General features: G+C 33.2%; 1 protein-coding gene across 2 annotated transcripts; it reads right to left on the reverse strand.

Moving 5' to 3' along the window:
* Positions 1–15,638: 15,638 nt before the first annotated feature.
* Positions 15,639–43,113, reverse strand: LOC142336812 (mu-type opioid receptor-like). 2 transcript variants are annotated; one of them, XM_075385745.1, is made up of 5 exons: positions 42,993–43,113; positions 38,477–38,847; positions 37,906–38,082; positions 16,149–16,633; positions 15,639–15,796 (listed from the first exon to the last, which is right to left on the reverse strand). In XM_075385745.1, exons 1-4 carry the CDS (start codon positions 43,002–43,004, stop codon positions 16,177–16,179), a joined length of 1,017 nt encoding a protein of 338 aa, XP_075241860.1. In that variant the 5' UTR covers positions 43,005–43,113; the 3' UTR covers positions 15,639–15,796; positions 16,149–16,176. The 2 variants fall into 2 exon arrangements, with proteins under 2 accessions (XP_075241860.1, XP_075241859.1); XM_075385744.1 differs by having other exon boundaries at positions 16,136–16,633.
* Between the last annotated feature and the right edge of the window lie 8,417 nt (positions 43,114–51,530).

Genomic DNA, 51,530 nt, shown 5'->3' on the forward strand with positions numbered 1-51,530 from the left:
CGTTGAATTTTAGCGTAGATCTTACATATTTAGCGTTGAATTTAGCGTAGATCTTACATAAATTCAACGCATTCAACGCCAATCTTACATATTTTGCGTTGAAATTTGGCGTAAATCTTACATATTTAGTGTTGAATTTTAGCGTAGCTCTTACATATTTAGCGTTGAATTTAGCGTAGATCTTACATAAATTCAACGCATTCAACGCCAATCTTACATAATTTTGCGTTGAATTTTGGCGTAGATCTTACATATTTAGCGTTGAATTTTAGCGTAGATCTTACATATTTAGCGTTGAATTTCGCGTAGATCTTACATAAACTCAACGCATTCAACGCCAATCTTACATATTTTGCGTTAAAATTTGGCGTAGATCTCACATATTTAGCGTTGAATTTAGCGTAGATCTTACAAAAATTCAACGCATTCAACGCCAATCTTACATAATTTTGCGTTGAATTTTCGCGTAGATCTTACATATTTAGCGTTGAATTTTAGCGTAGATCTTACATATTTAGCGTTGAATTTAGCGTAGATCTCACAGAAGTTCAACGCTTCCAACACCAATCTTACATATTTTGCATAGAATTTTGGCTTAGATTTTACAAATTTAAGGTTGAATTTTTTGAATTCCTTTTCAGACCAATTTATGAGTTCTAAAGTTTTTCAAGTTTTTTTTCAAAAAGTCAATTTTTTTCACAGTTTCGACCCCTATACTTCACAGGTGAGAAAAGCGAAGTCAGCAAAAAATTCACTTTTTAGTGCCCTTTTATAGCGCAAAATCCATTTGAGACCATTTTACGATTTCAAATTTTGCAAGTTTTTTTTCAAAAAGTTAATTTTTTTAACTGTTTCAACCCTATTCTGCACAGGTGAGAAAAATCACTTTTTAGTGCTCTTTTATAGTGCAAAATCTGTTTCAGACCATTTTACGATTTCAAAACTTTTTCAAGTTTTTTTTTCGAAAAATTAATTTTTTCACTATTTCGAACCCTATACTCCAAAGTTGAGTAACAAGAAGTCAGAAAAAATCTCTTTTAGTGCTCTTTTATAGTGCAAAATCCAATTCAGACCATTTGAATATTTCAAATTTTTCAAGTTTTTTTTCGAAAAATTAATTTTTTTACTGTTTCGACCCCTATACTGCACAATTGAGAAAAATGAAGTCAGCAAAAAATAACCATTTGCTCTCTTACCGTGCAAAAACCATTTCAGACCATTTTAGGAATTCAAATTTTTTTCAAAACTTAACAAAAAAATTTTAAATTTTTCCCAGTACTTCTCACATGATAAATGCGTTGAATACTTTGAAATTATGTAAGATCTCGGCTAAATTCAACGAAAAATATGCAAGTTCTACGCTAAATTCAATGCAAAATATGTAAGGTCTACGCTAAAATCAACGCGAAATATGTAAGATCTACGCTAAATTCAGCGCAAAATATGTAAAATCTACGCTTTATAAGGATTGCGGCTCTTAAGGAAACCAAGGTACGGTGGCGCAATGGTAGAAGGGGCGACAAGTAAACAGGAGGACAGTGGTTCGAGTCCCATACCAAGAGTTCTACGCGTTGATTTTTGTAAGATCAACGCTAAATTCAACTCAAAAATATGTAAGATCTACGCTAAATTCAACGCTAAATATGTAAGATCTACGCTAAATTCAACGCTAAATATGTAAGATCAGCAGCAACTAGCGTTGACAAGTTGGAAAATTCACCGCCATTTCTTACATAATTTTGCGCTGAATGCGTTGAATTTTTGTCTTTAAATTCAACGCATTCATTGCAAAATTATGTAAGAAAATTGCGGTGAATTTTCCGACTTGCCAACGCTAGTTGCCGCTGATCTTACATAATTTTGGCCAAATTCCTCGGCCCGGGGAAGTGACCTCTGATCACATCAAGTCCAACGCACACGGTGTGTTACCATACTAAAATTACAGGGTCTGGGATTCGGTTCAAGCGCACAAAAGTATCATCAGAGGTCACTTCGGTCTGGGGATGGTGTGATCAGATGTCACTTCGGTCAACAGATGGTATGATCAGAGGTCACTTCGGTCTGAGGATGGTACGATCAGAGATGACTTAGGTCTGGGGACGGTATAATCAGAGGTCACTTCGGTCTGGGGATGGTATGATCAGAGGTCACATCGGTCTGGGGATGGTATGATCAGAGGTGGTCACTTCGGTCTGGGGATGGTATGATCAGAGGTCACTTCGGTCTGGGGATGGTATGATCAGAGGTCACTTCGGTCTGAGGTTGGTATGATCAGAGCTCACTTCGATCTCGTGATGGTATGATAAGAGGTCACTTCGTTCTGGGGATGGTATGATCAGAGGTCACTTCGGACTGGGGATGGCTTTATCAGAGGTCACTTCGGTCTGAGCATCGTATGATCAGAGGTCACTTCGGTCTAGGGATGATTTGATCCGAGGTCACTTCAGGATGGGAACTGTTTGATCAGAATAGGGTTTAAGAGCAAATTAGTCTGATCAGAGACAATTTCGAGCGGATATTTTTTTTCGATTTTTTGTTTTATTTTACCGAAACATTATTTGTTAATCAGACACTTAAAAGTGATCAATTGATAACAGACAACCCACTAAAAGATGCACAAAATCGGTGGATACGAAAAATTGTAGTTGAATTTTGTGATCTCCAAATTTAATTATTGAGAGTTATTTTAAAAATAAAATATGACAAAACTGAACAAAATTTTCTTGGTCCAAAAGTAACTGATTTTTTTAGGAGAAGAACCAATTGACAGTCAGAGTTTTATACTCACTTTGACAGCAAAACATCAGTTTCTAATTCACATATTATTTTCAGTCAAATAGAATGAAAATAGATTTTTTGAAGTCAAAACTAAAAGAATGTAATTTCATATGATGAAAACGCAACAAATCTGCTTCAAGTAGTTTTAAATTCTATAAATTTTTTCGATATGAAAAAATAATATTGTTTTATTTTTTCAAGTTGCACTCATTTTTGTTGAAAAAATCCTCAGTTCACGTTAAAGATGTTATAAGCTGGTTCTGCGAGTAATGAGATATTTTAAGTGAAGTTATTGAAATTTAGTTAGCAATTTGATTTTTGTTTTCTACAAAAAAAATTGTCCCAAAAGCGCGAGAGAATAGTGTTGAGCGATATATTTGAACAAATAAATTTTTGAACAAAAGCATATTGAGCGGTCAATATATTTCAGTTACTTAGCAAAATTGTATATGCGCATCGGGCCAAAGTTCAAATGACTGATTTAATATTAAAAGCCCACTAGAGAACAAACCTAAATTTTAAAGTGAACTAGAGAATTTGAAGTTTTATTTGATGTCAAAAACCTTTTTTACCAGAGATATTTTTAACAGAGATAAACTGATCTTTTGGTTTTATAAAAATACGACCAAGCAGATCACTCCCACACTCCCCTTAGTTAGTTTATCAAGTGAACGTTAACTTAAATGTAATGGCAGGAACACTCAATGGCCCTATCCGGCTGGTATAGTATCCGATCCGACCATCCACCCCGAAGTTAATAACAATTGAAGTAACAAGATTTTTGGGGGTAAAATGACAACCTGAATAAAAATAAGAGCGAAAATAAATTTTAAACGAATAATCATGCTGTGATATTGCTTTTATTTCCAAGAGAAAGGGGTTTAGGAGGTTAATGATTTGTTTATGGTAGATTAAATTAAAGTATTTTTGTGTAAGGTTTACTAGCGCTTGACAGTGAAATAAGAATTTCTCTGAAACTTGTTTTCGGATTAACCTGAAATTTTGTAGATACACTGTTTAAAACGCTTGAGCGCAAACCAGACACCACTGAAAAAAAGCACGCCAGTGCTGCATGATGTTCTTAGGGTTAGTGTAACTCTTTAAGGGCTTTCTATTGGGGCAATTTTTAACCTCAGGTTGCGACCGAAAATTATGCTTCCGGAATACCCGAATGTCCAAAACGGGAAATTGTCCTTTTTGATCTTATTGAATAATGCTGAGACAAGGTTTCTTCGCATGCAGCTAGCTGGCAATCCATACTTTTTAAATATGTTTATTTGAAGTAACTATGACCCCTAGAACACGAGATATGACCTTTTCAATTTTGATTCCGTAGTCAACACCCACGAAATCTGTGCGCATGCACTTCTCCTGTCCTATTAATTGTTAGGTCGGAAAAATTGTCAGCAGGCCGAATTCTGGATGGAGTTTTAGTGACATTCGTAATCATTATAAAAAAAATGACACCCATGCAAGTTGATTCACCCTTGATTGTTACCTACAGGTCAAAATTTAGGCTTTCAGGATAGTTCTCTTTTCGACATCCATAAATAAGGGGAACTGCGTGAAAAAAGTTTGAAATTTGGGAAAAACAATTGCTCCCAGTTTACATGTTGAGTTTAGTTACTTATTAATGGTTTTTGACAGGGATTGATTTGAGATATTTTTTTTGAAAGCGGGAACCAAGCGATATGAGTTTTTCAAAACAACTTTTAATCTTTACTAAGCAAACAATAGTTGAATGGGTTCGTTTACATAAGAGTCCAAAGTTGTTTACTTAATTTATAGTGAAAGTTGAACAATGGTTGTTAGCATTTTCACAACAAAGCATAAATTTGAAATGATTTGTTTGCACATTAAATAAAGCCCTCCTACAGAATTGGACGGATTCAAATCTTTGTTGCAGTTTTTCTTAAGAGATTGAAATTTGCTTGCTTGGGACGAGAGAGTTTTGGTTGTGTATAAAATGAAGTGGCACATCGAGAGTGGCTGAATTTGTAGACAAAAAGAAATTCAAAAAATCTAGAGAGAGCGGATGGTTTAGTCGGACTAAACTTTGCAAGCTAGTTTGAAAAGCAGAGAAGAGAACGAGAAACGATGAGAGTTTTTTGAGACTTAAATTTGGAGTTTTGTAATTGCAAGACCATTTGAGATACTCTGAGCATTTTTGATTTAATTCATTTGGAAAGTGAACCAGATCTCATGGTGAAACAACTTATTTAGAGGCAAATTAAATTGCAACAGCGTACATGAGTGGAAGAGGGGAAATAGCTGTGTAGCAAAAAAAGCGCTGCCTCATTGATTCAAACCCTTTGGTTTATTTTATTTTTCCGATGTTCTGGGCAACAGCGTTCTCTCACTGTTGCCCAGCAGAAATTCAGAAGATGACAGTGGCTCTCTTGGGTGTGCTTCGTCTCTTTGTTACTAATTGCTGCGGATTATTCGTTGTTCAATTCAAGAACGTGCAATTCTTTGCATAGTTTAAACAGTTGGGAGTACGCTGAGATCTGACTTACATTCGCTGTTGGAAATACCAAAAGCTTGATATGCGTTTGAATATCAGTTAGCGAAGCGTAATTCTTCACCAGGATACGAAGTTTGGAAGATTGGAGTGAACATTATTTGAGCATGAAGCTGGGATGGACGGATGATGAGATAATATAGTGTTTGCCTTCCAAATTGTCTGGGCGGACCGTGAATGCATTAAGTGATTTACCAAAAGGTTATTGGCGGTCAATCCCATAGAATCAAGTAAGGACACTGACAGCGAAGTTGTATCAGTTTGACACACGATTGTCTGACAATCCACTTTTTTTTAGCGCACCTACAATTTGTTTAATAGAGGGAGAGCGAGAAGTAAGGCGGATATCATTGAAACCAGTGGTACTCTGGGTCAGGCATTGTGACAGCTGTCTGCTCAGATGCAGGTGAATGATACATGTAGAAGCGTTGGCAGTTCGCCACTTGATGAAATTCGGCAACCCGGCGAAATTTCTGAAGGTTTTGGTGTTGGGTTCGGCGGCGGTGTCTTTCGAAAAGAAGCAATGTTTGGAGAACAGGATGAAGAAGGATGAGAAAAATATTGAGAGCGGTGGTAAAATTAGAATGCCAACCTACGATGATGAATTGCAAACGGGATCTGAGGATGAGTTTACGAAGGAAGCTTGTGGTCAACCAATTCAAGAAAGTTGTAGACCAGCTCTCAGCGAGTATGGAGATAGCAGCACCAGAAAAGTTCTGACCGAAGAAACGACAACTGCGGAGAATACTGTGTCTTTTCTTTCAGTGGAGCATTGTCCAATCGAAAAGATTTGGCATTGTCAATAGAATCTGGGGAGTTTAAGAATGAACAATCAGACGCAGAAACGATATGTTGGGAGCTTGGGGCTTGATGGAGTTAAAGACAGCAGATTTGATCCAAGCGCTCTACAATGCAGCACACGTGGTTGATGGGACACAACTGTATGGACAGTTTTCACAATTGATTGTACGGAGAGATCGAAGAAAAGATCAGAATCAGGATTAACGGATTAGCAGTTGGTATCTGAAACAGAGAATGGTCATTAATTTGTGGCGTCACGTGATCATATTTTTACACAGTTAGTAGAAGAATGAGTGAATGGGTGAATGGATGAAAGAAAGTCAGCTTAATAGTGCTGTTTCGATCAAACCAACGGATAAGCATCAAAAGGAATGTGCCTGAATTGACAAAACCGGGAAACCCGACCAGAATTCAATGGCTAGAGTGTTGCACGATTGGGTTTATAATGATCAACAGTGGAGGAGAGAGGACTCTAATAGATTTTTGAGGGAAATAGAGTTAAAAATGGAGAGAAGAATTGCATCCAGATTTCCGGAGATTGCAAAACTGTTGCTGGAGATCCAATTGTTGAGCCGGACAGAGAAGCGGAGACGTTTGGAATCCTCAAGACAGCAGTCATGAAAATTGGGAAATTTTTTTTAAAAGATGGTTTAGGGAAACATGTGTGGTTTTGTTATGGTGTTTAATAAGAATTTCTTTTCTCTTAAGGATAGCGAGTTCTGCGAAAATTTGTATAATCACAGCAAGAGAGTTTGACCAGACATCATTTTTTGGCTCTTAGCTGGTGCTGATGTCATTGTCAAATACGATTTTTTTCATTTAAACTTTTTTTAATCAATTTTGGGTGCTGTTCATAATAATCCAGAGCTGAAATTATGTGTTTCACTTAACTTGGTAGTAATTCTAGAAATTACGGAATAGTAAAATATTCAGGTCTTATTTTAACGGCTTGCACTTATTCGGCAGAAGGATAATCTAGGAGAGGGGAGTAAACAATTCCTTAATTAACGTTAAAATTGGCATAGACAGATACTGCAAGTAATTTAGATAAATTATGTCAAGTTAATTAAGTTGAAGTAGCTATTTGAGTTTAGTTTTCTTTGAAAAAGGACTTTTGTTTCACAAGCGCCAGAGAGGGGGGTTAAGTTATATATCCTAAAAAAACAAATCTTTGTACAAATGCATATTGAATGGTCAAGATGTTTTAGTTACATAGCAAAGATTTATTTGCGCATCGGACCAAAGTTCAAATGAGTGATTTGGTTTTAGAAGTCCTTTAGAGACTGAACTCAATTGTTGAAATGGACTAAAGATTTTCAAGAGGAATTAATTTTTTATTTGAAATCAAGAAACATATGTTTTACCAGAGATGCACTAATCCGGTGGTTTTAGGAAAATACCACCAAGCAGATCACACCCGCACGCCCTTATGTAGTTATATTAAACCGACGTTATCCGAATTTTAATGGCATGTACACCCAATGGTCGTCTCGAGCTGGTACAGTTTTTGGGCCTATCCGAGCATCCACCTCAAGTTGTTGACACCAGAATTGATGTGATGTGAAGCTTTTCAGAACTTTGAGGTAAAAAAATAACACCCTGAAATAAAATATGGACAAAATTAACCTTTAAACGAATACACAAACTGTGTTTTTGATTTTAGTACCAAAAGGAAAGGCTTCCTGAATCTTTTATTGTAGATAAAATTAGGGTGTTTTGAGCAAAGTATTTTAGCACTTGATATTGAAATAGTAATTTCTTTCAAACTTGTTGAAGATTTTGAAGTTGGCGGTTTTGAGCGGCCGAATGACGTTGAAGCGGTTATATATTAACCTGAGACAGTTAGTGACAAAACAGCACCCACAACTCCTTAAATATTTTCAAACCGTAAACGGCTCGAAACAAGTAATTCTAGGACAAGGATTTTTGGCATGCAACTAGTGGGCAGCCCATAGTTTAAATATTTTACCTGAATTAATTATGATCCCTAGAACTCATGATTTGACCTTTGAATTCTGATTTCCTAAGTAATACACTCGAGATTTTTGCGCATGCACTACTCGTGTCACATTCATCGTTGGTTCTTGAAAAATTGTAATAATTAAAACGCAAAAAATTTCGAATCTGAAGTCCGATTTGAGCTCAGACCAAACCCCTCGGAACGATTGCACGCCGGTGCTGCGTGATGTAAAATGTGGTTTATTCGTTGAGTTTTAATGGTAGCCTTATATTTTTATTCGGATTAGTCTAACTTGTTAAAGGCTTTCTATTGGTTCAGGTTTTAAACTCAGGCTGCGACCAGAATTTGGTGTTTCCGGATGACCCAAATGTCAAAAATGGGAAATTGGCCTTCTGGCGGCCGAATGACATTGAAAGGGTAATAAAATGGTTGCCTGAGACACTACGTGACAAAAAACAGCCACTGCTGTCAATTTTGGCAAGCTGAGATTTTCTGGGTTTCAGCAACCACGACTCTTTAATAAAATTTAAAACGCAAACGACTCATATTTAAAAATGCTAGAACAATAATTATTCGCATGCAACTAGTTGGCAATCCTTAGTTTTTGAAATACATTTATTTGAAGTAATTATGAACCCTAGAACACAAGATATGACCTTTTTATTTTTGATTTCTAAGTCAACACCCACGAGATCTGTGCGCATGCACTTCTCCTATCTTATTAATTGTTAAGTCGTAAAATTTTTCAGCGGGCGCAACTGCGGATGAACTTTCTGTGACATTAGTTATCCTCATCCACTTGAACCATCCTCATCCAGGACGATGGACCCGTGATTGTTCCCTAGAGGACAAATCTTAGGCATATAGAAAAATTAGTTTTGCCCAATTTTATAATTACCGGGAAAAGCATGAAAAGGTTTGAAAATTGTGTGTAACTATTGCTCTTAGTTTAAGTGTTGAGTTTGGTTATTTTTTCATGACATGGTTTTTCACAAGGACTGATCGGAGCTAACTAAATTTGAGAGCGGAAACCGTACGATATGAGCTTTTCGAAGCAACTTTTAATCTTTACTAAGAAACCAGAAGTGGAGTGGATTTGTGTACATAATAGTCCAAACTTTGTTTACCTAAAGTAAAGTGAAATTTGAACAATGGTTGTTAGCATTTGAAGAACCAAGCATAATTTTGAATTGATTTGTTTGCACAGTAAAAAGAGATCTCCGACAGAATCTGACGGATTTCAAATGTTCCTTTGCAGTTTTTACTTAATAGATTAGTGTTTGTTTGCTTAGTGAAGTGGCACAGCAAAAGTGGCAGAATTAGTAGACAAAGAAAGAATTTCGCAAAATCAAGAGAGTTCAGTTGGTTAAGTTGGACTAAACTATGGAAGCTAGTGTGAGAAGCAGAGAAGAGAAAGAGAAACTTTGAGTTTATTGAGACTTAAATTCAAAAATTTGTAATTGCAAGACCAGTTGGGATACTGTGAGCGTTTTTGATTTAGTTCATTTGGGAAGTGAACCACGGATATTGTTATTCTCATTTTAATTACTATTATAAATTTTCTTGACTTTGTCGTTTCCATTGATATCCAAAAAGTATTAGTATTGTTAACATTGTTATACGTATAACCACAATTGATATTACGGGCCTCATTGTGAAATAACTCATTTCTTGGCAATCAAGTTTGCGACAGAGTCCCCTCACTTCCGCTCTATAGAGCATAGCAGAAGTTCAGAAGACGACATTTGTTACTTTCCTGATCATCGTTAACCTTTGAAGTTTTTAACAAGCAGGACACATGGAAAGAGAAATCAAACCATTTTCCATTATGCGGAAGTTGAGACCCCAATTGCCTTCCGCGAAGTAAACCAGTTCTGACTAAACGGACCTGTGTCGCACAAAGAGGGATACAGCGACAGAATCTGATAGAAGCCTATGGCCTGGAAAGTGTGCGGAAACCAGACTCAGACCGTGCAAAATTTGATTTCTGAAAAAGATTGCCCAATTATAGTTGATGAGCACTAAAAATTAAACAAAATACCAAGTCTTGTTTTTTGTCATCGAGGTGAGCTCTTGATTGTAAGGAATTCTTTTTCAATAAGAAAAGCTCAAACAACATATGACGATAGAGTAATCTCGACGGTTCTGAAAATAAATCATTAATCCAGTTGAAATTGCAACTTCATTCACTTTACTATTAATCTGGGTAAGCCCTGTGCTCAACGCAAGTATGTCTGGAACCATGCTCATGCTGTCTGATGACTGGCTTTGGTCTCGCACCTCAACCAGGAATATATTTCAATGAAACATTTCTTGCATAATCTTAATCTTTGTCTGATAAAACGCAAAGTATAATTAGTTCAAAAATAAAAATCATCTCCACACAATTTATAGAGCACTTAATTTAGAGCATCTTAATACATAATCTTAAAAAAGAAATGTGAATAAAGAGAACATGTAAACAAACTTTTTAAATTCAAATGATTGTATTACCATATTAGTTTCCAAAAATCATCATCCACAATTTACTCAAGACTTCAAGACAACAAATTTCTTCCCTTGTTTTTAGTATTGAAATCACAGCAGTAGCAATTTGGAATGTTTATACATTTCAGCGGAGAAGGTGCAACTTTGGCGCAATTGGGGCATAGTTCTCGACAAGGCATCATGAACCGTCTTCCAAATCGGGGATCGTGGTACCGGCATTCCTTACTCAAGTACTGGATTAGATTCTGCTGCGATTCCGTCAAATCGTTATCACTGCGTGACTCCTCATCGAACTCGGCTAATGACGCTTGTTCGAAATAGCTATTTCTGTATGCCAGCGAACATGTAATACAGAGCATTGCGACTATTAATTTGGACATAATTTCAACCAATCACCTTTGAGAAGTTTTTCTTTAGAGGTAATGAAAACAGAATTATATAAAAGCACTGAAAGTTTAACCAGTTTTTGCTTTAAATGAGAGAAATTGGCCGATTACTGAAATTTGCTATGGAAATTTTGAGGCAAGTTTGAACTTAAATAAACTTGGATAGCGTGTTTCTCAAGGTAAACAAATTGTTTGCAAGTTGATGTGAACTTAGCTGTAACACAGTTTAGTGTTGCCTTGACATATAAACTTTTATGCAGAGCATTAACACTAGTTCATGTAATTAAATGCGTACCTAAATTTAGTCATTGACATCTGAAAAGAGAAAGTTTGTTTAAAAGTTTATGAAAAGTTAAAAAAAAAAGATTAAAAAGATTATAAAAAGTTCAAATTGTCAATGGTTAGACCAAAATGCATAACTGCAGTTACCCTATGTTTTTCCAAATTTTCTCGCTAGACCTTAGCTCAGTCATATTTTATCGACAAGGACTGTTGCTCGAACCAAAAAGAAACCCCCTAATTTTGTTCGACCGAAATGTTATGACCGACTCTAACTCGACTGAACCCGGTAGCATTCAAAAATATGTCTCTCGAGATGGTCTGAGTCGCGTAAAATATAGACTTTAATAGGTAGGAAAAACGTGAAAAAGTATTTTAGAGCACTTGGACATCGTGAACGATAAAGATGCTACCAATATAAAAATATATGCTGAAATCTCAATGTAAAGACGTTCACGCGAAGGCCACGCAAGATCTTACATTCCAGAAAAAATACATTTATACAGTTTCGGATATTAAAAAAAATTGCGTGACTTTCCATGTCATCTATTTTTCCCCGAAGAATCACTAAAAACACAAAAGGTAGTCAAACTATTGTCAAAACGAGTTTGGTTGATTTGCATAGGGGCAACAACTTCTATGTTTTATTTCAGTTTCAGATCGAAAACAAGATTTCTCAGACCTTGTTAAGATGTGGACGTGATTTTGCGTCGCTTTCTCTGGCAGTTTTGGTGTTTTTACAGAGAACAGAAAAAATCCCAAAAAACAATCAGACTAGTGTTTTCAACAGATAATTAGCAGTTGTGTTGCTGATCAATTGTGTAACATGTTTGTAATCTAATGTATGTCAGTTAAAATCCGCTAAAATGTAAACGTACCTTTTTTTTGTCGGAATTAAAAGAAAGTTTGGTATTGCATTACTGATGGCACAGCAAAACTTAACGCTAAAATTCCTCTCATTAGAGGCTAGTTTTGCAGCTAGTTCTGCAGCGTATAGTTTTCACGTATGTTGAATACTAAGGATGGTCGATTGCCGAGCTTGCTATTCTAGCAGTTTAAAATAAAAATAATAATAACAATAATAATAATAATAATAATAATAATAATAATAATAATAATAATAATAATAATAATAATAATAATAATAATAATAAAAATAATAATAATTATTATTATTATTATTATTATTATTATAATTATTATTATTATTATTATTATTATTATTATTATTATTATTATTATTATTATTATTATTATTATTATTTTTATTATTATTATTATTATTATTATTATTATTACTATTATTATTATTATTATTATTATTATTATTATTATCATTATTATTATTATTATTATTATTATTATTATTATTATTATTATTATTATTATTATTATTATTATTATTATTATTATTATTATTATTATTATTATTATTATTATTATTATTATTATTATTATTATTATTATTATTATTATTATTATTATTATTATTATAGAAATTATCTTTTTTTATCCAAAAAATTTATCTTTTCATTGAAGGCTGATCTGTTATATTTTGATTAAAAATCTGTATAAGTTATTGCTGCCTCTATTAGCTGATCTCAAATAACCTTCATTTAGAGTGATACACACCCATTTGACCTTATCTCTTTGAATTAAAGTAAATAAAAGTCAATTTCAAAGTGAGGAAGTCACTTTTGAGAGTGAGGTAAGTCAAGTGTGACCAAAAATTTAATCACGCGCATGAAAAAAAAACTCGCTCCACTAAGAGCGAAAAATGACGTCACACATGCAATTCAATTGAAATTGCATGAACGAATGAACAAAAAATGGCTGTGACGTCATATGGTCGTAACAAAAATCATGACGACGAAATAAAAAAAACATAGCAGGACAAGTCCTGACGTACAATTCAAAGAATTTTCATTGACTAAACAAAAAAAACTAGACCTAGAATGGAATATCAGTGAATTGAGAAAACCATTTAAAAAAATCAGATAAAAAAAAACAAAAAAAAACAAAAAATCAATGTCAAAATGCCGCATGTGAACAAAAAAAACTACTGCCGAGAAATTAAAATTTAATTCAAACAAAAAACTAGGCCTAGAAATAGCTGTGAATGGAATGGGAAAACCATTTAGAAAAAAATCCGATCCAAAAAATCGAAAAAACCGTAAAAATCAGAGTGAAATTGCCGCATGTGAACAAAAAATCACTACCGAGAAACCGAATTTTTGTTCAAACACCGTTTCCTCACTCTACTTTAAAATTAGAGCGAAAAAAATTCACGCCGCAAAACCACTCGCTTTTTCGCTCCACTTCCTGTTTCGGCGTGACCAAAATCGCTACTCCAATTTGACTTCAAAAATCATGAAAATGTGTGAACAGATCTTAAAAAAAAAGACAGCGCCCCAATACAATTCAAATTCTTTGAATTGTAATAAACCTAGAGAAGGCCCATAATAGCCTCAGCTATCGCTGTGCGGCTATTAATAAAAATAATTGATTTTTTAAAGAAGTTACATATAATTTTGGTTCCCTCCTGTGTGATTCTGGAATTTTCATCGTAAAATATCTGATAAGATGCTGATCAAAAATCTTTATCGCGGAAGATCTTATCTGGTCTTACACGATAAAAATTCTGCTCCACGTGAACTTCAATCTTGTAAGATCTGATAAGATACTTATTAGATCTTACAAGATAACAATTCAATTTTGCAGAACTGTTATCTTATAAGATCTGATAAGTATCTTATCAGATCTTGCACGATAAAAGTTCACGTAGGGCACAATTTTTATCGTGTAAGATCTGATAAGAAATGTCTTAATGATTTCAAAATCTAACCTTTTTCACAATATCTTATAGGTCTCAAAAGGATAATTTTCTCTTTGTTGCTCTGACACTTAAGTGTTGCATTCTGTAGCTTTTTGGCTACTGCTTGAGAGCAACTCTTGTATGGAGAACATGATTTGTCTTCATATAAGATCTGATAAAAAATCTTATCAAGAAGATGAGTCATAGCTTTCCAAATGTTTATCTTGCAAGATCTTAAGAGTTTCTTATAAGACATTACACGATAAACATTTTCTGTCAGGCAGAAGTTTTATCGTGCAAGATCTTATCAGACCTGATAAAAAAATTTGTATCCTATATGACCTGATAAATTGTCTTACAAAGTCTTGGTCAGGCAACGCATAATCCTATATGTACTTATGAGACAATTTTGTAAGAAATTTGTAAGATCTTACACGACAAAAATGTCTGAGGCTTCCTGCCCTTTCACCTATATGACATTTTGATTGCGCTCTTCAGTCATTCCTGATGCTGGATTTGCCTGTGCTCTGTTTCAGTTGATCAGATTGGGAACATTTTACGAGAGTGCGCAACTACTCAAACTTTATTGAGTACTTACTCAGCCCATCTAAGCGTCTCTTCTCATTTGCCCGTCTGTTATTCTCTCTCTTGGTTAAAAATTCATAGTCCGCTTAACTTTAGTTCAGTAACGAAAAAACTTCTTTCTGACTTTACTCAAAAAAATTTCTGGAAGGGGACTGTTAACTTTAAAATATGCTTGATCGCATCTTGCATAATAAAGGTTCCATCAAGAGCAAAAGTCCAAACAGCTGAAATTTGCAATTTACACCAAAAACTCTAACTTTTGGGGAGACAAAAACTGACATACAATCAAACAGATTGACCTAATCTTACCGGTCCTACAGATTATCGAGTAAGTATAATTTATAGTTTAATCATAGTCCTCACTTACGACAACTTTAATCATCTTAATGGTTTTAGCAACAACAACAGCCAATTAAAAATTAATCTTCCAAGTGAGCTCTTCGAAATAGTCTTCGAATTGAGCTCTGAACCTTTCGATTTAAAACATTTCAAACGATTCAAGTCATAATTCTAGATATTTGTTTTCGCTTTTACGAGCGTGTGGGTTGCAAACACAAATGGTGCGGGCAGTACCATACTAGATTTACAAGTAAAATTCACACCGAAATATAAGTAAAATCCACTTTTACCTTATTTGGAAATCAATGTAAATTTTCATAGGTAAAAATCTTATTTTTCTACTTGAAATCCATGGGTAAAATGTTTTAAAATTGCTTGATTTTAGGGTTTTGTCCTAACTTGTAAATTAGCAAAATTTATTGCTTAATTTTTGCACTCAAGGGCGAAATGGATAAAATTTTTGATTTGCAAAGATCAAAACATTCATTGAAAAATCAATTTCAGATATTTACAGAACATGTTGTATACAGTCTAGAACTCAATCTGTATAGAGTCTAGTATCGACTAATGGAATCAGTGACTCGCACAGATTTGGAAAATAGAATTTTTTTCAGCTTATTCACTCTTTCTAGCAAAGCAAATTTCAACCTTTTGAGAACCTGATAAACAATTGATTGAAGGCTTTTATTTCAGGAGTTATTCAATTAAGAACAGCAGGGTTTGATTACAATGTTCCGGTAAAGATAGAAGGGAAAGGGTAAATCAGATTGCTTCAGTGGGAAAATTTCTTACCATCAGCCGGCATCGTCATTGCAGAGATGCTTTCGGCTTATCAGCTTTCGAACCTTTTGAGAGAGACTCGTTTTGTCAAATCTTGTCAGAAGTAATTCCAAAAGCCATTTTGAGCTTTACCATATTTGAAATTGATCCTGTCTTGCCAGAAATACAAAAATAATTCTTTAGATTGTTAATGCAACCATTTTTGATTAATTTGAACTCATACTAAAGTTATTAGTATATATTAGTGATTAATGTAAAATAATATATGAATTGTTCTAGGAAATAGGCTACCATTTTTGATAAAAAAGAACATTTATGATCTCTTTACGACCACTAAGATTTGATGAACCGTAAACTTCAAAAAAGGACCAATTGTAGAAATAAATATCAAGGGTTTAGCTGACAAGATTTGAATACACTCTGCGAACTCTCCTTTTTAGATTCGCTAAGCGGTGAACTTTTGCCCTTTTATCAGTTGAAAGAAATTAGTCCGAAATCTCTTTCCAAATATGACGTAGAGATAGAAATTGCCCGAGTTTACTAGTTGTAGACAAATCGCAAGTAAACCTTTGAACACGGCGAAAGTGGCTTCGTCTTCCAAGGATTCGACCGTCATATAGGTTCGAATGACATAGATGGTAGTCGTAGTTATAAGTGCACACTCCATTAAAAGCGTCACTGTTATCATTTGTCGAGTGATTTCGGCATTTCTTCGATTCTGCAATTTGATCTGTTGTTCTGCAGCTGATACACTGTTTTTCTTCCGTTTCTGACTTTCATTGTATCGCATTTTGCCGATTGTCAAAACTAGCAGAATGAACAGAATTATGATAGGTGCGATTCCAGCCGAGTATAACTGGAGATCTGATCTGATTTCGTTTATATAGTGTTCACTTACTATGCTGAAAAAGAATTTGTTTTCCCTTTTCCCCCAAAAAAGAATGTGGACCCAGGCTCAGGTGTGCGCTCGAAATTGTCCTGATCAGACAATTTCGAGGGCACAAATCATACGGATAGGAAATCATTGCCATATGCCATATCGTATTTTCATATTTAGTTCAATTTTAATTTCCATTGGCGGTTTATATTTTTGATCTTGAATTTTAAGTTGTTCATGGTTTTAGACAGGATGGTGTCTGTTCACGTTCCCAGGTTGAGGTCCAGACCCAAATTGGTTTATGATCAGACCCAATCGAGCGCACACCCGTGTGTTCCCAGACCGAAATTATAGTGTCTGGACGGAAGTTCGAGCGCACTACGGTCTGGACGATGGTCTGGAGATGGTCTGATCTGAGGTAATTTTGGTCTGAAAAGTCTAATCATAGGCGACTTCGAGCGCAATTGGGTCTGATCATAACCTCATCGAGCGCACTTGGGTCTGATCAGAAATGTTTTCGAACGCAATTGAGTCTGATCAGGGACAATTTTGAGGGCCTTATTTTTTCATATTTTTGTTTTTTTTTTACTGAGAGCTGTTGGCTCTGTCAAGAGGCAACAATAAAGCAGCGTTCTCATCAGAGACTCATCTGAAGGCCGATAGCTCTGATCAGAAAAAAAAAGGCGTCCAATTGACAGCAAAGGCCGGTCCCCTTCAGAGGAAATTTTGATCATCTGGAGACCACGATGTTTCTTATGAAAAGCTGTCTAAACTCATTCATTGAGTCAGAACCATACACTAAACAGTACACTAAATAAAATTTGTTCTCAACAGTTGGGTTTCGTTTTCTTTAGCAATGATTTTATAATTGATTTTTCCTTAGATGAATTAAATACTGCAAACGTCAGTTTTTATGAAACGAATATATTATAGCAAAATTAAAAGACTTGATTATATGTAAAACCTTTCTCTGATAAGACTATTTCGAGCGCACTTGAGTCTGATCATAACGTCATCGAGCGCACTTGAGTCTGATCATAGTCTGATTGAGGTCTGGGCGATGGTCTGATCAGAACGCCTTCGGTCTGAAACGTCTGATCAGAGACCCTTTGTGTCTGGAAAGTCTGATCAGAAATATCTTGGGTCTGGAAAGTCTGATCAGGGTTAATTTCCGTCTGGGAAGTCAGATCAGATGAAAATTTGGGTCTGGACCTCAACCTGGGTTATAAATATTTTCATTATTTCCGTTGTGCCGCGTGATCACATCGTGATCACTTTGTTGCTAATCTTAAACTAAATTGTGGTTAAGTTCATTCTTCCTAACTTCGCAATCACAAATCAGTTGATAATTCAATCTGTGAATAAACGCTCTTCAACTTGGTAGCTAAATACTAAAGTAATCATTCACGACGCAATCTCCGATCGGAATTTAAAGTAACAGAATCCAACTACATAGAATAGACAAATTGTAAATTCCCGCTCAAGATTCAAATATTTGTAGTGCAATGTACTAAGCTAAGGTAATGCACTGCATAACAGCACACATGACCATTTTGTGCTCGAAATTACAGGCCAAATTTGAGCGCAGGAGCGCGCTTGAGTCGGATCATAAACTATTCGAGCGCAACTGGTAGTAGTGGTAAAACTGCCCTGCGCACAGAATTTGGGGTTTTTCAAAACCTTCATTTTGTGCTAGCTCGAGCCCCCGGATCACCACAAAAATCTGAATCCCCACACCACCACCAAAAAAAATATTCTCATTTACTATTCGGACCATTATCAAAATTTTCATTTGTGTAAGCCTAACCCCTTTATCCTCAATTATAGTTTTAGCTATTTCTTGCGTAAACTTATATATAAAAGGCAACAATTAGTTCCACTTTCTAGAACGAACAATCGGTGTTCACAGAAGGGGCGTGCGAGGCAAAACCCAAAATATACCATCACTAAGAACGAGGGTGATAATAATGGCCTGGACCATATCAAGAAAGGGTCTGATAAAAGCAAGTGCTGGACTGATGCTAACGAAGCTTAGTATGGTCATTTCGATGATAGGGCAACATCTGGATCTCATATTATGGAAGCGCCAATTCTGAAAGAATTTCCAAAGGAAATAAAACAGCTGTTGAGATTTTTTTGTACTCCGTTAGTACATATTTCATTATTTCAAAAGTTGAACTTACAGCATTCCATAAGAAACGTTCTGATCTGCATCTAAATAAATTACACTATAGGGGACCGGCATTTTCTGTCAGCTGGACCCCTCAGTTCTGATCGGAGCCATTGGAATTTAGATGAATCTCTGATCAGACCGCTGCTTTATCGATTCCTCTTGGTAGTGTCGACCCACTTGCGTTCCAAATCGTTTCTGATCAGACCCAGTTGCATTCGAAATCATTTCTGATCAGACCCCTTTGTGCTCTAACCGTTCATGATCAGACCGGTAATAGTGGGAAAAAAGTGCCCTGTGCAAAGAATTAGAGGTTTTTCAAAATCATCATTTTGTGCAAACTCGAGCCCCTGGATCACCACAAAAATCTGAATCCCCATACCACCACCAAGAAAAAAATTTTATTCTCATTTTCCCTTCGGACCATTATCAAAATATTCATTTGTATACGCTTTACCCCTTTATCCTCATTTATGTCTTTAGCTATTACGCAGATCCGCAAGTCGGCCTCTACCATAAGACTTGCTCTAAGTCTTTAGTTTAACGTTTATCTAAGGCTTTAGTTTAAATTTTAGCCGAGGCTTTAGCTTTGGCTAAGGTTAAGGCTCTTAGTTAAACTAAGGCTCTAACTTAGTCTAAGGCTCCAGCTTGGGCTAAAGTTAAGATTCTAACTAAAAATGAAGTTTTTGTAAAAGATCTAGCTCTGACGCACAGGGCACTTTTTTCCCAATAATTGGGTAAGGTATATATTATATTTAAGATCATGTTCTATGAACTGGTTCTAAGTATGATAACATTTATATCTATTTAAATAAACACACAGCCTACTCTTATCTCTACCAAATCTAAAAGGTGCTATATGTTTATTACTTTTACACATATTGCATGCTATATATAAATCGGGGTTATTGAAAATTATGCACATAAGATCATATATATTTTTTATGTTGATAAAATCAAAACATATAAAACTGTCTTGTAGTTGAAATCTACATATTTCACAAAACATTTGCCATGTTTTGTCTTTACACTTGTCACAGTTTGAAGGCATTTTATATATTTTTGAGGTCATAATTTTTGCTAAATCATAAATAAGGCACAAGAATATAATTTGTATATGAATCATAAAAATAAGGTGAAAAAGTTATGTAATACGGCTTATTTAGTAAAACAGTTTACTTTTAGCTAAAAATAGTTAACTTTACGCCTAAAAAAACAACCGGCAAGATAGTTTACTGATATAGTTTACTTACAAGTCATTTTCTAATAAAAAATCTATCTGCTGCTAATAATTGGTTAATATTAATATCATTTTCCTATATTTGCTTAATACTCTGTTACATTGCCACAGTTTTAACTTGCAACACGCATTCTTTAAATATGGTTTGTAACATCGCCTGTAGAAATAAGAGAAGGAGAATATTTGCAACAAATTTTTCTGCTAGACATTGTTTACACGTAGTTTACTTTTATCCAAAAATACTACATTCATAGTAGTATTACATTTAATACACGTACCCTAGTCTGAGCTCTAGTCTTCGCACTAGTCTCGTCCCTTGTCCTAGCACTAGCTATAATATCTATAATAGACCTAATGTTATAAAAATCATTTTTAATACAAACCCCACCAATTAATCTATAACCACATTGACATTTATCTATTTTCCTTCATAAATTGTTTTATTATGACCACTGAGAGTTATATATCTACAAGCCTATGATTTCACTCAAGACATCCAACATCCATTTTTTATATTGCACTAAAATCCCAATTAGATGTTGCGCACGATCTTTAGAACCCATACACATCTCTAAAAATCCTTCACCCATCTTGCTGAAAACATTAGAACGACATCTTTTATCTAAAATTTTTTCACCAGAAATATTAAATTCATCTACAATATAATTAACAGGAGGAAGATCTCCACTAAAATTTTCAATTTTTTCACATTCTCCATTTATAGCATCCTCTCTTTTTTTATTGAAACTTTTGTCTTTTTATTTATATATTCTCCATATTTATTGTTCAATGGGGCTGCATCTGCGAATCAGGTTCCCTGATAAACGGAGGTCCATTTAAAATCATTAGAAAGCGCGTGCTCGCTTGGGTTCTTACTGCTAAAAGACGGTGGCCCTTTGGTCTCTAACCACAGGCAAAGCCTGTTCACCATCAACACAATGGCGAAGCATCTGCAAAGCACGTTCTCCGATAGACCTCAAGTCATGCTACGCCATGGGCGACGCTCCATAGCAATATAATTTTTTTTATTAATGTATTTGTTTGTTTAATACATTAATCGCGCCAAAGACTAGGAGACCAGCTCTTCTCATCATTGTATCTGGTTGTAAATAACTAATTGTCATAAACATCGAACCGCCAACCCCAATAATACGCGACGCCCATCTCATCCCATTTGCTTTAACTTTTTTTTGTTACAAATCTCTATCTGTAAAGCTTTGCAATAGTGGTTTCATATATGTTATACATTTATCTAATTCCTCCTTTGTGGGCTCATTCATTAAACTAAAAGCTTTTATATTAAAAAAACCAAAGTTTAATTTTTATACAAAAATTCTAATTCTCTCAATAATAATGAACTTATCTTTGGTTTTATTATATTTAACTATACCACAAAAAAGCTTCTTCGCCATTTCTTCCGGATAATTATAATAGTTAATATTCAATTCCGCTATTGATTTATGGAAATCACGTTCAAGTTACAAATTTCTTGGAAATTTTTAAATGGATCAGTTCCATCATAAGTTGTAATAGAAAAAGTTTCAGCAATCATTCTTGCCAGATTATCAATTTGTGCTGATTTATAACACAAAGCTATCATTTCTATATCATCTTGACCACCCATCGAAAAGTAGCTACATATATTTTTATTTAATTTATCTCTCGTATCATCAAGAACAATTACACTTTTATTGAAATTAGGAATAGTTTCTTTAGTGAGAGCCTTTATATCACACATAGTATACGCCTAATAGAATTCATTGGTTTCTGGATAAATTGAAAATCTTACATCTTTGAATACTATGCGCATTTTTATCTTATTCTTTCTCATCTTTTCTTCTTATAGTTTTAGATACTGTCTAACAAAATAGGTCTTATCAGTACCCGTAAACCCATGAACAATAATGTGTTTTATCGAAATTTTATTTTCAAATCTCGCTAAACTTTTTTTATAAATCCGTCAAATACTTCCCCAAGTTTTGTATTTTTATTCGGCATCGAATCATATAATTTATAACTAAACCGAATTATAATTATAATAGTACTATTAAGACTTCTTTTTTCCATTTTCTAGATCTAAAATAATATACTATTTGAAATGATTATCTTAACTTTTTAAGAGTTTAACAATAAAAACAACACCGAGAATAAAGCTATAAGCAATATTGAAACACAAGATATAGGCAAAAGTATTATTCTAGTTCCAATTTGACTAGTAATGCGGAAGAGTATAATATCATTATTGACTTACACCTTACTGATGGCACTCTTTGGGTTTAATTATAAAACGAAAGACAACTAGAATCTATTATTTTCATAGCCGTGGAGTAGCAACACCACTATTATTTTTACAGAACTATATAATAATTTAGGCTCTAATGAAGTAAATTATGAGTCTTACTGTGGCGCATATTGTTTTTATGTTATATATCTTATTGATCAGAGATTTAGAATTAAGAGTGCACTTAATATTCTAGTTAATCAATGTAAGAATGCTAATATATATGAAAAATGCTATTGTTTAGATTGTAGTTTTAATAATCAGGGAACCTGCTTCGCAGATGGTTATGGTGAAGCATCAGTGAAACCGCTTCGCGGATGGGCGAAGCCCCCAAGTAACAGATGCTTCGCAGATAGTAATGATAATGATCATGGTGAAATATGGGCGCATCCCCATTGTAATGACAATGTCTACAGTAATAGAATTAGTAATAGATATAGCAATGGTAAAACATGGGCGAATCCCCATAGCAATGACAATCAGTGAACCTGCTTCGCAGATGGCGAAACATGGACGAAGTCCCATAGTTATGACAATATCTATTGCAATAGTAATAGTGATGACATTATCTATCCGCGAAGCGGCTTCGCCGATGGTGAAACACGGAGGAAGTCCCATAGTGAAGATAACGTCTATGGTGAAACTTGGACAACTTCCGATAGTAAAGCCAATATCTATGACAAAGACAATATCAATAGCATTAGCAATGTCGAACCATGTGCGAATTCCCATCTGCGAAGCAGGTTTCCCGATTGACATAGCAATAGCGGTAGCAATATCAATAGTGATGATGATTATAATACTAATATTGATTTTAATGAAAATCTAGAATCATGGCTAGAGGATAATGATATAACTGTTAATGCCGTGTTTCTTGATCACTTTAGATGCATAATATCAGGACCCCGTGAATGTGGTAAGACATGCTTATTACAAAATCTAGTTATTGATAGTATATACTTTGATAAATTATACATCCTTGGTCCTAATTGTGATCAGTATGAAGATAAATACAAAGCGAGTAGTCTGATTAAGGATAAAGTAGATAGTGAGTTTATTAAAGATATAAAAGATCTACGCTCTGCTTCTGATCTACCCGAAAATTTAAAGAAGCTCATGATATTTGTTGATGTGAAAGCTAAAGAATCAATTATTAAGGATCATTTTTGTGATATGGTTTGTCTAAATCAAAATCTATTTTCATTAGATAGACAAAATGTAATAGAGAATTGTAATATATTTATACTATTTGAACAAAATTGTAAAAAACTCCGATAAATACTTAGAGAATTCTTTATTGAATATGAAATTAGTTACAAAGATTTTGCTAAAAGGTGTAATGAAGTATGGAGAGAGCCCTAAAACTATATGGTTATTGAGAGTTTTTAAAAAATGCTAATGGCAAGTTAAGAATTAATTAGAATGGGAGAGTTTTTAAGCTTAACTATCCGTGAAACGGCTTCGCAGATAATTAAAACTAAGATTTTAGTTACAGTATTAGCTATTGTTACAGTATTAGCTATCAGGGAGCCTGCTTCGCAGTTAGTTATAGTATTGATATAGTTATAGTTTTACCTACACTTATAGTATTAGCTACAGTTATAGTAATGAATATAACCGTAAATTTATCTATAGCTATCATTTTATCTATATCTATAGATATAACTATACCTTTATCTATAGCTATATTCATAACTATGAATATAACTATAACTGTGTAATAATAAACAAAGTGTAAAGTAAAACTTAATACATCACCATTAAAGACAGTTGGTCTTCCTTGCTCACTTTTTACATGAAACTCTATATATTCTAATCCTTCCTTTGTAACTTTTTGATATAGCAGAAAGGTTGGTATAATGTTTATCATGTAACCTGGCGAATTGATTAGATTAAAAGTATATATTATGTCTGTATCATTACCCTTATCTTTAACACCAGATATCACATTACAGTGAAAGTTAATAGTATTAAAACCCATAATATCAACTAGCTTTTGAGATGTATATTACCTGTTCTATATTTCATTTTCCTAAATCCTAGTAATGATGACTTTGAGTTTTCTACATCAAAGCTAAGTGCACCCTGTTTTAGTTCCATTCTACTTTTCATTGTATGTTATCTTCCTCAGTTATAACATTACCTTCAGTCTCTTCTATTATTATTTCTGCTATATCAACTATTTCATATGCTCCGGGTGCTATTCCCATAGTGGCCAGCACCAAGTGAAACATCACCAGTAGAAATTAAATTGAACGAATTATATTCATTATCTACTTTATATGTAAATTGATTATTCCTTTTTAAATTAAAATTGATATGTAAACTGATAATCGGATTAACCCCAATTTTGTTTTATTCAGTTTTGGCTCGCTAAAGTTAAATCTTTCTGTTGGCTTTGGCATTCTAAAGTTGAATGTATGTGCTTTATGTATCTTTTGTAGTTCATATAGGATTAGGATGTCAGTAATCTTTTAACCTATGAAAATGAACTTTGAAAAAGACAGAGAATATATGTATAACATTGACATACACAATAGCAAGATCATAAGCTATAAAACAAACAATATAGCAACAATGAATACAGTTAATAATAATCTTGATATTCTAATTAGAAGATAGTAAAATAATTTAAATTGACATGAATCTTGTTCAGAGATAGAGTTTACTGTTTCAGATGATGGTGGTGCTCTACTAATTAAGTGAGATATTGTTAGATCAGTAAACTATGGTGTAATGGCATTGCTTTTTTCTATCAGACTAGAACCTTTTGGTGGTCAAACAATCAAACATATAGATCATTGTCATTCCAATCTATAAATGTATAAAATACTAACTGGTACAGACAATTAATTTGAAAATTCTTTTGTTAGAGATCAGTGTGAAAGAGATAGACAATAAAAAGATAATCATGAGGCTGCATAAAAGGGTCATATATGTGTTGATTAAGATGAAACATCTCTTTGGATTGATAAATGATTTAGAAAAGATTATATATGGCGTAGGTTCTAAACAAATTACTAAAGAGGAATGATAATAACAGAACACTATTTAGTGTTAATACGGGGTTGGTGCAGTAGCTAATGGTTGTAGAATAGAAATTAGAGATATAACTTGGTGTGTACCTTGTATTGACTCTAGTAATGAGAATAGAGAAATAGTACCCAAAATTGTATACAAAAAGAAAGGTATAGACTTCAGCTTCCAAGGAAGAAAGACAATTTATAAGGATGTAGCAGGTGCCACTAATTTTTTGTTTGGTTTGGGTGTAGAGGTTGGCTTTGAAATACCTCACATTATTATTGTGACATTTGAAATAAATAATGTTAATACACAACCTAATGATGTTATCATATTCAGAGATATGGATGTAACTGAAGGTTATTGTAAGATTAGTAGTGTGTCCTATCCTGAAGATAGAATGACCAATAATTATGGTACTATTAATTATAATAAATTATATAAAGAAACTATAAGTTTTAATAGAAATTATAATGGAATACTAGATGGTTTTAAACCATATATAAATCATAGAACCCTTAAAATACTTGCAGAATATATATTTGATAACAAATACCAAAGAGAGCATATAGGAGCATAAGCAATACAACTTAATTTGAAATTTGCTCGTGGTTTTGCTAACATTGTATGTCATGCATTGGTACTAAATAGAAAGACTAGTAATAGTGATGGTACAAAGATGGTTGATACAGTATCTTAGTTTGTTACAATTTTAGTTAAATATTATGACTAGAGCTATAGTTATAGCAATAGTTATAGTTATAGTCATAGTTATAGATATGGTTATGGCTATAGTTATAGCTAAATCTAGTACTCTAATTATGCATATATCTAATACTCTAGCTATAGATATAGCTGTAGCTATAGTTATGGCTAATGTTGATATAGTTATATTCTTAGTCAGACTTATTATTACTTAGTTTAACGAAACGCTTTGCATAAATAATATCCACTTTCTTTTTCTGCTTTAGACGGGACGCCGCCCGTGCTACGCCGCACACCCTTACCTTTAACCTTACTCTTGGGCTTTGACTTGGACATAGTGAAAATATATATATATATATATATATATATATATTTATATGAATATATATATATATTTATATATATATATGTGTGTGTGTGTGTGCGTAAACATGAGTAATTTCGAAAAAATTAAAACCAATTCGTATTGTTTTGCTGGTAGGCAACATAGTGGTACTGTTAATATCTATGCTTTTGTAGCAGCTAAATGTAATAAGATGTTAAAAGATTCTTGTAGCAAATCTGAAAAAAGTAAGTCTATGACAGTATCTGAAGCACCATTAGAAGTTGAGTGATTAAAGGAGTTCTTTAAGAGTGTAGGTACAGCAACAGTTAATTTTGTAACGAAAGTTGCTATTAATCCAGGTAGAGCTTTAGAGATAGCAAGTGATATAGGAACTGCAGCTGCAACAAGAAACCCTAAAGCAGCTCTAGCAGCTACACCCGAGTTGATTAAATTTGCAACATCTGGAGAAGGTATAAAAAAAGTCCAAAGAGGTAGGGGCTTATACTTATGTATAAAGAAGAATTAATATTACCCTAACTATAACTATAGCTATAAGTATAACTATATCTATATCTATAACTATAACTATAGCCATAACTAAAACGATAGCTATGACGATAAATGTAGCTACGACTATAAATCTTAAAAGTTAACTGTATTTGAAACTTCATTTGCTGATATAATAAACTCATTAAATAGTTCATCATTATCTTATGTTTTATTAGTTGTAATGTTTTAATTGTAACTTTTTCAAGTTCACCTGTATCTAAATTCATTTATTTTTTTACTTAATATATCAATTTTACTGGAAGAGGATAGTAAGTTGTTATCGCAACGTTCTTTATTAACAACACCTTCTTCATTTGTGGGAGTGTGTACATTCGTGATTTTATAGGTACCTTTCATGTAAATGCTATCATTATCTTCTAGGAATAATTTTCGAGCTTTAGTTGTTGATAGACTGTTTGCTGATATCTATTTTCCTTGATTTAATCTATTTCTTGTCATATTTGTATTTGTTTACACTGAGAAACTATAACCAGCTCGCTGGTTTATCGGGGAACCCGCTTAGCAGATGACCGGATGTCTAAGTTTTAAGATCCGAAAACTTTATTATTCGATTTAAAATCAAAGTCAGATTTTATTAATTCCTCTTCATAATATTTTCCTTCTTTTATTTCACCATCGATATCTTCTATTCTATGTGTTGGTGGTTGTGTTTTTACTACTTGAATAGCTTCAAATAATTCTCTATTTCAATTACATGTTACGTTTATTGGCACTTCTAACATATTCACCGACTTTATGGTTGCGTTTCATCTTAGTAGAAGTAGATATATAGCATCTAACCTTTTCAGGATGATTAGAAACATCAAAAGGGGACATATTTTTAGTACAATGAATGTTAATATTATATGTTACAACAGCTTCATTTAATAGGTTTACCCAATTACCATCACCATTTATTGACATTGGTTTGTTAATTATATGCAATAATGTTCTATTAAATCATTCTGTAAATACAGCCTTTAAACCGCAATATGTAGAACATAGCACAGTTTTATGTTCTTTAAGTAAAGATTTAAATTTTTTTTGTGTAACTCACTACCCCTATCAACCCATAAGTTTTCTGATTTTCGCTGATTTTCTTTTCGAAGCCATTACTTTTAATTAAACCTTTAAAGATTAAACCTTTACCCAGAAAAAAAACTTAGTGAATATATCTAAAACAGTTAATAAAAATTTGTTGTGTTTGATTAAAGATGACTTATCGATCAAATCAGCTGACCAAGTTTCATCTGTATATAAGGGTATTATTCTTTCTTTATCAAACTTTGTTATTATTGGACTAAATACTTCTTTAGCTAATAGTTGTTGTTTAGCTTTAATCGTGATTTTATCAATAGTTAGAGTTTTATCTAACCGTTTTGCGGGGACTTCATTCATCAACATAGTTGCAGGCATGTTATTTTACCATAAATAAAAATAAAGTTTTCTAGTTTCTCTTGACTAGTATGATTCATAGCTAGTAATTGCTAGATATATTTAACATTTCTTCATACAAACTGTTATGACCGGCTTTTTTTTGTAGTACAATAAGATATATTCTTTCTATTAAACTGTTGGGGTCTCTGAAGCCAGTAAGACCACTGGCTTCAATTTCTTATCCTTCATAACTATCGTAAACAGTTTCATCTCTAGTATAATCACTTCCTGGTGATGCAATTTTAACTGATAATCTATCATTAAGTTTTGCTTTTTTTTCTTCTAGTATCCCCTTTTCGTTTGTTACCAATATCCCGTAGAAATCTTTTGTTTTTTCATAACCTTTCATATCTCGTTTGGTTATGTCTTTATTAGTAACGAACAAAGTGAAGTCTTTTGTGAAATTTCAAACATTATCTTTTACACTTAAATCGTTTTTTGTTACAGCTACATTTTTACCATTTATTTGAAGGTCGTTTCCAATTGCGTCAAGGGGGATTAATTGTAATTGTTTATTTGTTTGAATTTTCAAGACCAGTAGGATTTCAATCATATCGTTGCTTCATGTAAATGTTTCACCTTTTGTGTGGAAAAATCTGCTTTGTAGAAACTCCAAATTTTTTTTTTGAAGTACGAGCATAATGGGCTGGCTGAGTTTTACCGTCTTCGAGCGCTTCTAATGTTTTCTTAGCTATGGATAAATTCTTTTCAGTATGGGCCAGCCACGTTTCGCTATTAGCATTCAAAGTTTTAGTTAGAGGATTAAATAACTCTTCTATTTGACCATAATAATCCTGTATTCTTAGTTTCTTTTCTTATCTTTTTCTTCTCCTTTCATTTTCTAATCTGTTTCTGATTGTTTCTAGTTTTCTATTAGTATTCAATTTTATGTTTACAAAAATTATGGTAAACCATTATATAGACTAATAGCCGCAAGAACTAGTTCTTGCTCATCATTAACAGTTAACTCTTCAATATTATTATTACTAGCTCCCTACCTTCGTCTAGCTCTAATTTCCTTATTAGCTCTATTGTTGCATATTGATTTTATTTATTCTGTCTTTCTTAAAAGGATATAAGTTTTTATCGTGAGGATAGCTCTCAATATTACTAACACAGAATCTTTTATCGTCAAAATCTTTTTGGCTTCTTTTGGTTGGGTTGTGTTGACTGAGAAAATATCCTCACGTATCTTTTGTATTCTATTGTAGCTTAAAACTCTCTCATCATCAAACATTAGACCATAATAGTAGTCTTCGTGTTGAGCTCTATTCGCTTTCTTTATTCCTTTCTCTTTAGATTTAGAGATTTGATCACTATTCCTAAAGATATGTGTTTCTCATAATAACACTATGAACTCATTTATAGTTCTACTTTTAAATTCGTATTTGAATTTACCAGGCACTTTGTCATTGAATTTGATAGAGATATCGAGACTACTTAGATCCTTGTGTTCGTCGGGGTTATTACCTTCACTAAAACATAAAATGAAGCTATCAGTATCGATGTAATGTAGCGATGTAATGAGTGATGTTTGTAAATTATTATCGAATGTATCATACATATGTAGTTTATTTAATTCTAATACAGTAGCACCTAGATTATCGGCTTGCCATATTTTTTTTTCTGGTTAAAAAATCCATAGAACTGTGCCTCCTTATCTAAAAACATCTTTGAATGGTTGTTTAGATACAGGTTTGAGTAATTCGTGTTCAGCTGTTAGTTTTTAGCTTTTATTTGTCTTAGAAGATAATCACAGTTTTGCCAATTAACTTACTATTCATTAGCTTAAATGTAACTCTCAGGTTCAATTTTGGCAGTAGCTCTCATTTCAGTACTAAGGTTTATATAGTCTCTAATAATATAGTCTGGTTTAAATTTAATTATTCTGTGTACTTTCGTAAATTTTGCTCACATGCGAACGACAAACTTTAACAATCTATAATGGATAGGATATTCTTCTTTATCACTTTGATCTAGTATAAGCTTGCTACTCTTGGGTGTGTTTCTGTCACGATATTCTAATTCATTTTTCCTAGTTTTCTTTTAGGTGGGAGTATTTGGAAAAATCGATTGTTATATTTACATTTGTCTTTGTGGTTTATGACAGAATTAACAAAATATCCATAGTCTCTATCATTAATAGCATTTAGTACTTTGTTTAGATATATGCTTACGAAGCCAAACTGTTTGTATGGTAAATTCTGCTTAAGGGCTAGCCGTATAGGTTATTGGCGTCAGTACATGCTACGGATCTCCGGTCAAGGGACTTCGTCAATGCTTCGCCATGCTTAGCCATATTTCTTCGATCTGAGTTGGAGTGGGGACTAGAACTAGAGCTAAGACTACAGTTGAGGTTAGGTTTATGACTATAACTAGAGGTTTCAATATTCACGGATCTATTACCCAAAAACCAAAACCCCACACATACCACCTCTTATTGAATCAATGAAGTCTTTTAACGTTTGTTCATTTTGAATGCTACCTAGAGCAACTCGACTTATCATTAGAAAACAGTCAAAGCTATAACCAGGAAGGCTTATGCAGTGTAGTAGGTTAAGTTTATATGGTTTTATATTTAGTCTAGTATATGAGCTAAAACCATGTTGTATTATATAAATATCATTATCCATATATTCTAGTGTTAGCTCTTCAACAGTCATATTACTATTAGCTTAATTAAAGTTTTCGACTCCTTCTTGAGATTGTAACTAGAATGTTAGTGAAGATTTGAAGTTTTCTCTAGTTAGGTTGCCTAATACGCTATAATATGATTGCTCTTTCTTAAAAATTTCATATGGGTATAATATTTTGTTTGTTAGATAATAGGTCTCGGCTATCGAGCCTCGGCATGTGCCCATGAAACTATTACTATCCATAAACTTTAGTATACCTAAATAAACGTTCTAGTTTTTTCATTGCCACAATGAAGAGCTTTTATTTTTATTTTATTATTATGTTGATTGATTATCTCATCAATAAGTAGATTGAAGTCATATCTATTCCCAATTTGGAAGACTACTGGTACAAATATCTGATCCTTAAAATTGAGATTGCATATCTTACATGCGGGGCCTCTGAATTTACCTGTTTTTGACAATGATCAGGACTTTGTTTAGGCCTTGTTTATCGCATATATGGCGTATTTTATTAGCGTTATGGTATAGCTCATCTTCAGCAGTAAATTTTAAGGGTTTGTTTAGTTTGATTATACATTTACTTTCTATATCTTATAAATCGTTAACAAAATGTTTAACCCAATCAATACCAAAGTAGTCTTTGTTGTAGTCATTGTTAATAGGGGCTTCGCGCTTGGTTCCCCAATTAAAACCAACTGAAATAGGCACGTGATTAGATATTACAAACATGTTATCGCCTATACTTGTATTCATGCCGTCCATATAAAATTCAATATCAGCGAATATAACTTTCTCTTGTTTCTGTTGTTTTTAATAGATCTTCAATGTTATATGTTTATTTGTTGGCCAAACAACCTTTGGTTTATTTGTATACAACATTTGTGTTCATTATGTTTAGCCTCAGAGCCATACCAATATTGGCAGTTACCAGAGTGCCATAACTTAAATCTTGTTGTATTAGGTCTTTCTCGTAATACATCTATGTTTTGATTAGTGCAAAGTGTTCATTCCAAGCTAGTAGTCTAACTTTCTTTCAATCTTTCTTTTAAGTAGAAGACTTTACTAGTATGTCAACTTTACCATCACCACAAAGCTAATATATATATATATATATATATATATATATATATATGTATGTATATATATATATATATATATATATATATATATTATTTTGTATTTATCGTGGATTCTAGTTATATACTCGTAATCACTTTCACCAAATTTGTAGTCTTCGATTAGATTAGATACATATGTACTGTCTCTAAAATCATTTTTATCCACAAGATACAGTGCATCAGTGATGGATAATCTAACACAGTTTTATTTACTAATATTTGTGCTTAGTATAGACTTAAATTGGTCTTTAGGTCATCTTGTAAATTAGTTGCAGCCCATAATGATGTTTTAGTTATTTCTATCTTTAGCTGAATATCTGTTACACCTAAAAACTCATAATTATAGCCTCTACCTTCATATGTTTCTTTAGATAGCTCTAGCTTTTGGTTGAGATCTTGATTAAGAGTTCTGATCATGTATTCATCAGTCCTTAGCTTCACTACTCCAGTTTTTATTTGCTCACCATCAGATGTTCTCTTTTGATATAAGCAGTTAGTACTGACTTTGTATTTTTATGATTTATATGTTATAATATTATTTGGAAAATAGCTTACAGCTTCACTAATATCAGTATTATAGTCTTGGTGTAATCTGTTGATATAGAGCTGGCGATGATTAAAGGAGGAAGTAATATTAAATATATCACTAGATTCTAGGTTCGCTCTGCAGTGAATTTTCTCGTGTGTTTTTAGAGACTTCTTAATTCTAATTGTTTCACCACAACACACACAGTTATTTTTTCTTGAATATGAAGTAATGTCTTCTGAGTCAGTATCAGTATCAGTATCAGTTTTAGTTTTAGCTTTAGTAATTGTTTTATCTTCGGCTCTAGCTTTTGTTTTAGTTATGGTAATAGCTTTAACTCTAGCTTCAGCTTCAACTTCAACCTCAGACTCCATCTCGGACTCAGCTTTGTTCAAATAGTATTCTGTCTGTTTTATGTGTTCACTTGTTAAGGTGTGTTTGAGATACTCTCTCTTTGGCTTGAATGATAGATTGCAGGCAATGCAGAATTGAATGGCGTTATTACTTGGAGTGTCCGTTTCTTTGGGAAAAATTAAAAAAAATAACTTTTGAATCTCAAAAAGACATAAAATGCCTTCAAAGTGTGACAGTTATAAAAACAATACATGGCGAATATTTTGTTAAAAATGTAGATTGCAACTACAAGAAAGATTTATATGTTATAATATTATCAACATAAAAGATAGATATGATCATATGTGCATACATTTCAATAACCCCGATTTATATATCGCATGCAATATGTAAAAGTTATAAACATATAACATCCTTTAGATTTGAAAGAGATAAGCGCAGGTTGTGTGTTTATTTAAAAAGATATAAATGTTGTCATACTAAGAACCAGTTCATAGAACATGTTCTTAATTATAATATATACCTTACCCAATTGGTGGGAAAGAAGTGCCCTGTGCGTCAGAGTTAGATCCTTTACAAAAACTTCATTTTCAGTTAGAATCTTAACTTTAGCCCAAGCTGGAGCCTTAGACTAAGTTAGAGTCTAAGTCTAACTAAGAGCCTTTAACTTAGCCAAAGCTAAAGCCCCAGCTAAAATTTAAACTAAAGCCTTAGATAAACGTTAAACTAAAGACTTAGAGCAAGTCTTATGGTAGAGGCCGACTTGCGGATCTGCGTAATAGCTAAAGACATAAATGAGGATAAAGGGGTAAAGCGTATACAAATGAATATTTTGATAATGGTCCGAATAGAAATTGAGAATAAAAATTTTTTTCTTGGTGGTGGTATGGGCATCCAGATTTTTGTGGTGATCTGGGGGCTCGAGTTTGCACAAAATGAAGACTTTGAAAATCCTCAAACTCTTTGCACAGGGCTATACTGTGATCGTGAACGGTTAACTACTGCTGTGATCGTGAACGGTTAGAGCACAAATGGGTCTCATCAGAAACGATTTGGAACGCAAGTGGGTCGACACTACCAGGAGGCAACAATAAAGCAGCGGTCTGATCAAAGATTTATCTAAATTCCAATGGTTCCGATCAGAACTGAGGGGTCCAGCTGACAGCAAATGCCGGTCCCCTATAGAGTACTTTATTTAGATGCAGATCAGTACCTTTCTTATGGAAAGCTGTATAAGTTCATATTTATGTCAGAAATATGTACTAACTGAATACAAAAAAATCTCAACAGCTGTTTTATTTCCCTTGGGAATTCTTTCAGTTCTGGCGTTTCCATAATTTGAGATCCAGACGTTGCCTTATCATCGAAATGACCATACTAAGCCTTGTTAGCATCAGTCCAGCACCTGCTATTATCAGACACTTGCTTGATATAGTCCAGGCCATTATTGTGAACCTGGTTCTTACTGATTGTATATTTTGGGTTTTGCATTGCACCCCTCCCCCTCCTTTTGCGAACACCGATTGTTCGCGTTCTACAAAGTGGAACTATTAGTTGCCTTTGATATATAGGTTTAAGCACGAAAAAAACCATTAATCTCATTATGTAAATCACCAAAAATTGTCATGTCAAATATTTTATGAATCTTGGCATGTTAGTAATCTTTGTATTAAATTTATAGTAATGTATTAACGTAATTTATACTAAAAGTAAAGTATCGTGGTTATATTTATAGTATACAGTAATATTTAATATTTTGTGACAGGACATAGTTATTTTCACAATAGCTAATCATATTAAAAAGTCTTTTTGAATCTGTTCTGTCCCCGCCAATGTGGTTCCAAGTCAACATATTGCACCGCAAAATAAAAAAAATGCACTACAAAAAGCTATGTTAGAAATTCTATGTTAAAAATTCTTTAATTAAACTAGTATATTCAGATAATCGGTAAAGTTAAATAAAAATAAAAAGCCTCGTAAAAGTGTGTGCACGGCGCAGAGTTCGCACAGTAGCATTTGAAGGCACACAATGCATGTCATCATAACTGAATAATATCACAGAAACATTTGCTTTAGCAAGCTTCTGAGAAATTGGAAATTATTTACAGCTCAAATTTTAGACAAAAAAAGGCGAAAAAAAGAAAAAAAATGAGCATTTTGACTAAGACCGGCATTTTTGCATCCATGGGATTTTGATTCACATGAACTCCAATTAACAAAATATAATTCGTTTTTTTGTTCTAAACATATCATCTATGGCTAACACTCATTAACACGCAAAAACAATGGTCAAATTTTTGACAATTGTTAGCAAAGCAAAAACGTCGGTTTAAAAAAAGGTTCTAAATAGAATGATTGAAAAAATCTAGCTTATATGACGTCATAAAATTTTCGTAAATTTTGTTTTTTTATGTAAATTATCGGCTAGGATGATATGAAATCAAAGCTCGATATATATTGATATATATATATATATATATATATATATATATGTGTGTATACATTTACGTACACACACACACACACACATATATATATATATATATATATATATATATATATATATGTATATATATATATATATATATATATATATATATATATATATATATATATATATATATATATATGGGATATGTCAATGAATTTTTGAACTTTTTACTTTCATTCTGTTGCCATGTCGCATCAAAGACAGCTCAATCCTCTTGTCATGTGAAACATAATTATATTTAAATTTGTGTTTTATTTTAACTAATGGTTTCCTCGCTCTGATACCACAAGTTTTATTTTAAAAAACGTGACATAATTCTGCATTTTTGAAGTTTTTTCTTTCTGTTTACTTGACATTAATGACTCTCACATTTACTATCACATTAATAATGGATGCAATTGGCTTTTAAAATTTGGGCATTGAAATAAGTTTCAAATTTTGAGTTAATTTTTCCTGGTTTTGACGGCTCCGACACCGGTCTTTAGCGAAATTCAATATTTCGGAGTTGTTCATTATAATTCCCATAATAGAAGATATCAATGCTCTCCTTTAGATGTAGAAAGTTGTCAACCTAAAATTTCTGTGCAGAGTTAAAGGTTTTAGTGAATTTTAAATTAAATAATTTCAAATAATGAAACGATTTTTCAAAGAACCATTTCACTTTTCGGTTTCGTCGTTATTTAACTTAGTTTCATCAACAAAAGGTCTCTTCAACTTTTTGATGAACCCCACAATTTTTTTTGGTTTGTTGTTTGTTTTTATACATGATTTTTAATGCAACATAGTTATAATGTTTTCAGTACTGTAGTTTCATAAAATTGTGTGTGAGAGTTTGATTTCTGTTCATTTTGTTTATTGAAGACTTATGACTTACTGTCAGTAATAACGAGACCATTTTGCGCCCTAATTAGTTGCAAGATGAATCGTTTTTGTTTAAACGAAAAATAAAGCGCTTCATCTAGAAACTATTCATGGAGCAATTCAGTTTCTTCATTACTGAGATTAAGTCAAAAGTCTTCAAAAAACACAAACGGACAGAAATTAAACTTTCACAAACACGTTTGCGAAACTAAAGTATTGAAACATGAAAATTATGATACCTTGAATTTCATGTAAACAAATATCTAACCAAGAACACATGACAAAAACCATATAACAAAACAAACAAAAAAAACTTACGTTTTTCACGGTTTTCAAAAAAAAATGTTTGAAATGAAATCGATGAGGTTTTGATCTTTGTCTTTTTTTCTTGCTTCTGTCAATAAGTAGCCGGAATCTGCAAGGAGAGGTTGCATTCTTTCTCTAGATAGCTGAAATTCTATCTTTAGAAGTGTTTTCATTTCCACTAAGTTCTTGTTTGCTTTGATATTACCCATTTTCAAACAAAAGTGCGGTTTCTGGAATGATGCCCATTTTTCTATTTATTTTCTCCTTGCCAAAATATCACTCTAATGCGGAGGTTCCTTTTGCGGCAAAAAAACGCGCAATTAAAACTAATTAATGTTCTCAAATTGGTTACCGTTTTAACGGCTGCCATACCGTTTTATCGATATTTTTTTTGATTTTTTAAATTATCATGTTTTTAATTCTTTTTGTAATCTTTTGACTTATTCTCTATCATGATAGACCTCAATTGCTTCCAAAAAACGTGAACTATCACATCTCAGTTTTTCCTCATTTATATCGCAAAAGGTACAATTGAATCTTTTCAATTAATTCAGTGCATACCAAATGGTTTTCATGACTAAGAAATTATTGTTCTTCAAAAACGGAAGCTTATTTTTGAACGCTGCCGTTCTGTTGCTTTTGTAAAATTTTTTTAATTTTTATGGAGTCTTCTTAAGGACAGGTTCCGTAACGTTTTTAGTGGAGCACATCTTAATGTTTTGCTTATAGGCTTTATCTGATACCATTTTGATATTGTTAGTGTGTTCTCTTTTTAGAAATAAACATAATGTTTTTGGTGTAATTAATGTTTGTTAATATTTGAAATTTAAGTTTATCTTCTCTTGTATTCTCGTTAACGTCAATTTTCATTGGCTATCTAATGGGGCATTAATTTATATATTTAGTGGGTTGGTGAAGAATATGTGAACCCTTGAAATTTTGCTATCCCCTCCTCATTGGGTAGACAATTAAGAAAACAAATGCGGATGATCTGTGTAAGACTCTATGTGTCTTTATGTGCGAACTCACATCACCGAGCCTCCTTGTTTAGATTTAGAAACTGAAAATTCCAATAAACTGTTTTTGGTAAAATTACGGGAAAAGTTTTGCACTACCGAGCGCTGAAGTCTTAGAGCTCAATGTTTTTGCTATTTTCAGACCTCAAAATCGCTATTCAGCGTATTCAAGCCCTTTTGCGCAAAAATAGGTTCCTAATTAGCGCACTGAATTGTCGATCCAGGTATTTATTTCCTGGAGGAAAAGGTAATAATTGCCTGAAATCTGTCTTCTCGCACAGACCAGTTTTTGGATCCAATCGTGTGACGAAAGGCAACGGTGCTGAAAATATTGCTGCGACAACGTAAAGAGATAGAGTTGCAATGACACAAGCCTTCGGTTTTCCATATTCGCGGTATTTTAATGGAAAATAAACAGCCAAACATTTGTCCAGACTGATCAACCAACTGTTTCCAACAACCAACCCAACCCCTTTCATGTGCGGTAGAATACGTGTGGAGTCTATACCGTTAGACATTTATAAGGAGTAATTACTACTTTTTATCGTAGCCAGAAGTAGATTTGTAACGGTAGAAAACTTTCGAAGGGATGATGAATACTCCAGATGATCAAAATAACAAAGGTACAAATTTTGTATCTTTACCCCAAAGATGTTGATTGGCAAAAATTGACCTAATGAATAAAAAAAACCAGGGTAGCGTAAAGTTCCTCCTCCCTCCCCCCCCCCCGCCACTCATCATGGTATATTTATGGTATTGGGAAGGGAGTGTTATATATGTACCAAACCAGGGACTCAATAACAAAGACCCCAAGGAAGGAAACAGGTGCCTGAACAAAATTGTCAGATAGAATGAAGAGAATGTTGTCATCCAGGAAATGAAGGAAAAAATCGGACAGAGACTACCATGAAGTGAGACCACATTTACACCCATCAGAGGCAGGAGCGTTTCCACTATTCCGTCGTATGAAAGAGCCGCCAAATCCGTCAATGCAAGCGAGAACATAAATGCCGCCCCAGATGAAATATTTTTCCATTTTGATATTATGATCATTGTGAAGCTGTTTCCAATACAGCCCAAAATTGAGAGCAGAGAACTGGTGAAATTCAAACTGATCGTTACCATGGCAACGAATGGGTATACGTCCTCCCATGTTTTAGGCGCAATTGAGCCCAAATCCGTTATATTGTTTACAATGTCCTGAAAAATAATCTAAACTACTGTCAATAAACTATTTTTTTTACATTTTAAATAGCTCTCATCAGACGCAAGTGCTCTCGAAAACCATCTCTGATTGGATCATATATTGCTTTCAAGCTATCAAGTGCGTTTACGATCCAGCCGTTAGAAATGATCATCTCTGATCATAGTACAGTTCAGTTCTGATCAGACTTTCTCAGACTGAAATAACCTTTGATCAGAACCAAATCATCATGTTTAGACTGCATATCGCTTAAAAATGAGACTAGACAGCAGGTCTACGACCTTAACGTGGGATTCATCATCTACTCGACGCGACGAAAAACATATCTTTTAAATTATCAAAATTCTTCAATTATTCACATGTTCAATAATAATTCGCAAATGAAATCGGTAAGGAAAGTTATGCACGCTTGCAAATTCTGCACCTTAGACCACTGTTATCTGACACTCGTTATTAATAGTTATTAATGGTCATTAGCGGTCTCGTTTATATTCATTTATAGATTTAAAATAAACCTTAGTCGCCCGAGGGACCTATTGTCCTGATACCAGAGCCCTTGCGCCCAAATGCTGGGTACAAGGCACGAGGATTCAGGTCTACAGTTTGAACCAAAAGGGTCAAAATTAATCATTTTTGTTAATAGTTGAAACCCAGCCTAAAATGAAATTTGCCAGTGCCAGAGGGCGATTAGGCAGGGCAAGAAACTTAGGCAAATGCATATTTTTTCTAGTATATTTCGACCATTTCTAGAACTGTGAATATATAGTTCATATATTAAATAATTCGATGCAAAAAATTCTTCCCAAAAACGAGACGACGCTTGTTTCAAAAACTACCACTCTCAGCAAAAAAAATAAGTTTTTTTAGTTACATCTTATTAACTCTGCAAAAATGAAATCTTCCATGAATTAAAAGATCATAAGAAGCTGAATGCTGAGTTTACTTTAGCAAAACAATAATTGAGACTTTTCAACGAGTAGCAACTCTACCCAGGTTTTGGTCCAGACCCAAATTGAGCTATGATCAGACTATGCAGACTGAAATGACCTCTGATCAGACTTTCCAGACCGAAATGATCTCTGATCAGACTTTCCAGACCACAATTTCCTCTGATCAGACCCAAATTCAGACCATTGTCCAGACTATAAACAGACTATGATCAGACCACCTTCAGACCATGGTCCAGACTCAATTTCAGACCATTGTCCAGACCTTAATCAGACTATGATCAGACTCAAGTGAGCTCAAAATAGTCTGGTCAGAGACAGACTTTAATTATGAACAAATCTCTTAATTTTGCTATATTATATTCCTTTCCTAAAAACTGGCGTTTGTAGTATTAAAATCATCTGAAGAGAAGCCAATTCTGAAAGTATTGCTAAACAAAATGGAACCTAACTGTTCAGAAAAAAAAATTTTTACTATACCCTTTAGTTCATATTTCTGACTCAATGGATGAACTTAAACAGTTTTTCACAAAAAACGCCGTGGTCTTCAGATAATCAAAAAATCCTTTTGAGGGGACCGGCATTTGCTATCAGCTGGGCTATCAGCTGCACCGGCAATAATAAAAACAAAACAAATTTAAAAATGCTCTTGAAAACAGACCTTCCAGACCGAATTGACTTCTGATCAGACCGAACCCAGACCATGGTCCAGACTATAAAGACTGTAATCAGACCTTCCAGACCGAACTGGGCTCTGATCAGACCGAAATCAGACCACGGTCCAGACTAATGTGCGCTCGAACCGCTTTCCAGACCCTGTAATTTCGGTCTGGGAACACAGGGGTGTGCAATCGGTTGAATCTGATCATAGCTCAATTTGGGTCTGGGCCAAAACCTGGGTAATTAGGTTTTGCTTGGGAAAAAAACAAGCTGTAATCCCTGACGTCCATCAATTTGCACTGTTTATCATCAATAAAGGCCTAAAAAAGGACTCTTTAAATAGTTTCCTAAATAACTAAAATTCAGATATAAGAAAAAATAATGAAGAAACACTTTCACATTTTCAACGTGATTAAATTTTTTCATCGAAATTTAAATCCAAATCAAATTTCAGATTTTTCCTACCAAAATGACAGAATTTGGGCAGCAATTCTGTTTTCAATAAGGAATAGCTCTTAATAATCTTGTTTGCAACTTGTATGCCTATACAATCCATACGCTACATGCCCAGTCGAGAAAATTTCAGCGTTTGTCATATGAGAAATACAACGATATTTTAGTCAATTCAGCGCAAAAACTTTTCAGCGCTTCCGTAATTTCAGTGTTTCCATTGCATAATTTTGATATATTAAGTACCTAACTTGAGCAATAATTCAACCGGCGGTAATTTTTTGACCACTTATCAACAAAAACAGTGGCGCACAAAAGATGTTCTTTGTTCTCGGTTGCTGTATTATTTTAGTAACAACTAAAATTTTGAAAAAAAAGTAACGGCAGATAAAAGTTTTCAGATCAAAAACTTTTCTCACCAGGAATTTCATAACTGATTTGAAAAAATAAACAATAAGAATACGATGCACTATTATTTAATTTACAGCGACATATTTAAATTATGCATTGACAGATATATTCACTTCAAGAACCAGTCGATATAGAGTAAAAAAAATCACGTTTTGCTCTTGTATGTTCCAGTCAAAACAAAAATGGTGCAGAATTTTTAAAAAATTTTTTGAATTTCAAAAACTATCTCGAATTTAAAAATAATTCCTGTTCTTTCAATGATGATTTTCATTACCTGTATCTTGCTCTCAAAAGTCTGACGTTTTATGAGCTTTGTTCATACGTACTCTTTTTCTTAGTAACAATTGTTACTTTTATAGCTGTTTAGAGATATCGCGTTTTGAATAAAAAATTGTACAATTTTCCTGAAAGTGTTTAGGTCGTGTATTTTTTATGGATTAATAACATAACTTAGGCCAAAAAAAAAACAAAAAAACATCGGAAAAGTCAGGTAGAAAAGCATGACTATTCATGTTTTGGTGAAAAAAAAGTTACATTTGTTGTTTATAAATTGAAAAGCTGACATTTCGAATCAGGTTTGGTTTTTTTTAATATAATGATTTTGCTAGGAGTTTGTTAGAGGCATTTATTGCTTTTTCGGCAAAAAAAAATAATTTATATAGAATAAGAATCACCATAATATGTGGCAGCTAAAATGTTTTTTAAAATTTTATTGACGTGTGGAAGCAACCTGTTGCAAACCAAATTATTTGTTGACAAAAATAAAAAAAATAAACAATCCATAAAAAGTAAAAGTTATAAGTGAAACCATAGAAAACGTATAGAATAACAAATCTCGGGTTGCTGAAAGAGTTACGCTACAATTTATTCACAAATGGTTATTTTTTTTTTGCTGCTTCCTTACAGACAATCACTTTGATTTCATAGTTGCTATTGTGCTATTTCATAATTGCTATTTCATGGTTGCTTAACAGTGGCTATTTGAATGCAATGAAATGCATTTTACAGTATAATGAACTGAAAAATGTTTTGAAAACTATGACTCTCCAGAACAAATTGAGCTAAGTACTAAAGAGTTAAGTTTCTTAAGCTTGAGCTACTTACCAAAGTGTAAAGCCATTAAAACTAAGTGCTAGAGATTATTTCGGCAAAAAAACTGAGATTTTTCAATTGGTTACTCTCCAATCAAAATTTGAAATTGCTTTTTCTGTCGAAGGAGAAAAAATTTAATTTAGTTTAATTAAATTCTTGATCCTGTTGCGCTCAGTCTGTATACCTATATGGTTAACATTCTACTTTTAAGGATCAGAAATTTTCCAAATTTCGGTTCAACAATCTTACAAAGTATTGCGCTGAAATGCGCTAAAAGTTTGCGTCAAAAACTCTAATCTGTTTTTATTCTTTGTTTTTATATGCTCTCAATATGTTTTTATATCCTCCTAAACCTTAAAGTTTTCAGCGGTCGCATTAATTATTTGTTTCATGAAGTGGCTAGAATGAACGATTGTTTGAATGATCAAGTGATGGTTGATCATTCATCAGCCATAACAGTAGCAAACAAGAAAGGTGATTTGTTCTGGGGTGCTGTGATAATTTATTTAAAATTAATAGGCGTCACAAAATTATTGAAATTGAAATTTATTCTGTTAGATAATTATTAAATTATTTCTCACCAGGACTTCCATAACTGATTTGAAAAAGTGAAGAGAGCATAAATAATTCCAATTTCAATTTTTTTTGTCTCTTCGTATTTCAATCAAAAACGATGCAACATAAATTAATGTATAGCATTGACAAACATATTTCAAATTGATTTGAATTGATGGAAATAGCAAAACTGATATTTTAGAGAGATACTTGACAAACTATTTTTGATTTTAATTATTATGCCCTTTTCACAAAAGTTGACTTTTATTTTATCAAACTGAAAGGTGCTTGAATTCTTATTATTCTCTTCATCACTTCAAAACGGAGTCAAGATAGAACAAAACAGTCAAGTTTAATTTTTGCAAGTGCCAGTCAAAATTAAAAAGGCACAGAAATAGCTCAAATACTTCAAAAAGTTCAAAAGTGTATCAATTATTTTTTTCCTCTATTTTTCTTGCTTTCTTCTTGTATTATTTCTATGATGGAATTGTAACACCTGTAACTTGGTAACTTGTACTCAGAACTCTGGCATTTGATCCGCTGCTTGTTTCGTACCTTGTTCTGTAGTTAAAAGAAATAAAAACTGCTATTACTGCATATATTTGTTAATCGATTTCTGATTTCAAATTTTGGAACAATGATAGAAAGCAAGGGACTCGTGTATATTTCATAAGTAATGACATAAAGAGCAAAAACATTTTTTTTTCTTTCTGACATAATTTTCCATTCTTTTTGGAAATGACAAAAAAAAATCATTTAAAGAGGCAGAAGCCTTCATTATTTGCTTGAACTTGAAATATTGTATTATAAAAGTTGTTCGAATGAAAAGTACTTGGAAAGAAAAGTATTAAGAAGACTGAGAAAGGCCTAATCCAAGGCATCAATCGAAATTATCATCTTGAAGAGATTTTGCGGCACTTACTGGATGAACGTAATTTTGTGCTACTTCAATTTAGTTTCAAATAATACGAATTCTGCTCGGTTGCTGTCCTTTTTACGACTCGAACAGGAGTATTAGTGGACCGTCTTTTTTGAACCGTAACTTTATTGGAGCGTATTTGAGACAAGAAATGCCCAAAAACAAAGTGTTCAAGTCAAAATGCTGAAGAAAATTGAAGAGCGGAGAGCAGAGAGAAACTTTCTGTTCATGGCGGTTTTTGAGATAGAGAGAAAAGAATGTGAAACAATTTCCACTAAGAGCAAAATTTTTTGATCATGTGAGGCTTTTTGACAGTGGCTTAACTATATTTAGTTCTAAAATTTTCAATCAAAGGTGTTTCTCTGAAATCGGTAGGTTAGTGGTTGTGCATTTAGAGGCATTTTTAACCAAGTGAATCAAAATTACTCGTTTGATTCATTTCTCAGCTATTTTAACCATTATCACCACTTTGCCCTTTTTTACGTTTTTTAAGCAGTTTTGGTATTCTTCTTCCATTTTTTTAACATTTTGGTGGTTGTCATGTAGTTGAAATCACGTCTTCTAGCAGCCTCTGCTGTCTTTTATTTTAGTTGATATGAAGTTCGAATTGCTTTTATTCAAATCAATTGAGTTAATTTGAGTAATTTTATTGACAATTTTGTTTTTTGCCTATTGCTTCTGACTTTATGCTTCTCATTGAAGTCTTTCTTGATTCACTCTCAATTAAAATATATAAGATGGGGATTACTATAATGAAATCTCACTTGAAAGCCAGACAGGGCACTTTTCGCAGAAACAAATTCCGCAATTTTTTTTCTTAGGTTTTTTTTGTTCTTTGCATTTTTTAATTGCCGCTTAAAATTCGCCTACCGAGTAAATGTTGCACAATGGTCTGGAAGATTATTTATATATTTTTTGCTGAGAACGGCTGAAAAAACCAGACAAGGCAATTATCAAGAAAATAATTTTTATGGATTACTTTTTAAAACTTTTTTTAGCTCTTTCAATTGATGTTTAATACTTCTCTGCCAAGTGACTGCTTAGGTGAATGATCTATGAGAAGGTGAATTTTTTTTCTAACTAGATAATTGTAGGGATAATAATCATTTTAGTGTTTGTATAGAAGTTTGTTTGAGATTTTTTATATAGGTTATTATTTCTCCAATCTGTCGTTTTTCTTCTCTTTTCTCTTTCCTGGAGTTTTCTCTTTATGAACCGATTTGTTAGACTGTCTGTCAATTTATGCCGTTTTGTTTCGAACTACCCGTTTTAAGAGGCCTTTTTGGCAAGAGTTAATTTTTGGAGTACTATATTAAAATAAACTTTTTGAGATGATATACAAACTTTTTCTTTCTTGTTTTTTTTCATGCTTTTCTTCCTCTTCCTGTTTCAAACTGTTAGTTACAATTCTTTAGGAGGTGTTTTAAGTCTGTTAGGATGATTACTTATCTACATTTCGAATGGTTTCTCGAATTTTTCCGGCTTTTTTATATGTTTGTTCACACATATTCATGATTTTTGATGCCAAATTGGCAAAGTTATTTTGGTCACGCCGAAAAAGGAACCGGAGCAAAAAAGCGAGTGTTTTTGGGGCGCTAATTTCTGCCGCCCAATTTCAAAGTATATTGTGAAGATATAGAGAACAAAAGTTTGTTTGAACAAAAATTGTCTTTCTCGATTGTTTTTTGTTCGCACCAGGAAATTTGATTCTGACCTTTGCTATTCTTTTTATTCTTTGATCGGATTTTTTCCCAATCCCTTTATTGTCCACTCCAGGTTTTTTTAGTCAAATAATTGTCTTTGAATTGTGTCAGGTCTTGTCCTGTTATGCTTTATTTTAGCAGATAGCTAATGATTCGCGCTGCGAATGGTCACCTTCTTGGTGATAAAATATTAAATCTTTCGTTAATCATTAATTAAGCTCTTTCCCGATGCGAATATCCTCGATGCGACCCCGTGAACTTATTGACGTACACTATTTGTGTGAGGCTTCAGATTTGGTCATGTAAGAGATTGTAGTGTTATTGGCACCCAGTCAGGTGTTAAGTATAGTCAATCAAACCCCATTCTTTTTTGTTACACCACACCTTATTGGTGGGTGAGACAATGTGTTTGTCTGCTAAAAATTGTTCAGTTTAGATTTTTTGCATCAATTTTTTTTTCATATTCTGTATGTTGCTATGATCTGGAAAAAAAAAATTTGAAGACGCGCAATGGCTAATAATTGTCTCATGTGGGATTTTTACAACCAATGTCATTCAAGTTGTATTGGAGAGCTCTCTTTTTGACTTTTTTCAAAAACGCTCAATCGTTTTTATGGTTTCTAGTACTTGTTTTTGTTAACTCTCAATTATTTTAAATTTTGCCGAAATTGTTAACTAGTTGTACTCCTATGCTTTGGTCTCATTAATAAGAAGTGCAATTGGTTTTCAAGAGAAATAAAGACGGTTCCGCCAAGTTTCAAATCACTTTTCCATAAAAAATTATAAGGCAATTAAGTCCTTGAGCATATAATTTATATTTGAAGAAAAGATCAATTGTTTTATGGCTTTGAATGACTTCGCATACACTTGCTGCTCTTCTTTTAGTCCTATGACTGATTTTCATTAATCGAAATTTCAAATAGTTTCTGAAAAAGATATCAAAAAGATTGTTTTGAGTATCACAGATAACATGTCCAGTGTTTTCCTGTGAAGCAAAATATAACCTGTTTTCATATGTGTGTGGTTCTTGTCTCCTAATCAAAATAACCAAATCTTTAAAAGTCATAGTTGTATTGAATTGAAGCGGAAGGTTTTTAGTGAAGAACTTATGATTTTTTCGGTGTTTTTTTCCCGCATGTTTTTCAATTGTTTCTCGTTTACTGTATTTTTTGAAGTCGTAAAACATATTGTGAAAAATCCATAGTCTCATTAGCTTCTATTGAGGAAAAATCTGAATCTATCTGATGCCTTCAGTTGATAGCTAATGGTTTGATGGCCTAGTTGTTATTAAGTTTCAAAAATAATTGTTCATTTGAATTTTCCTTTGTGGTTTTCCTTTTTGTCTACTTGTAATTTAGGTTAAATTATTGGATCTCCCGTACGTTTCTTTGAAAAAAACTAATTTGTTGTTTTTTTTTGTTTCATTTGATTTTTTATTACATGGACACAACTTGTCTCCATTTGAATCATTTTGACATAGGTTTTTGATGTTGTCACACTTTTTAGTTCTCATTTTTCACTTTTTGGACAGAACTTTTGCAAAAGATCCCATTGATGTTCAATTGAGGCTCAACTAATCAAATAAAAACTTTTCAGTGATTAGCTAACGACTTTAATGTCTTTAATATTTTGTGCTAGATTTTTTTTGCTTTTTGTGAGTCCCATTAGCTTTCTATGGAGCCAAAAATGAATTATTTTCAGCATTTCTGAGTTAAAAATTGATATTTGTGCAGATAAAAATTATTGGTTTTTATGAATTTTGAACACTTTGTTATCAAAAAAAGTCGTCAGATAAATTAACTTTGCTGGTTTTTTTGTCGATTTATTGCCCGTTTTTCTACCGAAAAGTTCCATCTGCTTTGACTTGTTACTGAGTTTTTTAAACGTTTAGCGCGTTTAAAAATTTTTTGTGTAAAAGGTGTGTTTTGGAAATGGTCGTAATTAGTGTTTTTATTCAATCAATATCAAGGCACAGCTCCATAATAGCGACAATCAGACATACTTTTTTATTGGAAAGTTAAACAATTTTTTTACTGACAAAGTTTGTTATACAAAATAAAAGATTTTCATTAAATAATTTCGACACGATAAAATAATATGAACGTATAAACGTTGCCTTCTTCAACATTACCTTGATTTCAAATTTGTCACTTTTTGACGCCATATGACCAAACTGTATCTAACTGAAATTTCGAAATTTTGCTGATTGGAAAGAATAAGAATTTTTAAAAGCTTTTAAAAATTATTAGCAGACTTGCTCGATAAAAACGTCTCAATTTGTTTATTCAGTAAAACAGACTGGAAAGCTCAATCAAGGAGATACCAGTCTCTCTATCAGGCACCTTTCGAGACATTAAAAGACAGCGATTTTTGTTGTTTGGTGTAATAACATAGTAAATTTGCCCCGATCGTGCATCCAGGGTGTCTAACTATGTCTGATTGTCTTATTTCTTGTCAGTAACAACTGAGTAGTTACAAGCAAAAAAAAATTAATGACGTTCTAGAGAAGAACTGATCAAATTTGCCTGAAAGCGACTTATGTTGTTCGCAATACAATTATTGCTAAATTTCAGCAATAATAATTCAAAAAACGGCTTATGTTTCTAAAAACAGCTGCAATCACAATGTTTTCAAATAATTGCTTTTTTTTCAATCTAGTAGACCTTTATTCTTGATTTTGAAAATGTGAGATAAGTGGTGAATGCGGTGAAATTGATAATTTCACCGCTTAAATTAGTGATGAAATTACATAATTTAACCGCTTAGAAGACGCCTCTAATTGTCTTTTGTTAAACGAAGTTTAGATAGATTTATTAAAAAACGCACTGAAAATTTAACCACGAATAATAATAATACATCTTTTTGAAACTTTTTAAGCGGTAAATTTTTGTAATTTTACCACTAGAGTAAGCGCTGAACTTACAAAAAAATCACCACATTTCACCGCTAAAATTTGTAATTTCACCGCTAATCTTACAAAAGTTCAACCAGTCTGTTTTTACAAGAAAAAAGAGAGTGAATTTGATTTATATTAAAAACAAATTGTTTTTATTTCATTGAGAAGTGGAAGAACATGACATGCAGGAGGTGAGAGGTTCAAATCCGTGCATGGACGGTTACATGCAGGAGGTGAGAGGTTCAAATCCGTGCATGGACGGTAACTTGTGGTATTTGGTGAACTGTGGTGACTTTTTTAAGATCACCGCTTACTCTAGCGGTGAATTTACGCACTTCCACCGCATTCATTGCATTTCATCGCAAAATTATGTACAAAATTTGCGGTGAAAAAAAACCTTTTCGCCGCTTATCCTAAATGATTTTCTGATTTTTTCTCGACGCGGGTAATTTCTGATAACATCAGAACGGAAAAAGTTGCATGTTACTTTTTTCATCGCTTCAGCGCAATTTTTGACCAAATTTAAAGAGACGACCCTTAATTAATTTTCTCCGCAAACACCCGTTACCAATTTGTTACATCAAATGTTCCAACCCATAAAATGAAGAAAATGCAATGAAGTACAATTTCTCTTGTAAGAAATAGAGAATGATTTAAGCACTTCGGATAGCTATGAAATAACATAATAAAAAATTTCATCGTCACACATCTGAATATTTGTTGGTTCTGATGAACAAACGAAAGTCTTGTGAACGCGCCAAAAATTGATAAACGCAGGAAAATATGGACATGAACGTACGAAGGTGTGGACACACTTACTTTTGAACGCACGAAGAGCGCACAAAAAAATTGCACGAAAGAAAGGACTGGACAGGAAATTGCTTGGTTTGGGAGACTCTAGACATGCCGATTTTCCATCTAAGACATCATCTTGGGTTTCCTACATAAATTTGTTGTTTAATTTCGATTCACAAATTATCATTTGTTCATATAGGTGGTTTCGGACGATTTAGAGAATAAATTTTTTTGCTTATGAGCTGCGTAACTTGGAAAGTAACCATATTTAGTCTTTTCTTTCATCCCGCAGCATTATCTAACTAGGTGACGTCTTAACAAATAGATGTACCAAAATGTAGAATTTTCAACAAATGTGATTGGTTGAGAAATTTAAAACACTTCATTTACGCGTTCAATTAGCCTAAATTGGACATAGCCTAATACTAGATTAAGTTTTTACCGCATCTGGCCATGCCTCGCGGGCCATGGCCATGCCTCAGCGGCCCGTGGGAGTTGATATGAATCTATCACAACCGAACGTGAGACCAGTTTCCCCCAAAGAAAGTATAATTTTTCTATATTGTCTTATTGCGATTTCTGAACAATTTTACGTTAATACGAATATCCTATTTTAAAACATGGAGAATTGGTTTAGCAATCAGCCAATCAGAAAACAATTTTCCTATTTTCTCAATTGTGATTGGCCAGCAGTAAAGTTTCTATATTTTGGTACGTCTGCCATTTCCACTAGCGCCATCACTGGAACCAATAGTTGAAACCAGTTTAAGTCTTGTATTCTTATAAACAAATTGAGTAGTCCGCATACGGATCTTTCTAACAATATTCAATTCCTTCTTCGGTCTTCCGAGCTAGAATTAGAAATAGAAATAGCTAGAAATAGAAATCCTAGCTAGAAGCAAGCATGCAGAATATCAGAATTAGCTCACTATCAAAATGATAACGCGTTTGTGTAATCTGGTTACATTTATGGGTGCATTTTTCCATTCTTATGACAATCTATTCAAATGATTTTACGTCTATATTACATACAATTGATTGCACTCTATTATTTGGGTGAACATATCTATGAATGCACCAATAAAGTGTTTTTTAGGGTTCACTTCATCTCTAACGATCTGAGGTCAGAAATCTTTTTTTTCTGGGTTTGCACTCAAAAACATGTTTTAATTTATAAATACAATTTTATAATCTGATTCGATCAGGTCATGTTGGATATTGAAATAATTTATTGTAGGCCGGGGGTTCTAATGGGAGAATTCATCTTAAAACACTCTTAGAGGACAAATGAGATAAAATTCCACAATTATCAGACACAGCAAATCCAAATCTCAGCGGAATTGATGCACTATACGCTCTTGTACACATTAGGAAATCATTCAATATTAATGCAGCGAATATAATATGTCTCAATATGACGCTATTGCAAGAGGGAGGGGGGGGGAGTGGACTGGGAATAATGTTGAAGTAGAGAGAGAGAGGAGGCACAAGTGTCAAATTATATTACTGCCCCAAACTAAAAGCCTAATTTGGGCAATATCAAATTTTAATGAGGTTCGTTTTGAAGAGATTTCAACGGCACTTTGCCTAGACGCAACAAACTGACAAATTGACTGAAAGCTAATACGAAGCGTGCAAAATGGTGTCTATTTTTATCGCTTTTTCTCTAAAAAAAGTGATGGTCAAAGTATAATATAACGAAAAATTTAGCTTCTTTGGAGAGACAATTTGAAATACCTAGTTATACGTCTACAACTTAATTTGAAAAAAAATCTGCCGGTTCTTCAAAAATGTGACGTTAGTGTAGAATTTCCATAGAGTTTTACAGACTTTTCCTTAAACTTGCAGAATGATCAAGGCCTCAGAGTAATTCATCACATATCGGAATGAGTTCAAATTTTGTAAAAGCTCGAGGAAGAAACGCTGTATGTCCCGGGTGGACCACCATAAACCCATCTTAGATACCATATTAAAGTCATGGTATGGTGTGGTAAGTACGATATCCTGGTGTGGTATATATATGGTGCGGTACTTTTGATACCATTATCGAATTTCAAACAAAAAACTCAATTTTTTCACATATTTGGACGTATTCTGGATCGCATATTGAGATCTTCAAGCATCAAAACGAACAGGTTAAAAATGAAGCTTAATAACCAAAGTGAAGCGTGAAAAAACGGATATTCTCTCATAATATTACAGGTTAACATATACTGCATGAAATTCGAAACAAAAAACTCAAGAAAAATAG

The sequence above is a fragment of the Convolutriloba macropyga genome, chromosome 3 (genome assembly GCF_964194025.1).
Source record: "Convolutriloba macropyga chromosome 3, txConMacr16.3, whole genome shotgun sequence".
Taxonomy (NCBI): Eukaryota; Metazoa; Xenacoelomorpha; order Acoela; family Convolutidae; genus Convolutriloba; species Convolutriloba macropyga.

Excerpts from the sequence above, each read along its gene's own strand:
- LOC142336812 (XM_075385745.1), bottom strand. Across the intron at positions 38,083-38,476 it reads TATCTGACAATTTTGTTCAG|TCTGGACAAATGTTTGGCTG; the intron begins GCACCTGTTTCC and ends TTGGTTGATCAG. Across the intron at positions 16,634-37,905 it reads TGCGAGAAGACAGATTTCAG|CATAGTAAGTGAACACTATA; the intron begins GCAATTATTACC and ends ATTCTTTTTCAG.